General features: G+C 43.6%; 2 protein-coding genes and 1 long non-coding RNA gene across 9 annotated transcripts; 1 reads left to right on the top strand and 2 right to left on the bottom strand.

Moving 5' to 3' along the window:
• Nucleotides 1–13,268: 13,268 nt before the first annotated feature.
• On the bottom strand, nt 13,269–16,280 carry LOC148002840 (uncharacterized). The gene is made up of 3 exons (XR_015631555.1): nt 16,004–16,280; nt 14,458–14,544; nt 13,269–14,120 (listed from the first exon to the last, which is right to left on the bottom strand). It is a non-coding gene; the product is annotated as an uncharacterized LOC148002840 (long non-coding RNA).
• An 11,146-nt stretch (nt 16,281–27,426) lies between these two features.
• Nucleotides 27,427–50,378, top strand: Btnl9 (butyrophilin-like 9). 7 transcript variants are annotated; one of them, NM_001430258.1, is given in 10 exon segments: nt 27,427–27,539; nt 31,385–31,510; nt 33,471–33,818; nt 35,321–35,602; nt 38,121–38,249; nt 39,097–39,129; nt 40,463–40,483; nt 40,690–40,716; nt 44,242–44,268; nt 45,182–50,378. In NM_001430258.1, coding segments are annotated over 9 exon segments (1,590 nt in total). In that variant the 5' UTR covers nt 27,427–27,539; nt 31,385–31,404; the 3' UTR covers nt 45,799–50,378.
• A 4,705-nt stretch (nt 50,379–55,083) lies between these two features.
• On the bottom strand, nt 55,084–56,022 carry Or2m13 (olfactory receptor family 2 subfamily M member 13). The gene is given in 1 exon segment (NM_001409171.1): nt 55,084–56,022. A coding segment is annotated over 1 exon segment (939 nt).
• Nucleotides 56,023–65,761: the final 9,739 nt, after the last annotated feature.

Here is a 65,761-nt window from a genome sequence, read left to right as displayed (position 1 = left end):
AGCCACAGGACCACAGGTAAGACAAACTTTTCTGCTCCAAGCAACCTGCCTGGATGACTCAGGACACAGGCCCACAGGAACAGCTGAAGACCAGTAGACAGGAAAGACTATATGCCCGAAAGCAGAACACTGTTCCCATAACTGGCTGAAAGAAAACAGGAAAACAGGTCTACAGCACTCCTGACACACAGTCCTATAGCACTGTCTAGCCACTGAGAGAATTAGCAGAACAAAGTAACACCAAAGACAATCTGATGGCGAGAGGAACCAAGCACAGGAACCAAGCAACAGAAACCAAGACTACATGGCATCATCGGAGCCCAATTCTCCCACCAAAGCAAACACAGAATATCCAAATACACCAAAAAAGCAAGATCTAGATTTAAAATCATATTTGATCATGATGCTGAAAGACTTCAAGAAAGACATGAAGAACTCCCTTAGAGAAATGCAGGAAAACATAAATAAACAAGTAGAAGCCTATAGAGAGGAATCACAAAAATCCCTGAAAAAATTCCAGGAAAACACAATCAAACAGTTGAAGAAATTAAAAATGGAAATAGAAGCAATGAAGAAAGAACACAGGGAAACAACCCTGGATATAGAAAACCAAAGGAAGAGACAAGGAGCCGTAGATACAAGCATCACCAACACAATAGAAGAGATAGAAGAGAGAATTTCAGGAGCAGAAGATTCCATAGAAATCATCGACACAACTGTCAAAGATAATGTAAAACAGAAAAAGCTACTGGTCTGAAACATACAGGAAATCCAGGAGTCAATGAGAAGATCAAACCTAAGGATAATAGGTATAGAAGAGAGTAAAGACCCCCAGCTCAAAGGACCAGTAAATATCTTCAACAAAATCATAGAAAAAAAGTTCCCTAACCTAAAGAAAGAGATGCCCATAAACATACAAGAAGCCTACAGAACTCCAAATAGATTGGACCAGAAAAGAAACTCCTCCTGTCACATAATAGTCAACACACCAAATGCACAAAATAAAGAGAGAATATTAAAAGCAGTAAGGGAAAAAGGTCAAGTAACATATAAAGGCAGACCTATCAGAATCACACCAGACTTTTCGCCAGAGACTATGAAAGCCAGAAGATCCTGGACAGATGTCATACAGACCCTAAGAGAACACAAATGCCAGCCCAGGTTACTGTATCCTGCAAAACTCTCAATTAACATAGATGGAGAAACCAAGATGTTCCATTACAAAACCAAATTTACACAATATCTTTCTACAAATCCAGCCCTACAAAGGATAATAAATGGTAAAGCCCAACATAAGGAGGCAAGCCACACCCTAGAAAAAGCAAGAAACTAATCATCTTGGCAACAAAACAAAGAGAAGAAAAGTACAAAAGCATAACCTCACATCCAAATATGAATATAACAAGAAGCAATAATCACTATTCCTTAATATCTCTCAACATCGATGGTCTCAACTCCCCAATAAAAAGACATAGATTAACAAACAGGAGACGCAATGAGGACCCTGCATTCTGCTGCCTACAGGAAACACACCTCAGAGACAAAGACAGACACTACCTCAGAGTGAAAGGCTTGAAAACAACTTTCCAAGCAAATGGTCTGAAGAACCAAGCTGGAGTAGCCATTCTAATATCAAATAAAATCAATTTTCACCTAAAAGTCATCAAAAAAGATAAGGAAGGCCACTTCATATTCATCAAAGGAAAAATCCATCAAGATGAACTCTCAATCCTAAATATTTATGCTCCAAATACAAGGGCACATACATACATAAAAGAAACCTTACTAAAGCTCAAAACACACATTGCACCTCACACAATAATAGTAGGAGATTTCAACACCCCACTCTCATCAATGGACAGGTCATGGAAACAGAAATTAAACAGAGATGTAGACCGACTAAGAGAAGTCATGAACCATATGGACTTAACAGATATTTATAGAACATTCTAACCTAAAGCAAACGGATATACATTCTTCTCACCACCTCATGGTACTTTCTCCAAAATTGACCATATAATTGGTCAAAAAACAGGCCTCAACAGATACAGAAAGATAGAAATAACCCCATGCGTCCTATCAGACCACCACAGGCTAAAGCTGGTCTTCAATAACAATAACGGAAGAATGCCCACATATACGTGGAAATTGAACAATGCTCTACTCAATGATAACCTGGTCAAGGAAGAAATAAAGAAAGAAATTAAAGACTTCTTAGAATTTAATGAAAATGAAGGTACAATATACCCAAACTTATGGGACACAATGAAAGCTGTGCTAAGAGGAAAACTCATAGCGCTGAGTGCCTGCAGAAAGAAACAAGAGAGAGCATATGATAGCAGCTTGACAGCACACCTAAAAGCTCTAGAACAAAAAGAAGCAAATACACCCAGGTGGAGTAGAAGGCAGGAAATAATCAAACTCAGAGCTGAAATCAACCAAGTAGAAACGAAAAGGACCATAGAAATAATCGACAGAACCAAAAGTTGGTTCTTTGAGAAAATCAACAAGATAGATAAACCCTTAGCCAGACTAACGAGAGGACATAGAGAGTGTGTACAAATAAACGAAATCAGAAATGAAAAGGGAGACAGAACTACAGAATCAGAGGAAATTAAAAAAATCATCAGATCCTATTACTAAAGCCTATATTCAACAAAACTTGAAAATCTGCAGGAAATGGACAATTTCCTAGACACACAGGTACCAAAGCTAAATCAGGAACAGATAAACCATTTAAACAACCCCATAACCCCTAATGAAATAGAAGCAGTCATTAAAGGTCTTCCAACCACATGTGGCCCATACATATACAGCCACCCAATTAGACAAGATGGATGAAGCAAAGAAGTGCAGACCGACAGGAGCCGGATGTAGATCGCTCCTGAGAGACACAGCCAGAATACAGCAAATACAGAGGCGAATGCCAGCAGCAAACCACTGAACTGAGAATAGGACCCCTGTTGAAGGAATCAGAGAAAGAACTGGAAGAGCTTGAAGGGGCTCGAGACCCCATATGTACAACAATGCCAAGCAACCAGAGCTTCCAGGGACTAAGCCACTACCTAAAGACTATGCATGGACTGACCCTGGACTCTGACCTCATAGGTAGCAATGAACATCCTAGTAAGAGCACCAGTGAAAGGGGAAGCCCTGGGTCCTGCTAAGACTGAACCCCCAGTGAACTAGGCTGTTGTGGGGAGGGCGGCAATGGGGGGAGGGTTGGGAGGGGAACACCCATAAGGAAGGGGAGGGGGGAGGGGGATGTTTGCCCGGAAACCAAAGAATTATTATTAAGTATTAAATAAATTAAAATAAAATAAATAAAGGTCTTCCAACCAAAAGGAGCCCAGGTCCAGATGGGTTTAGTGCAGAATTCTATCAGACCTTCATAGAAGACTTCATACCAATACTATCCAAACTATTCCAGAAAATTGAAACAGATGGAGCGCTATTGAATTCCTTCTATGAAGCCACAATTACTCTTATACCTAAACCACACAAAGACCCAACAAAGAAAGAGAACTTCAGACCAATTTCCCTTATGAATATCGACGCAAAAATACTCAATAAAATTCTGGCAAACCGAATCCAAGAGCACATCAAATCAATCATCCACCATGATCAAGTAGGCTTCATCCTAGGCATGCAGAGATGGTGTAATATACGGAAAACCATCAACGTGATCCATTATATAAACAAACTGAAAGAACAAAACCCCATGATCATTTCATTGGATGCTGAGAAAGCATTTGACAAAATTCAACAGCCCTTCATGATAAAAGTCCTGGAAAGAATAGGAATTCAAGGCCCATACCTAAACATAGTAAAAGCAAACCAGTCACTAACATTAAACTAAATGGAGAGAAACTTGAAGCAATCCGACTAAAATCAGGGACTAGACAAGGCTGCCCACTCTCTCCCTACTTATTCAATATAGTTCTTGAAGTTCTAGCCAGAGCAATCAAACAACAAAAGGAGATCAAGGGGATACAGATCAGAAAAGAAGAAGTCAAAATATCACTATTTGCAGATGATATGATAGTATATTTAAGTGATCCCAAAAGTTCCACCAGAGAACTACTAAAGCTGATAAACAACTTCAGCAAAGTGGCTGGGTATAAAATTAACTCAAATAAATCAGTAGCCTTCCTCTACACAAAAGAGAAACAAGCTGAGAAAGAAACTAGGGAAACGACACCCTTCATAATAGACCCAAATAATATAAAATACCTCAGTGTGACGTTAACCAAGCAAGTAAAAGATCTGTACAATAAGAACTTCAAGCCTCTGAAGAAAGAAATTGAAGAAGACCTCAGAAGATGGAAAGATCTCCCATGCTCATGGATTGGCAGGATTAATATAGTAAAAATGGCCGTTTGACCAAAAGCGATCTACAGATTCAATGCAATCCCCATCAAAATATCAATCCAATTCCTCAAAGAGTTAGAAAGAACAATTTGCAAATTCATCTGGAATAACAAAAAACCCAGGATAGCTAAAACTATCCTCAACAATAAAAGGACTTCAGGGGGAATCACTATCCCTGAACTCAAGCAGTATTACAGAGCATTAGTGATAAAAACTGCATGGTATTGGTACAGAGACAGACAGATAGACCAATGGAACAGAATTGAAGACCCAGAAATGAACCCACACACCTATGGTCACTTGATTTTTGACAAAGGAGCCAAAACCATCCAATGGAAAAAAGATAGCATTTTCAGCAAATGGTGCTGGTTCAACTGGAGGTCAACATGTAGAAGAATGCAGATCAATCCATGCTTATCACCTTGTACAAAGCTTAAGTCCAAGTGGATCAAGGACCTTCATATCAAACCAGATACACTCAAACTAATAGAAGAAAAAGTGGGGAAGCATCTTGAACACATGGGCACTGGAGAAAATTTCCTGAACAAAACACCAATGGCTTATGCTCTAAGATCAAGAATCGACAAATGGGATCTCATAAAACTGCAAAGCTTCTGTAAGGCAATAGACATTGTGGTTAGGACAAAACAACAACCAACAGATTGGGAAAAGATCTTTACCAATCCTACAACAGATAGACAGGGCTTATATCCAAAATATACAAAGAACTCAAGAAGTTAGACTGCAGGGAGACAAACAACCCTATTAAAAATGGGGTTCAGAGCTAAACAAAGAATTCACAGCTGAGGAATGTCGAATGGCTGAGAAACACCTAAAGAAATGTTCAACATCTTTAGTCATAAGGGAAATGCAAATCAAAACAACCCTGAGATTTCACCTCACACCACTGAGAATGGCTAAGATTAAAAACTCAGATGACAGCAGATGCTGGCAAGGATGTGGAGAAAGAGGAACACTTCTCCATTGTTGGTGGAATTGCAGACTGGTACAACCATTCTGGAAATCCGTCTGGAAGTTCCTCAGAATATTGGACATTGAACTACCTGAGGACCCAGCTATACCTCTCTTGGGCATATACCCAAAAGATGCTCCAACATATAACAAAAACACATGCTCCACTATGTTCATAGCAGCCTTATTTATAATAGCCAGAAGCTGGAAAGAACCCAGATGCCCTTCAACAGAGGAATGGATACAGAAAATGTGGTACATCTACACAATGGAATATTACTCAGCTATCAAAAACAATGACTTTATGAAATTCATAGGCAAATGGAGGGAACTGGAAAATAGCATCCTGAGTGAGGTAACCCAATCACAGAAAAACACACATGGTATGCACTTATTGATAAGTGGATATTAACCCAAATGCTTGAATTGCCCTAGATGCACAGAACACATGAAACTCAAGAGGGCTGACCAAAATGCGAATGCTTCACTCCTTCTTTAAAAGGGAAACATGAATACCCTTGGCAGGGAATAGGGAGGCAAAGTTTAAAACAGAGCAGAAGGAACACCCATTCAGAGCCTGCCCCACATGTGGCCCATACTTATACAGCCACCCAATTAGATAAGATGGATGAAGCAAAGAAGTGCAGGCTGACAGGAACCAGATGTAGATCTCTCCTGAGAGACACAGCCAGAATATAGCAAATACATAGGCGAATGCCAGCAGCAAACCACTGAACTGAGAACAGGACCCCCGTTGAAGGAATCAGAGAAAGGACTGGAAGAGTTTGAAGGGGCTCGCGACCCCATATGAAAAACAATGCCAACCAACCAGAGCTTCCAGGGACTAAGCCACTAGCCAAAGACTATACATGGACTGACCCTGGGCTCCAACTGCATAGGTAACAATGAATATCCTAGTAAGAGCACCAGTGGAAGGGGGAGTCCTTGGTCCTGCCAAGACTGAACCCCCAGTGAATGTGATTGTTGGGGGGAGGGTAGTAATGGGGGGAGGATGGGGAGGGGAACACCAATATAGAAGGGGAGACGGAGGGGCTAGGGGGATGTTGGCCCGGAAACCGGGAAAGGGAATAACAATCGACATGTAAATAAGAAATACTCAAGTTAATAAAGATAAAAAAATTAATTATATCTGGATTGGGACACTTTGTTCAGAGAGGGATCATAAACTCTAAATAAATCGTCTTGATTAGGTGATTTTTATTGTGGATGATTTTTTTCCTCCATGACTTGTTATTCAGCAGATACTTCTTTGGCCTTGTATATCCCCCCTCCTCTCTCTCACACACACACCTACACACAAACATATAACCATAGGCACACATACACAGACTCATAGAAACAGACAGACACAGAAACATAGACACAGACAGACATACACACAGACATTCAGACAGACACACACACACACACACACACACACACACACACACACACACACACAGCCCTTTTCAGCATTTGCCCCTTGAAACTGCTACCAAGACAGCGTCTAGACACAGATTACCTGTTGTAGAACTACTATGCATTTGGTGGCTACTAAACCCATGAAATATGGTTGGTCTGAACTAAGACACATTATAAATGTAAAATTGACACTGGATATATCCAAACTAAGAAAAAAGAGAATGAAAGTATTACTTTTATGCTGATGACAAGCTGGAGTCATAATAATTGGGTTCTATTTGTCCCCAGACAGCTGGCTGAGAGTTCCCACCAGAATGGGAAGCATGGGTGGGCTTTCACGTGCTGGATCTTGGGGATTAAACTTCTCTCAGTGTGTTCAGCCAGGAGCTCTAGTGTCGCAGTCCCCGTGCAAGCTTTGGCTATCCACATGTTGGTAGTAGTCACTGTTATAGCCCTTTATCTAGGGATACCTTGGCCCTGAAGATGGTGCCTGGCATCCTTCTGATGGTCAGACGCAACTTCTCCTCTTTGGCCTCTTTTTGCCTTTCTTTATTCAGCATCAGGGCTCCTTCTTGTCTTCTTCCTGCCACCCCTGTACTCTGGCTAGTCCCAAACTCTCCAGTTGTTCCTCACCTGTCAAGCAGGTGACCAGCTGTCTTAGTGCTTCCAGTTTGGTCTGCCAACTTCTCTGCTGTCGCTGCCTGTGTCATTCCACTGTTGCCACTCTCTGACGTCCCTGCTGCTCCCTTCTGTGTTATTAACCCACTACTAAAAGCAGGCCAGATCGTTAAAGAGCGTGCTTTCACCGAGCCAGCTGTTGCCACATCAGGGGGGATGGAACAGGAGAGTGTCAGTAAATGGGCCTGAGCCGCCTGCATATATAGCCCGAGAAGAGGTTGTTCAGACTAAGCACAGCTATTATTTGGGGGGCAATCGCAGCCTTGCTTCTAAGCACAGCTACTTTGCCAGATCACCAGAGCAACTGCCTCCTCTAACCAAGGTGGAGAGGGATGCATCTAGAATTTACTTATGCTCGAGATAGCAAGAACACTGTGGTAGATGATTTTGAGTAGTCCTAGTGAGGGCTGCCTCGGCCAACCTGCTATACTTTTCTCAGGGTGTCCATATAGTACTTTTTATAGGTACTGACATAAGGACAGGGGACTTGACTGTTAGACTGTTTTTGCTCAAGGAAGCCAGGGAAGAAAGAGCAGCAAGGGAGAGTCAGCAGCTCCTTATTAAGTAGTCACATCATTCCTTGACTCCAATGTATATGCGCCTAACTAACTCCAGGAGGGTGAACATTAGACGGGCTGCTTTCAATACAAGTGTAAAGAATTTGTTAGTAAGTGATCACAACAATTTAAACACCCACTTAATAGAGTTTAAAAGTTATTACTGTCTCTGGTAAAGGTGGGTCTCACACTCAGTGGACTAAAATATATCGTTGAAATGAATTTCATATGTCCCCTTTCGATTTAAATGTACCAACTAGAAAATCAGAGATTTCATACATGAATCCTGCTACATATCCATTGGAAATGAACAGGCATCTTCAGAAAGCCAGTTAGTGTTGCAACAGTAATGTCCCGTTTACTCTGATTAGGAGCAAAACCTCAATTCATCATGTAAAACTTGAAACAAGGAGGAAGCAATTATTTGCCATTGGGCTGCTGCTTTAGTTAGCTTTGCAGTGCTGTGTGATAAGGCACCATGACCAAAGGCAACTTAGTCCATCATCTACCTTACAGATTGTAGCCCACCATTTTTTAATTGAGGTTTCCTCCTCTCAGATGATTTGACAAAAATCCCAAACGGGATAGTTACCTAGTGACAACCACCACTAACATCGTTTTTTTGTTTTTTTTTTTTTGTTTTTTTTTTGGGGGGGGGGGAGCTGGGGACCGAACCCAGGGCCTTGTGCTTCCTAGGTAAGCGCTCTACCACTGAGCTAAATCCCCAGCCCCTAACATCGTTTTAAAGATCCTCTCCCACCACCACTTTTTTTTTTTTAACAGAGTCTTACTCTATACTTCTGGCTGGCCTCAAACTCACTCTGTAGACCAAGCTGGCCTTGAACTCACAGAGATCTGCCTGCCTGTAACCCATACTGCTGATATTAAATGTGTGTGCTACCACACAGAGACGGATGTTTTTGTAGAGTGTTGCAGTCATACTACCGATGCACTTTTTAAAAATGATTTAAAATATAGCCTTATACATTATGATTTCCCATAATGCTGTTTTCTGTGCTGCTCTGTTGAGTTAGAATCTCATTAACCATTCTCCTCTTGTTCATGGATAAAGTGCTTCCTAATTAAGTGTATAAAAACTAAGTTAGGCCGATAATAAACAATACTGTGCAAAGGTTTTTCTGTAAGCTTCTTGGAATAGTTGATAAAAAGAGGACATTATTAAGAGTCTTAAAATAAGGACAGTAGGGATTGAGGTACTAGAGAGCGTAACAGGGGAACACTGAAAACAATGAGAGGGTCAGGAGAAGACGCTACCAAACCATCACTATCATTATTTCCTGTTGCAGCTGGATAAGGAAAAAAAAACATAAAATATAAACATTGCAAAGCAAGCATATAATTATCCTACTTTCAGATAATGAGATTTTATTTTTATAGACCCCTAAGGGAATTAACTTGGAAAACCAGAATAAACAATAAGACAACACTGTAAAGCATGTGTTTTCAAAATGAACACAAAGAAAGCAATAGTTTCCTTATGTATAAACTATAATTCTAATAAATGAAGCAAAAGTACATTTATAGTAGGAACCAGCAAAAAATGAGATAGATACTAGCAATACATGTGCACAACCTATAGGAAGAAACTTAATCAATGTTCCCAGGGACGCAAAAGTGCACCTGAACTTATGCAAAGTTTCTTGGATTCCAATGAGAGGAATGACTCGGACTCAGGATGGTGCCTTTTTGTCATCTGTAATGACTCCCATAGCTTCAGCGACAACCTTCTTTGCAACCCACCATCGATTCTGAAGTTCACATGGACAAATATGAAAATGCCAGAAAATGCCTCAGAAAAAGAAGTGAGATGAGGGAGGACTACTGAAACTTAACAATAATTAAGTGGGCAAGGCACAAAAATGTGATTACTGGAGTTTGGATCTGCAGCACAAGTGTAAATAAAAAGACAAACATGGCAGGACAGGTGTGTTTGTACTGCAGCACCCAGATACAGAGACCAGCAGCTCTGTGTGGCTGGCTGAACCCGTGAGCGTCAGGCTTAGTGAGGAACCTTGTCTCAAAAGTAAGGTTGATTAGCGTAGACGTAGACAGCCATTGTTGATGTCTGCTCTATCCACCCATGCACACACATGTGCATACACATGCATATCCATAAACAAAGTTGTCTTTTGGGTTTTTGTTTGTTGGCTTGCTTGCTTTTGTTTGGATGCTTGATTTGGTTTGGTTGGTTTTTTGAGATAGGATTTTTTCTGTGTAGCCCTGACTGTCGTGGAACTCTCTTTGTAGACCCGGCTGACCTTAACTCACCAAGATCCATCTGCCTGCCTCTGCCTCCCGAGTGCTGGAATTAAAGATATGCACCACCACTATCCAGCTCACTCACAAAGTTTAAAGGAAAGAAAAAAGGTCCAGGCTTATCTCTTCCTGAGGCCTATTATACAAAATCTACTCTACAACTCCTGCTTAGCCCCTGGTGGCTTGCTGAAAGTCTTTGGTGTCCCTTAGCACATGGACATGCCATCCTAATCTCTTTGTCTTCACAGTGTCCTACCTGCATTTGTGTCTCTGCGCACATTTCTTTTACAAAGAAACCAGTCATGTGGTAACCTTTTTCACCATGACTTCAATTTAGCTGCTTATATCTGAATCAGGTTAGATTTTTGGGTGTTGGAAGCTAGAATATCAAGGTATGAACTTTGAGGGGAACACGTTCAAACCAAAGCACCATACTCCATTGTGAAGAAGAAAGAGGGGAAGCTCTTTATAAAGTGGAACGAGCCAGGTGCTGTGGTATAGATCTGTAGTTCCAGCTGCTCAAGAAGCTGATGCAGGAGGATCATTTGAGTCCAGAAGTTTGAGCAACATAGTGAGAAACGCTTCCTCAAAACAAACAAGAGACAAAAATTACAAGAGTATCAAAGAAGGATGTGTCTTAAGAAACCAATATTTAGGTGCTGGAGAGATGACTCAGCGGTTAAGAGCACTGACTGCTCTTCCAGAGGTCCTGAGTTCAAATCCCAGCAACTACATGGTGGCTCACAACCATCTGTAATGGGATCCAATGACTTCTTCTGGTGTGTCTGAAGACAGTGTACTCATATAAGTAAAATAAATAAAATCTTAAAAAATAAATTAATATTTAAAAAACCCTCCAATATCCCAGGCTTTAATACTCTGTAATTTATATAAGAAGGGTAAATAAACACGGTGATAGTTGGGTAGGCTCATAAAAATATCCCAAAATATTTGCATCGGAAACAACTAAGACTGGCTGAGCATGAGGAGGGGCCTTGACTACTTAAAGATACATGTGGGAAGGAGAGTTTTCAATGCCTGTCCCAGACTTTGAACTAGGAGACTATTTTATCTGTTTATTCAAATTTCAACATAATGAGGTAGCTGGGAGGCATGAAAGAGTTCACCTCCTCTAATTATACCAGCTTACTCCATACCCTACCCATAATACACAGTATAACTAGAGTACAATAGTCACAAAAATATGAGTCTAGCCCATACTTGCATACATGACACAATGCCCCCCCATAGATAGATAGATGATAGATAGATAGATAGATAGATACATAGATACATAGATAGATAGGTAGGTAGGTAGATAGATAGATAGATAGATAGATAGATAGATAGATAGATAGATAGATAGATAAATGTAACAGCTATTTATTTTCTAGAGTAGTTGACCTTTGCTTTCCTAATTTTGAGGGCGAACTCTTGGAAAATGACACCCTGGTCCAACGCGTTTCTTTTCACTCTGTTCAGGGCTCTGGATTTCTCTTATGACTTCATAACTAAGTAGCCTCAGGTTGATAACATCCTTGCATCTTAGTTTCCTCATTTGGATAATAGACAGTGATAGTAGCTGTGTCATAGGATTATTGTAAAAACCAGGTTGACATATGTGAGGCACTTAAGACAGGGACTGTCATGTTACAAGCATTGTAAAAATATTAACTTATTTCTGACTTCAGTTCTCTCTATGTTTCTGTCTCTATGTCTGTCTGTCTGTCTGTCTGTCTGTCTCTCTCTCTCTCTCTGTGTGTGTGTGTGTGTGTCTGTCTGTCTGTCCTCTATCTGCAGAAATCTTATGAAATTATATAAGACTTAGGTCCTGCCAGACCTAAGATACCCAGAGTAGTCAGTGGTAGACTATTCTCTTAACTTTGAGGTCTTGTGACGTATCATGGCATCATGGCCTGGTTTGGGTTGGGCTCAGGAATGAGTGGTTTGCTCTGGAATCTTGGCAGAGCCACCAAGGCTGATAATCAGTCTTGTTACAATCCACCTTGACAAGTATCAATTCAACCAGGCATGGGATCCCCAGCAAGACACCGTCTCTCTAGGGACCACTGCAACAGGAGAAAGAACACTGCCCTCTAGCAATTCAAGGGTTACTTTTAGGACATAATAAAAAAGAATTGGGAAAAAAAAGCCAGGGAGCCCATCTCTGTAAATGTCATTAAGTTTATAAAAATCTAAAACCTCAACTGGGCCAAGAATTGAGGAAAAGACTGGGGATCTCATTTGTGAACTATAGCTTGTTCTGTTACCTATCTCTCCCATCATGGTACAGGCCAAGTTCCCACTGTTTCCTGGTGCCGAGATCTAGGATTTGCCTTTGTTGCCTACATCAGGCTAATTCCATAAGCAGGGGCCAGCACGCACCCTCCCTTTCAAATTCATTTCTTCTTGTTATCTGAGACTGATGATGGAGAGCAGGGAGAATCCTTCCTCTCCTCCCACTACTGCTCACTCGGATGAGAAGCAAGGTGACTAGGGACGCCTCTGTTGCTGGGATGAAGGTAGCCATGAGATTTGTCAGTTGCCTTGTTGTTTATTCCGTTGGTTTCCAGCCATACTGTGTTCTGCTTTCTCCCTGCCACACTCCTGCTACTTACTGTGTGTGTATTCTTAGGCAGAGGAGCAGGGAGACATGAACCTTACACAGACCCATGTTCTTAGTGCTTATACTTTTACTCTCTCATCCATTTATCCACTCAGCGAATATTTATCAGACTTTGGGGTAAATATTTATTAGACCCTGGGGTATCACAGAAACAGTGTGTGGAATTTCACCCTCCCACAATGTTACTTATGTGTGTCTCCACCTGGCACATGTCTTACTCTTGTTCACTCAGCTTAAAAACCACTTATTTCACACAGAAGGTGCATATGTCACTTGCAGGAAGTCCTGGCCGGATAGCCATTCTCACCTGTCTTTGTTAGAGTTTTTCTGTTGTGAATAGACACCATGACCAAGGCAACTCTTATAAGGACAACATTTAATTGGGGCTGGCTTACAGGTTCAAAGGTTGGTTCACTCCATTATCATCAAGGCAGGAACATGGTAGGGTTTAGGCAAACATTGTGCAGGAGGAGCTCAGAGTTCTTCATCATCATCTGAAGGCCACTAGGAGAAGACTGGCTTCCAGGCAGCTAGAATGAGGATCTTAAAGCCCACATCCACAGTGACACACCTTCTCCAACAAGGTCACACCTACTCCAACAAGGCCATACCTCCTAATAGTGCCATTCCCTGGGCCAAGCATATTCAAACCACTACATCACCTTAGTGCTAACTTAGCAGTAGCTCTATAGTTTGCACCTTCCAGAACAGAATGTTTTCACAGTTGACTTCCAATTAGAAAGAGTCCTGTCATTCCTTTCATTGTGTCTTCTTTAAACCTGGCTCAGCTTCACCAACTTCCATCATGAGAAATGTCAGTGGTGGCATCCTGCTGCCCTGCGAGTCTTCAGAAAGGTTCCCTCAGCCCATAGTGAAGTGGAAGGATCATGTAATTTACTCCCAGAATTCACTTTTGTGTAAAGACATGAAACGCCTATTTCTTGTGGAGTCCTCTCTCATGATTCAAGAGAATGTTGTGAATGCATCACGGCCCATTCAGAACTCCAGCCTGATCCAGAAGGAGGAATCCAGATTATAACAAGGAGGTGAGTTGGGAAGGGAGAATGAGGGCCAAATGCAAATCTAAGCCAAAGGAAAGTATTTCACAAGTGTCTTATAACTGATGGTGACCGAGTCAGTCTTCCTGCAGAGGAACATCTGTTTAGTAGAAAAGGAAAAGTATCACAGACCAGAGGAGGACCTCAACAGGGATGTGTCTGGGAAAGAAAAAAAAGATTTAAGAAGGAAAAAAACCCTGCCACTGTCAGATGTATTTCATAAACAGAATTCATTCACAATGAAAAACACTGACATCTAAAATATTGATCTCTCATGATATTAATACATCTATAAAACATGTAAAACAAGTGTGGCATAAAATAAGAAAATTGGGTGTGGTGCTCTCTCTAAAAGTGATTGCATGCACAGACTATGATACACTGTAGAAATGTGAATTCGTAAGCCTGACCTAGTGGGCAGTTTTATTAAGAGTGGTGCCCCTCAGGAATGATTTTGAGGCACAAGCTGGACCTTTATAACATTATATACACTCACCAGGTATGGCTGCATGTGGTGACTTTCAAGAATTTTCGAGGGATTGATGCCATTCAGACAGAGCTCAATAATCACCCTGCAGTTACACTAAGTGACAACAAGGAGGAGAATTTTTAAGTCATCTGTTTGAAAAATACAAAAATTCTAAAATAACCGAAGGAGTCATTAAAATCATAGTGGTAGTTTATCAATTCTCAGAATCGGACTATAACAAAATGGTATCCATCCTTCAAATTGAATTATAACAAAAGGATATCATTGGTTATGAAAAGCAGCTAATATTGCTTTCTGAGTCAAAGTTATATCCCTAAGTATTCATGGTAGAAGTGGAAAGACTGTAGAGATGTGTGTGTAGTTATACAAAGAATGTTGGCTTTTTTATACATGGAAATATTTTTTATATTTGTAGTTAGCATTTAAACATCTTGAAATGTTAATTTTTTTGGAACAAGCTGAAAGGGAAGGGAGGATGGAAACCATAAGGACAAGTTCAAAGTAAGATGGCGAGGAGTACCAAGAATCCCCCTGAAGCCTGTTGCATGGCCCTCCTAATATGTCAGCCACGGAGGTACACGTTTGCTATTCATTCACTAGAGAGGCCAGATCATGAAGAATTAGGAGTTTTCAAGGTAAGTCTTAGATATATAGCAAACTTGAGGCCAGCCAAGGCCACACAAACTCCATCTCACAAAAAGAAAAAGCACAGAATTCTATGGTTACCAATGAGCATCCAGCAACAAAGATCAAAAACCAAGAGAATGGCCTGATTGCATTGCACAGGAAACGAGGGAGGAAATACAGATGGGGTGTGTGTTTAAACTGCTTGAAATAACTTCACGTTTGAATGTGGCTGACCAGACATGTCATGGAAACAAAATTACAAAATAGAAATCTGAGTCAAAGAAAAACATTTCACAATTGCCTTGTAACTCCCGTGAGCTTTTAAATCAGTCTTGCTTCAAAGATGACACCAACGTCACACTACTTTTTTTAAAAAAATGAAACCAACCAAATGTTTAAAGAGAGAAATAGACACCCTCTTCCATCAGACTTTTAGAAAGCAGAATAAAAATGTTAGATCCACCGTCGGATTAATATAATGGTAGTGCCAAAATAATCAAGAGCAGTGCAGAAAGAGCTAACACCTTGGCAAGCTTACTACAAAGACAAAAAACGTGAAAGAATGTCAAAATTTTGCCTATCCAAATAAAAAAGTATGCACGATTATAACATAGGCAGTGGCTGAGTAGTTTATTTTGGAATGTTAAGTTAGGGCAACACAAAAGTACAGGATATTATAACACACAGTGACTGAGTTGAGTTTATCTTGGAATGTTAAGTTAGGTCAACACGAAAGTGCACGGTATTACAACACACATGACTGAGTTGAGTTTATCTTGGAATGTAAAGTTAGGTCAACATGAAAGTACCCAGTATCGTGACACACAGCGACTCAACAGAGCTTATTTTGGAATGTTAAGTTAGGTCAACCCTGGGAGAGATGGAAAAGAAATCCTTACTCCAAATAGTTCAAAGAATAACTCACGTCTGCCTCATGAAGGTCTCTCCTGCCTGGCAATCCAAGTGGTTCGCTGGCACTGAGCAGGAGTCTGCAGAATCTGTCAAGGCCCAAGATGCAGGCCACAAAACTCAAAAAGGTCAACAAGCTGAAGGGCCCAAGTGAGGACGCCTCACTTCCACTTGGGAGGGGGAAGAAAGAAACCACATGGGGGCAGGGAGGGAGCGACAGGGGAGGAAGAGGGGATGGGTGGGGGAGAGGGGAACATGATCTGGTATAGTGTGAGAGAAAAGGACTGAAACCCGAGGGCTAGCAGAAAGGATGGAAACATGTGACCTCAGGAGGAAGGAGGTTGGGAGGACCCTCTAGAATATACCAGAGACCTGAGAAGTGAGTCTCAGGACTCAGGGTGGGGGGGACCCTAGATGAAAGGCCCTGTGGTGGGGAGAGGGAACTTGAGCCCACCTCCAGCAGAAAGACAGGGCATCAAGTGAGAAACGGGGCTGCTATCCCACAGCCAAAGCTCTGACCCATAATTCTTCCTGTCTGAAAGAAATGCAGGGATGGAAATGGAGAAGAGCTTGGGGAAAAGAAGGTCCAGCGACAGGCCCAAAGTGGGATCCAGCTCAAGGGGAGGCCCAAGACCTGGCACCATTACTGAGGCTATGGAGCACTCACAGAAAGGGACCTACCATGACTGCCCTCCAAAAGACCCAACAAGCAGCTGAAAGAGTCAGATGCAGATATGTGCACCCAATTAATGAACAGAAGCTGCTGACCCCTGTAGTTGAATTAGGGAAAAGCTGGAGGAAACTGAGGAGGAGGGCAACCCTGTAGGAGGACCAGCAGCCTCAATTAATCTGGACCTCCGAGATCTCTCAGACACTGGATCACCAAACAGGCAGCATACACCAGCTGAGATGAGGGCCCCAACACATATACAGCAGAGGACTCTCAGGTCTGGGTTCAGTCAGAGAAGATGCACCTAACCCTCGAGAGATTGGAGGCCCCAGGAAGTTTAGAGGTCTGGTGGGCTGGCTGGGGTGGGGACATCCTTGTGGAGATGGGGACAGGAGGGGTGTGCGGGCGGTGTGGGGGAGGTATGGGATGTGGAACTCTTGGGTGTGTGTGTGTGTGTGTGTGTGTGTGTGTGTGTGTGTGTGTGTGTGTACTGGGAAGGGAATAAAATCTGTAGTGTAAAAATAAGTAAATAAATTTAAAAGGGGGGAGCAAGAAGCACTGATCCCTAGACTCCAGGAGGAATAACAGTGCTTGAAAAGGGAACGGGCACACAGAGAAAGTCACCAATGTGCCCCAGTGAGACATTTATGATAGTTCACAGTAAGGGGCAAGCCAAGACTGAGGGAAAAGAGATGCACGCAGGGAGAGGAACTTGGCCTGTCAGAATGCCCATCAGAAGCAGGAATTTGGAGCAGAATCTTGGGAAAGACATTCCCCTCTCCCACTCAATTAATCAATACTTAAATGAGTACACAAGCTTTTGTGAAAATTTGGACATAGGTATGAGTAAAATAAAAAGCCAATCACCTTATAATTTTTTAGGATATATTATTACTCAGTAATTAATTTTCCATCCTCCTCTCAGCTTAAAACTTCCCAAACAATATACCCTCAACTACTTTCAAAACAATGTATGGCCACGTCGTTTGGGAGCACTCTTCTGTACCCGTTACTATAAGGATTGGCTCTGTTCTTCACGGTGCTTTCCAGAGACTCAGTTAAGTGCTGTAAGAAACATAACACCTGAAGCACAGAGAGCTCTTGGTTTATTAAATAACACTGTAGCAAATACGGTAGTTCATGGAATTAATCCCTCTTTTTGTTATCAATTATTTATCCTTCCTCCTCACCGCCTGTTGGGATGGTGAGTGATGCATGAAATCTATGCGTGCTGTAATTCTCTGCAGTGATCTGCAACTCCTTATTTATAAGAAAGTATAGACTTGACAGCAATAATGACAGATCTTTCTTCATATATACATACACATTTATATACACATATAATATATGTGACAGTGATCATAAAAAAACGAGGTCACGGATTTGAGGGGATTAGGAGGACATATGAGGAGTTGGAGGGGAAAGGAGGGGGAAAAATACAGTAGTCATGTATGTAATTTTCAAATAAAAATTAAAGGAAAAAGGAGGGATATGTTACGTTAATTTCTTTTTTTAAAATTTTATTCGTGAGTGTGTGTATGTGCGTGTGTGTGCGCGCGCGCAATGTATTCGTATGAGCATGTCCACAGCACAAGTGTGGAAATAGAAGAGAATTTGTGGAAATTTGTTCTCTCGTAACACCCTAGGATCTAGGCTTTGAATTAAGGTCATAGGGTTTGATGGTAGGCAGTATGACTCAGAGCTGTCTCGCAACTCAATGCTGTGTTCTTTTGAAATCTCATTTTGTCACTTCACATAGCATCTAATGTATAATTTTGTCTAAGCAAGTGAAACAAAGTACAAATAAAAAATACAAATATTTGATAGAAATAGTTCTTCATATTATTTAACCTAAACAAAAGTTTTGCTTAAGTTAAACTAACTTTCTTTTTTTTCTTTTATTAGACATTTTAAATTTTATATTTCAAATGTTATCCCTTTTCCCAGTTTCCCTCTATCCCATCCCCCCTCCCCCTGCTTCTGTGAGGTTGTTCCCCCACCCACCCACCCCCTCTGGCCTCCCTGCCCTGGCAATCCCCTACACTGGGGCATTGAGCCTTGGTCCTCACAGGACCAAGGGCTTCTCCTCCCAGTGATGCCAGACCAGCCCGTCCTCACGCAGCTGGAGCCATGGGTCGCTCCACGTGAACTCTTTGGTTGGTGGTTTAGTCCCTGGGAGCTCGGTGGGGGGCGGGGTCTGGTTGATTGACATTGTTGTTCTTTCTATGGGGCTGCTAACCCCTTCATCTCAAGAAGGACAGATCTTAACTTACTGATAAGGAGCCTGCAGCAATGGTTTTCAACCTGTGGGTTGAGACATTTTGGGGGGGGGGTGTCACATATCAGATATCATGTGTATCAGATACATTATGATTCATAAGTAGCAAAATTACAGTTATGAAGTAGCAACATAAACATTTTATGGTTTGGTCAGCACAACTAAGGAACTGTATTAAAGGGCTGGAGCATTAGGAGACTTGAGGGCCACTGGCCTACAGGCATAGTTGTGCCTCTCAAATGCAGGCTGATTGTTCCACACTGGTAATCATTGGCAGATAACATTAGCACGTTAATCAGGATCTTTAGATAAGCAGTATCCTAAAGATCTTCTTTTAAGGTCTTCTGAAGGGATCCCATTACATTTAGGTACCTAAAATGACATCTAAAAATCCCGTAGAGATTGCTTCTAATGTTCTTGCAAATGGATCTTCAAAAGGACAAGGAGCTTTGTGTTTTTTATACAAATTCCACACACTCCACACAAAGAAGACTGTACCTACCCCTGGTTGTACGCTCAACAGTCTGAGCTCGCCATAATCAATCAGCTTTTATTAGATGTTTCTTGGCCCCTGAGTATTTTAACTGACTCTGTGTATTGTGCTCAAACTGTTTCTCTTTTAGAAACTGCAAGCCTTAACCCTATTACTAATGTTTCTTCACAGTTATTTCTCTCCTTTCGGATGACCGTAAGACAACCAGACAACTTTCATAACCTATATTCATGTTCAATCTAATCTGCCAGGCCCCTTAATATCTGCCAGTGCTCAAACCTATGTACTAACCTGCTCCCACCTCTGGTGCTTTATTCTCAGGCTGCTCAAAAATCTCCTGAGCTTCATCAAAAACAGGAATCATCCTTTTATCTAGCGAGCAAGCTTGGCAGATCGTCCTTCTTCTTGCACACTGCTGCCATCTGCTGGCAGGATTTATGCTCGCGGGTAAAAACCTAATAACCTTTAGGCAGACATTATATCTCAGTATCTGGGCGTTTAAAATATGTCCGTGTAATAGTTGATACTTTTTCTAATGCGACTGTTGCTTCTGCTTACGAGGGTGAAACAACCTTAGATGCCATTAGCATTTTCTTTCTAAGGCTCCCACTACAGCTAGATTCTGACAATGGTCCTATTTATAAAGGTAAATGTTTTAAGAAATTTTGTTATGGGCTGGAGAGATGGCTCAGTGGTTAAGAGCATTGATTGCTCTTCCAGAGGTCCTGAGTTCAATTTTCAGCAGCCATATGGTGGCTCACAACCATCAGTCATGGGATCTGATGACCCCCTTCTGGTGTGTCTGAAGACAGCTACCCCATACACAGAAGAAAAAATAAATCTTTTTTTTTGAAAGCCCCCATTTTTTAAAAAAAGAAATTTTGTTATTCATGGAATATTAATCATGTTCCTGGAATCCCTTACAATCCACAGGGGCAAGCTATTGTGGAAAGACACCATCAAATACTTAAGTGGCAAATTTTAAAAATAGAAAAGGGTTTTATACGCCCACCGAAATCCCCACATAATATGTTACATTAAGCCATCCTATCTTTAATTTTTTTAAAGGAAAATACTTCTGCTGACCAAATAATTTTCCCTAAAGGAGATGAATCCTAAAGGATGTGTTGATTGGAAATTAATCAATGGAAAGGTCTGGGTGTCCTACTAACATCGGGGTGAGGTTGTTTTTGTTTCTTCCTAGAAAATGAATAAAGTCCCAGATGGCTTCTGCTCTGGTGCGTGAGACCGGGACAACATCCCAGCCACCCATAGACGAAGGGAGCATTGGAAGGCAGCACACAAAGCCACCATGGGAGACAGCCCAAGAGGAGAGCAAGCCAATGACCTGGGGAGACTTCAAGACTAACTCATCAAGCCAAGACCTCAAGGAGACAACAAGGACACAATACTATTGACATGGAAAATGATGGTCTTATCTGTTTTTTATTTGTTTGTTTTTTTATTGAGATTTCAAATGTTATTCCCTTTCCGGGTTTTCCTGTCCATAAACCCTCTGTTCCATCCCCCGTCCCCCTTCTTCCAAAAGGGTGTTCCCCCACCCAACCACCCCTACTTCCCACCTCTCTGCCCTGAAATTCCCCTCCACTGGGGGTCCAGCCTTGGCAGGACCAGGGGTTTCTCCTCCCTTTGATGTCCAACAAGGCCATCCTCTGCTACATATGTAGCTGGAGCCATGAATCTGTCCATGTATAGTCTTTGGGTAGTGGTTTAGTCCACGGGAGCTCTGGTTGGTTGATATTGTTGTTCTTAAGGAGTTGCAAACCCCTTCAGCTCCTTCAATCCTTTCTCTAACTCCTCCAGTAGGGACCCCATTTTCAGTTCAATGGTTGGCTGCAAGCATCTGCCTCTGTATTTGTCAGGCTCTGGCAGAACCTCTCAGGAGACAGCTATATCAGGCTCCTGTCAACATGCACTTCTTGGCATCAGCAATATTGTCTGGATTTGGTGGCTGTATGTATATGGGCTGGATCCCCAGGTGGGGCAGGATCTGAATGGCCCTCTCTTCAGTCTCTGCTCCAAACTTTGTCTCCATATCTTCTTCTATGAATGTTTTTGCTCTCCCTTTTAAGAAGGACTGAAGCATCTGCACTTTGGTCATCCTTCTTGAGCTTCATGTGGTCTGTGGATTGTTATCTTGGGTAATTTGAGCTTTGGGGCTAATATCCATTTATCAGTGAGTGCATACCATGTGTGTTTTTCTGTGATTGGGTTACCTCACTCAGGATGATTTTTTTCTAGTTCCATCCATTTGCCTATGAATTTCATGAAGTCATTGTTTTTGATAGCTGAGTAATATTCCATTGTGTAGATATACCACATTTTCTGTATCCATTCCTCTGTTGAAGGGCATCTGGGTTCTTTCCATTTTCTGGCTATTATAAATAAGGCTGCTATGAACATAGTGGAGCATGTGTTTTTGTTATATTTTGGGGCATCTTTTGGGTATATGCCCAGAAATGCTATAGCTGGGTTCTCAGATAATACTATGTTCAATTTTCTGAGAAACCTCCAGACTCATTTCCAGAGTGGTTATACCAGCTTGAAATCCCACCAACAATGGAGGAGTGTTCCTCTTTCTCCACATCCTTGCCAGCATCTGTTGTCACCCGAGTTTTTGATTTTAGCTATTCTGACTGATATGAGGTGGAATCTCAAGGTTGTTTTGATTTGCATTTCCATGATGACTAAGGATGTTGATAATTTCTTTAGGTACTTTTCAGTCATTCAATATTCTTCAGTTGAGAATTCTTTGTTTAGCTCTGTACCCCATTTTTAATAGGATTATTTGATTATCTGGAGTCTAACTTCTTGAGTTCTTTGTATATATTGGATATTAGCCCTTTATTGGATGTAGAATTGGTAAAGATTTTCCCCAAACTGTTGGTTGCCATTTTGTCCTGATGGCAGTGTCCTTTGCCTTACAGAAGCTTTGCAATTATATGAAGTCCCATTTGTCGATTCTTGATCTTATAACATAATCCATTGGTGTTCTGTTCAGGAAATTTTCCCAGTGCCCATGTGTTCGAGACTCTTCCCCACTTTTTCTTCTATTTGTTTGAGTGTATCTGGTTTTATGTGGAGGTCCTTGATCCACTTGGACTTGAGCTTTGTACAGGGTGATAAGAATGGATCGATCTGCATTCTTCTACATGCTGACCTCCACTTGAACCAGCACCATTTGTTGAAAATGCTACCTTTTCTACACTGGATGGTTTTAGCTCCTTTGTCAAAGATCAAGTGACCAGAGGTGTGTGGGTTAATTTCTGGGTCTTCAATTCTATTCCATTGATCTACCTGCCTGTCGCCATACCAATACCATGCAGTTTTTACGATTATTGTTCTGCAATACAGCTTGAGTTCAGTGATGGTGATTTCACCTGAAGTTCTTTTACTGTTGAGGCTAGTTTTTACTACCCTGCTTTTTTTTTGTTATTCCAAATGAATTTGAAAATTGCTAGTTATTTTTGTTGTTAGAGGCGGAATTATGTTTTGTGGCTCTCTTCTTTTGGGTTTGTTGCAAAAAGATTGCTTTCTTGCTTTTTCTAGGATGTAGTTTCCCTCCTTATGTTGGAGTTTTCCATCTATTATCCTTTGTAGTGCTGGATTTGTGGAAAGATATTGTGTAAATTTGGTTTTGTCATGGAATATCTTGGTTTCTCCATCTATGTTAATTGAGAGTTTTGCTGGATACAGTAACCTGGGCTGGCATTTGTGTTCTCTTAGGGTCTGTATGACATCTGTCCAGGATCTTCTGGCTTTCATAGTCTCTGGTGAGAAGTCTGGTGTAATTCTGATAGATCTGTCTTTATATGTTACTTGACCTTTTTCCCTTACTGCTTTTAATATGCATTCTTTGTTTTGTGCATTTGGTGTTTTGACTATTATGTGATGGGAGGAACTTCTTTTCTGGTTCAATCTATTTGTAGTTCTGTAGGCTTCTTGTATGTTTATGGGCATCTCTTTCTTTAGGTTAGGGAACTTTTCTATAATTTTGTTGAAGCTATTTAATCCCTTTAAGTTGGGAATGTTCACTCTTTTCTATACCTATTATCCTTAGGTTTGATCTTCTCATTGTGTCCTGGATTTCCTGTATGTTTTGGGCTAGGAGCTTTTTCTGTTTTACATTTTCTTTGTCAGTTGTGTCGATGTTTTCTATGGTATCTTCTGCCCCTGAGATTCTTTCTTCCATCTCTTGCATCTGTTGGTGATGCTTGCGTTTATGACCCCTGATCTATTTCCTAGGTTTTCTATCTCCAGCATTGTCTCCCTTTATTATTTCTTTATTTTTTCTATTTCCATTTTTAGATTCTGGATGATTTTGTTCAACTACTTCAGCTGTTTGGTTATATTTTCCTATAATTCTTTAAGGGATTTTTGTGTTTCCTCTTTAAAGGCTTCTATTTGTTTACCTGTGTTGTCCTATATTTCTTTAATTTTTTAAAGATTTATTTATTTTATTTATATGTGAGTATACTGTAGTTGGTCTTCATACACTTCAGAAGAGAGCATCCTATTACAGATGGTTGTGAGCCACCATGTGGTTGCTGGGAATTGAACTCAGGACCTCTGGAAGAGCACTCATTGCTTTTAACCACTGAGCCATCTCTCCAGCCCTGTCCTATATTTCTTTAAGGGAGTTGTTTATGTCCTTCTTAAAGTCCTCTATCATCATCATGAGTTGTGATTTTTAAATACAATTCTTGCTTTTCTGGTGTATTGGGATAGCCAGTATTTTCTTTGGTGGGAGAACTGGGCTCTGGTGATGCCAAGTAGTCTTGGTTTCTGTTGCTTAGGTTCGTGCACTTACCTCTTGCTATCTGGTTATGTCTGGTGTTAGCTAGTCTTGCTGTCTCTGACAGTGGCTTGACCCTCCTGTAAGCCTGTGGGTCAGCACTCCTGGAGACTAGCTTTCTCCCAGTTGGGTAAGGAGAGCTGTGGGATCGGGTCAGCTCTGGTCTCTCATAGAAACCTGAACGATCCTGTTCCAGACTCCTCCTCCATTCCTGTGTCTATAGGGCTCCAGGTAGGTTCCTCTTGGGCCAGGAAATATGATCTCCCCTGGAGACATGGTGGTCTTCCCTGGGCTCTCAGGATTGTTTGTCCACACTTCTGAGAGTCCAGCTTTCTCCCCCATAGGATTGGGGTACAGAGAGCTTTGGGAATGTGTCAGTTCTGGGCGCAGACGGAAACTGGAAGGATCCTGTCCCAGACTACTCCTGGGTTCCTGGGTTCTGAGGGCTCCAGGCGGGTCCCTCAGATCAGAATTGATGCTCTTATCTTTGTTCATTGTCAGTTTGTTAGTCCAGAATCCTAATGCCTTTGTCAGGGGCGGTAAAAGGCACCCTTGTAATAGGGGACAGCATAACATTGTTTTACCATGTTAAAGATTGTCTTTACTCTTTGGGACCAATTGTCTGGATGAAAAAAATGTTACATAAACATTGAATCATATGAATGGAGGATAATGTGGAGGGACTAATCTAATTGATAAGCCCAGGTATAATAATATGGATTTTAGCATTATTAAGGGCTCTTTAGAAAACTCTGTTAGTGGAAATCATAGTTGTATAAAGATGAAAAATGGACTGTCTGATGTATTGCTTACCAAAGTTGATATTATTGTAGAATAACACTGTCATCGGTGGTTTAGAAAATAAACTCTGGCTTCATTTGGTGACTGACAGTCAATGAGAGTAATCTTTTTGCATCAGAGGTGACCCATCTATTCCTGGGCTCTTTAAAATATATATATTGCATAGGAGTTACTCATATGCACTGGAATCCCCCTGCACCAGTGTCTCTGGTATTCCCATCAATGCTGTTTTTTTTAAACCACACTGATTATGCTTAAATGTACTTATATCTCTGCTTATTGTAATTCCACCTCTAATTGTACCCTTCTCTCTAGCAAACAACTGCCTTTGGAATGCATCTTTGTGTGTGTGTGTGTGTGTGTGTGTGTGTGTGTGTGTGTGTGTGTGTAAATCTACACATACTACCCTTCTTGTGAGTTAAATGGTGTTATGTGGGATAAGCCATATTACATCCATTTTTCAGTAAATCTTTACAATTGATCAATAGAATTAAGAGGCCTCCTCCAACACTAAGTTGTGATGATTCTTTGCATCTATTGGACCCTGTAATGGCTGCATCTACTGCAGCTTTCTTATTACCAGTCCCAGGAATGATTAGTGGAATACAAAGAGAGTGGTCTGTACGTTTAGTAAAACTACCAATATTATAGCAAAAATTTTAGCAGAAATTAACCCAGAGATGGTTGAATTGGAAGCCATGGTTTTACAAAATGGTGCTACTATAGACAGTTTGTTGCTGAAGCACAATTTTGGTTGCCAACAATTTCCTGACACATGTTGCTTTAATATGTTAAATTTCTCTTGTATTACAGAAGGCCAAATTCACGATTTGCATAAAGAGATAAAAGCTCTTAAGTGATCTCTGAACACCCATCATGTTGAGATGGCTTTCCCCTTTCCTCGGTCCTCTGTTATCTATTCTTATAATTATTTTATGCTTGCCTGTATTAGTTATACTAGCCATGAAGACAATGCACTCAACCTTGCCCTCTATTACAACCATAGTTTTCCTTTAAAAAAATAAGAAGGGGGAGATACAGATGCACAGGGCTCTTTGTGCTCACAGATAAGCACCAGGGGAACCTGGAATGTTAAACACAGGATTGACTCTTCAAAAGAAGAAACACATAACCCATTAGCTGCACAGGAGGCTGGGAGCAGACATAGTTAATAGGCTGAGACCCCACGGGGTCCTCCCCGAGACTCTTATCATAAAACTTGTCTTTTCTCAGTCAATCTATGGAGTCTATTTTTGTGGAAGGCATCACATGCACCTTAGACAGATTTTCATCACAGTCACATTTATTTATGTGCTGTGCAGACATATGCCTAAAATAAACTACTTGGGGAGTAAAACTCCCAAGAAGTTTAAACCAGTAACCAGCTGCTTAGTTGTGTTGAACCAAACTGCCTTCTTGTGTCCTGTGGATGGATACCCTGATGGCTGTGATGGTCTCAGAGACCCCGTGCATGAAGACTGAGAAGAAAGAGGCATGCCCATTGGAAGGGGTCAAGTCCAACCATCAGGCACGAACTCGGAGCAGGATCTTGGGAAAGAGTGCTGATGGATAGGAAAGACACCTATAGGATGTCATGCTCATGAGCAGAGGCTGTAGTGGACAGCTTTGCCCCCCTGCTTGGTGGGAGATTAGTGGGTGAGAATGCAGAGAGGGGGGGGACTGGGAAAGCAAGAGTAAGGGGTGAAGGCTAAATGACTGGAGAGACTTAAAAGAGGAAGGACACACTTCATATAACCAACTCAAGAGAAGAGTGGATTCTCCATCTCTAGTGGCCTCTCTTCTATGCCCACTCAGCTCTATGTAGAGTGCAGCTTCACTAAAGAAATGCTTGTACCCCACTCTTTCCAAGCTGTGTATGAGCACTATTGTAAGTCTGCTTGTGGCGATGTTCCCAGATGATTTCCAAGCAGGTGTTTCCCTGCAGAGAGGGATATGATGGGTTAAGTAGGAGCTGGGCGCACAAGCACTTCCCAACTTCTAATGGAGATTGCAGTCTGTCTCAGTGTGACTGGAGAAGGGTAGCAAAAGGGGCTGGACACATCCGACCTCCCTGGATATCCATCTTTATCCAAAAATCCCAGGCCGGTATTATTCTTCTGCTCTCGGCCCCTGCAGATGCAGCCTGTTCTGATGAAGTTCCTGGGCACCTTTGGCCTCTTTTTAAGACCCTAGAAGGACATTTTCTATGGAAACTTAGCTTGAGATCTTTTTCCACAGGGACGGGATGTGACGGAGACTTCCTTGTTTTGTTCTATCTATCTGGGTTTTTATAACAAAGGGCAGAACCAATAGATGGAAGGTAGGTGAGTAATTCTGTCACCAGTGAGCCGCATCCCCTTCCTGAACTCAGCTGCCAGCCCACGTCTAATGCATCTTAGCATCAGGGCCTAGCACTTCACAATCACCCCCTTTAGAGGGACGTGAGACTGCCAGCATCCCTCTAACACTTGGACCTTCTGCTGTTACCTGAAAGGTATGTGGCTCCTTTGCAATACCTGTATGAAACTTCTAGAAACAGAAAGCAGAGAAAGACAGACAGAGACCCTAGGAGAAGCATCTCATAGATGCAAGCTCTTATCACCCAATTCTGGTGGTTTCGTGGACGTGTTTTGGGTCTCTTAGGGGAGATGTCCATTCAGGCTTGCCTCTGATGAGGCAAGGGTCTCCTTTCCCCCTTTAGGGTTCATGCTTTTGGGACTCTCATCGTAAAGTGACTCAGTCCTTGGAGACTCTGAGGGTGGAAATCCTTTTATAGACTGAGTAAAATCACACCAGCGTAAGCTAGCATGCAGTAGAGGGCACTGGAGTGGGATAGGGGAAGGAAGTGCGGAAGTCTCATTTGCCCTTTGTAGCTTACGGAGATAGCAGCAAGATGAACCATACCAACTGTGGTTTGCAAAACAGTGCAAAACAGCGGACGTGAGAGAGTGTGCACGAGCTCTTTAGCCTTTGTATCGTCAGAAAGGAGCATCCCGGGGATCACAGCAGAGCAGAGAGAACGCGGTCCTCCACCAGGACAACTTAGCTCGGTCTGAGACCTCTTCACCGAGGTCTCCAGCTCCCCACCACCACCGCACCCCAATTCAGCATGTCTAGCTTCCCCCTTTCTCTACCCAGACCTCTCCACCTGAATCAGACTCTGGAGCCCTCGGCACAAAAGGGGGAAACTAGAAAGTGTTTCTCCTTGGGGGGATACTACAGGAAGGATCAGAGCCTTTAACTGAAGGAAAGGTGGAGAAGAGACCCTGAGGCAGTGGTGGGGAGCAGTGTGGTGTGCAGCGCACAAAGTCACTTTAGGAAACTCTCTTCTAGTCCCTTCAGGAAGTTTCCAGACTTCCAACAGACTTTCCAGCAGACACCCCTGCGTATTGAACAGACACTGAAGACCCCCCTGTCTAAGAGGCTGGTGACAAAGTCTTGGGGGCACCTTGGCTTAAGTTTTCTTTCTTTTTCTTCGGCACTAAAATTTAAATTCATCGGTTGATGGGCCTCGGACCTGGATAGCTTGTGACCTAGTTTCTTCTTTAGTGCGGGGGTGTGCACGGCACTGCCTGAGGCTGGGCGCTCCCTAACAGCATTATGGTTTCGAGTTATTGATGCAACTGAAATCGGAAGCTAGACCCGACCCGGCACAGCTGGGGCGAGGGTGGAGGAGAGGAAACAGGTGCTGCAAACAGCAGCTGAGGTAGAAACCTCACTCTGCCACCTCGAGCTGAGTATGAAGGTGTCCCATATGCCTCAGCTTCCCTACCTACAATTTGGGCTTATTGATTAAAGTAATAATACTGATGTGAGTGTTAGATAAAGAAGTGTTTATGTTTATTGCTGTGGGCAAATATCTATATGAGAGAGAGAGAGAGAGAGAGAGAGAGAGAGAGAGAGAGAGAGAGAGAGAGAGAGAGGACTCTCTTCTAGTCCTTTCAGGAAGTTTCCAGACTACTGGCTTCCAATTAAAGGCAATCCAATAGATACCCCTGAATACTGAACAGACACTAAGTACCAGTGACTCCTGTCTGTGAAGACACTGGTGGTGAAGTTATCACTACCTTTACCAATGAGCCCAAATTACAAGTAGGGAAACTGAGGCATGTGGGCCACTTTCACACATAGCTACAGGTGGCAGAGTGAAGCTTCTACCTCTGTGTGTGTGTTCACGTATGCGTCTTGTATTTTAACCTTTCCCCCCATAGCTTCTGTGATAACAACCACATGTATATATCACAACAGAGAAAGACTACAGAGAACTGTGGGTCCTCTAGCAATTCTGGAACCCACTACCCCATGTGCTTGCCCCTTGGGAAAGAAAAACTGTGCCTCTAGGGTGACCAGAGCTACCACTTAACACAGTTGACTAAGTCCTCACATTGTAGCTCATCCAAATGGACCATTGCACGTGCCCCAGGCCTTGCTTTGCAAGGTCCTATCTGGGTTGTGGTGTGCCCAGTGCAACTTTCCTCTCTTGGGTCTCTAAGCTGTGTCTGGTCCATCAGACCAAGGCACAAAAGGGAAGGGAAGGCAACGAGGTAAGTGACAAACACAGTCAGCGTAGCTTCTGATGCTTTGCTGCCACTTGGCAGAGCTGTCACCAACACACACACACACACACACACACACACACACACACACACACACACTTCTGTCATCAGTCACAAAGACAAGGGGTCTTACTGTTCCTTCAGAGCTTTTATCTCTGCTCAGGACCTCAGGTCTTGTTACTACTAATAATCTCAGTAAGTCCTGGTCATGAAAACAGACAGGTTGGCTCCGGAGGAGAATGAGCCCTCCTCCCTCTAAAGAGAGCAACTGAAACACAGACGGGATGGCCCCGACGTGCTCCTCTGTCCTCTCTCTGCAATCCCTGAGCCTGAGCTCCAAAGCTCCAAGATGTGGTCCGTTCATTTTTCAGACCATTGCTCTCCTCACACCCCATGTTGTGTTCCTACCAGTCCGAGTCTCTCTAGCCCCAAGGTCGCCCTGAGAAGCCCTCATCAACCTTCCCGAATCTGCTCTGACTGTTTTCCTACTGTGCAATCCCACGTCTTTGTATATGGTTTTGCAGATCATGTGGCTAGGGCTCAGCAGAAGCAAAAGCTATTCAAGGGCCACTAAACAATGGTGACGATGGTGGCAAAAGACAGAGTAGACATGCGAGTTGGACTGGAGTAAAAATTCGCTGAGTATCCCACCCCCAGAGGAACTGTGGTGGTGGGATGAACTGTTTCTGAAAGAAAGTGGCAAAATGATGTTTTGAAAGTGGAGAGAGAGGAGAGGTGGCGAGTTTTTTTTAATAGAGTATTTCTTTATTTCTATGTTTGAGACAGAGTCTGGCTAGCTAGCCCAGGCTGGCTTCACACTCATGATCCCTTTGCTTCAACCTTCTGCATGCTGGGATTTTAGGTGTGCATTGTCACATGTAATTTAAACAGCATCTTGTCAACAAATAGGAGGTTTAACTTTTCCCTTCCATTGCTCAGGCACAAAGACTGAGGCTCAGCTCACCCAGCTACAAATTCTGCCGCCTTAAGTCCTACACCTAATAAAGATGTGGAGAGACTGTGCATCCCGAGATGCTTTGATCACATCAGATTCCCTGGCTTCTAGACGTAGATGCTAGCACAGAGCATAGTAGGGACTTAGAGCTAGAGGAGTCTGCATTTTCTGGACCACAAGACAAAGAAGGGATTGCCAGATGGCATCCCTCCACCAGCTGGGCCTGAAGATGTGATAAGCGTGAGAACAGGGACTTATCCTTGAGAAGATCAGAATAGATGAAATTGACCTAGAATGTCCCAAAAGTTGGCGGGCAGCCATCATACATACCCTGCTTTGGAAAAAACAGCTCTCTCTTCCTCTGTTTTATGAACCTGACGTTCCAGGACAAAGAAACATGTACACCAGTGGTCTGTGCAGGGGAGGAAGGGAGATCAAGCTTCATTTTGAGATTCTTCCTAGATTACCCATTCTCTGGGGAGCGTCACTAACCCAGAGAGGGTGACACTGAGCCCCTACACAATGTATGGCTCCATTTCTGAGTCTAAACAATACTCGGCTTCCTCTGGGACCCTTCTGCCCTGTCCGCCCACAGTACCATGAGTTCCAGCAAACCCAATGGTAACAACACCACCTGGTAAAATTAGAAGCAGATCTTACATCCTGTCATAGTTTAAGAGAAGCTATGGGCCTGATGTGGAACTCCAGCTAATAATAAAATAACAATAAATAATAGGATACAATAAATAACTTAGACAACAGCCAATCTCAGAACATCTGGGTGAAGGGTCACTGCCCACATTACCCAGCGTGCTTAATCTTTTCTAGGTGGCCCTCACCGCTGACAGATGGCAGATTTCTCAGTATTACTGGGGTTTCTGAAGCAAACACCTTGGTGCCTCACCATCTTCTTCACCTACCTTCTCTTCCTTCAGTTGTGGGAGGTGAACTCAGGTAGTGTATTTGATCTGCAGCCATAGCCAGCCTACTCAGGTAGAATATGAGCACCCACACTCTGCCCCTAACTCTGCTGGGTGCCCCCTAGGAAAGGGCCCTCATAATACAGCACACTACATACATATATACATAATACAGACCACATTAATTGCTAAAATGCAAAAGGATTCCCATGCAGGGTTTTCGATTTGTTTTTGTTCAGTTGGTTTACTTTTTATTTGTTTTTGTAACTTTTTGTTGGTTTGTTTTTGAAACAGGTTCTTGCCAGGCAGCCTAGGGTGGCCTGGAACTCTCAATACTCTTTCAGCCTCCTCAGTACTGGGACATATACCAACCAGTACAGTTACATATCAACCAGTACGGTTATATACCAACCAGTATGATTATATACCAACCAAAATGATTATATACCAACCAGTATGGTTATATACCAACCAGTACTGTTATATATTTTCACTGCTTCTATACCAGTTGTTAAAACCTTGGAAAGCCCTGCAAAGTACATGTTCCCTGGGAAGACAATAGATGTGGAGCAGAGGGAGAAAGACAGAGACACAGAGAGACAGGGAGACAGAGAGAAACAGAGACAGAGAAACAGAGACAGAGGGTGAGAGGATAGTTGTTGATCTCAGGTGTGTGAGAAGGACGGTTGAAGAGACCCTGGAGAGGGAACCTGGTAAGAAGGATGACTGGATTGCCTGGGATTCATCCAGGAGGTAAAAAAAGTTTTTTTCCAAAATGACGCAAAGTAAGAAACCTCCACGATCTATAGGTAAAGTGAAGGATGAGGAAGGAGATGTAGGATGCTTGTGTTTGGGGAAGAAGTGTTAGCTGAAGTTGGGAAGAAGGAAGCTGACTAAGGATAGCAGAGACACCACCTGGAGGCACCAGAAAAGAAAACCAACGATCAAGTGAAAGAGCTTGACAGGTCTCTCAACAGCAGAGGTCAGAGGCATTTAAATACTAAAATACACAGAAGCTGTACAGATGTACTCTGTGGATAAATACTGGGAAGACTGCCGGCCCTGACTAGTTTTATTGACAGATTGACACAAGTCAGAGATATCTGTGCAGTGGGAAGCACACTTGGGAAATGCCTCTTTACGATTGACTTGCATGCAAGCCTGTGGCATTTTAAATTAGTGACTGATTCTGGTCTCTGAATGGAGGCGTGGGTTTGTATCCCACTTCTGACACAGCTCTTTTTGAATGAATGAATAAATAAATAAATAAATAAATAAATAAATAACTGAAATAGAAGGGCCCAGCCTATTGTGTGTTTACATCCCAGGCCCGCTGCTGTCCTGAGGTATATAAGAAAGCAGGCTGAAGACTCCAGGAAGAACAAAGACAGTAGGCAGCACGCCTCTGTGGTCTTTACCTCAGTCCCTGCCTCTAGGGTCTTGCCTTGAGTTCCTGCCCTGACTTATCTGTAAGATGAGACCTTTCCTTCTCAGGTTGCTTTTGATCATGGTGTTTATCCCAGCCATGGAAACTCTACTAAGACATAGACAAAACAAGACTTTCCAGTCTCACTGCCCAGAAAGCACCACCATCAGCTAAATGGTTTCCCTCTTTCAAGATCTTTCTTGGTGTGCTTATGCAGATCAGCAATTCTATATCACAGGCAGAAATTTTGTTAGTAACACACATTGCATTTAGCATGCTGCTCTGCCCGTATTCACACAGTATCCCAAAAAGCATCTACTCTTGATAGATTCAAACCAATAACTAGTCCAGCCCTGTTGTAATGTGTGTATATAGACAGGCATTTTAACCGACTTTTTTCATGACAATCTCTTCTCCAGGAGAACACACAAATTGTTCTCGGACAGCATCTCATCTTTGTCATTTGAATGGTTTGCTGTAGATTTCTGATCTACAAAGAGAAGTGATTTAAAAAAATTACGTTTAAAGTGGATTGATCTTGGCCATTATTTTTGGATTGTTCTCCTAGACGAGGTCTGGGTGCTGGGCCCTGAAGAGTCCATTTTGGCCCGCGTCGGGGAAGCGGTGGAGTTCCCATGTCGCTTGTCATCGTACCAAGACGCAGGCTACATGGAAATCCTCTGGTTTCGGACCCAGGTCTCCAACGTGGTGTACCTGTACCAGGAGCCGCAGGGACGTTCGAACCCACAGATGGCGCAGTTCCGAAACAGGACCTTATTTGAAGCTTATGACATTGGCGAGGGCAGCGTGAACCTGCATATCCTTAGCGTGGTTCCCTCCGATGAGGGTCGATATGGGTGCCGCTTTCTTTCCCACAACTTCTCTGGTGAAGCCACGTGGGAGCTGGAAGTAGCAGGTAAGTTCTCGAGTCAGCCAGGAGCAGGAGACAGAGAAAAGGATCGGACTGGAATTGCAGAGAGAAACTCTGCAATCGAAAACAAACAGCAAATGCAGTGTGTTAAAACACTGAGTGTGGCATGAAGGGATACTTCAGAGGTCTAGTGCCTGTCCTGCACACACAGGGTGTGGTTCGATCCTCAATGCCAGGGGTTGGAGGTGGGGTGGGAGAAGCTTTTAAAAAGATTTATAAAATACAACAACAACGACGACGACGACGACAACAAATCCGTATGCAGTAAATAAAAAGGAAAAAAGGTTCATTAAAATACTGAATGACTTTAAAACATCTGGAAAGATAGTTTTAGACCACAATGACAAAGTGAATTAAAGTGACATAAAGGTACAATAGGCGTTTGTGTAAGATCAGTATTTGTAGTGTTACATAGAATTCCAAGAGCACTGAAGCTTCCTAAATACCAACACACAGGAACTGAATGTGGTCCGTCAGCACCATCCACATTCTGAAGCTTGGAAAAACAGGCTCCTTACCATTACCCAGAATGCCCAGAGCCTGTTATAGCTCAGTGAACAGGTGTGCAGCGATTCCTAGAATCCATTAACAAGAGGGGAAGAAACAAAGAAATTTGAGGATGTAAATTTTTGCACACAATTAATAGGGGAATATTGTAGAAAAACCTGTAAGAAATATAAGCTAGAAGCTAATAGAAATTTATTACCTAAGTAGTGAGACATAGGATGAAGGCCTGGGGCTTTCCTGATATGTATTTTATATATCATTATTATTAAACAAGATTAATCTTTTATTGTTTGATTGAAGTAGAATTACATCTCTTACTCCCTTCTTTTCTCTCGAAAACCCTTTTCAGATACCCTTCCTCAAACCCCTCACTCTCAAGGTGATAGCTTCTTTTTCTTTGAATATTATTGTTACATACATGCAGAGTGGTCAGCCTTAAAATCATATATGTTCCAAGAACAGAATGAATGGACTCAAGTTATATATATATATACATATATATATATATATATATGTGTGTGTGTGTGTGTGTGTGTGTGTGTGTGTGTGTGTGTGTGTGTGTGGTAGGGTGTTACCTACATGAACAAGAGCTGGGTTTGACCCCTAGCACAAAAATTGATAGATAAGACAAATGATAGGTAGCTATATAACAGGATTACATATATCATAGGTATTTGAGATCTAGTGAGAATTGACAGAGGATAATCTACTGGAGTTCTGGATGAGACGATTCTTCATTGTAGTGGGATCATTTACTGCACAATATAACTACATGCACATAACCCCTCCCCCCTAAATATTTCCTAATGTCCCTACCTAATCTAAACTGCCTTTGGCAGTTCACAGTTGGAGGGCAGCAAGCTCATACACACGATAAGAGCAGTCACAATTCTTGACATCCTATGGTGACCTCAGATGGTGAACAGTGGCAGGAGCTTTATGCCTGGCGAGCCTGATTTTTCTCACTCCTGCTTTCTCAGGATTGGGCTCAGACCCACACATCTCCCTCGAAGGCTTCAATGGAGAAGGCATTCAGTTGCAATGCAGTTCCAGTGGCTGGTACCCCAAGCCCAAGGTCCAGTGGAGAGGCCACCAGGGTCAGTGCCTTTCTCCAGAGTCTGAAGACATCACCCAGAATGCCCAGGGCCTGTTCAGTCTGGAGACATCTGTGATTGTCCGAGGAGGGACTCATAGCAACGTGTCTTGTATAATCCAGAACCCCTTGCTGCCCCAGAAGAAAGAGTTCGTGCTCCAGATTGCAGGTCAGTAGGTATTGGCTCACGTTTGTCTTTCTAACCATCCAAAGCTCCATGTTGATTGGCCCAGAGGTCATCTATACAACAATGCATGGCTTAGCAATGTCTGCCTCTGTTTACTATACTTCTAAAGTTTAAAAATATTTATCTGTAGTAAATCCTTACCTTTGAATAATTAGATTACACAAACACAAAATGATGAAGTTGACACATGTTTCTGCAGAGTCCTGCTCTGACTTTGTCTTCATCCCGTCATCACTGGCCACCCTGGGAGCCGCCCTGGGCTACAGACAGCACCAAACCACATCCTACCTTTGGGACTTGTCTTGGGGTTTCACTGCTGTGAAGAGACACCATGAGCAAGACAACTCTTATAAAGAAAAGCATTTAATTGTGTCAGGCTTACAGTCCCAGAGGTTCAGTCCATATCATCACAGCGGGAAGCACAGTGGAACACAGGGTTTGGAAAGGTACCTGGATAGGCAGGCAGCAGGAAGAGAGAGGGATACTGGGATTGGCTTGAGCTTCTGAAACCTCAAAGCCCACCCTCAGTGACACACTTCCTTCAAAAAGTCACATCTCAATGATGCCACTCCCTATGAGCCTATGGGGGCCATTTTCTTTTTTTTAATTGTTTTTTTATTATTCTCTCATTTATTACAACCCAACTGCAGTCTCCCCCCATCTACACACATAGCTCCTCCCTCTCTCCCCTCATCCACTCCTTCTCTGTTTCCCTTCAGAAAATGGCAGGCCTTCCATAGACATCAACCAAACATGGCATATAAAGTTGCAGTAAGACTGGGCACCTCCCCTCAATCTAAGGGTGGATGAGTCAACCCAGTGGGAAAAGGGTCCCAAAAGCAGGCAAAAGAGTCAGAGACATCTCTCACCCTCACTATTAGGAATCACACAAGAAGACCAAGCTACATAACCATAACATATTGCAGAGGGCTTAGGTCAATCCCATGCAGGCTCCCTGGTTGGCAGTTCAGTCTCTGGGGGTGTCTATGAGCCCAGGTTAGTTGTTTCTGTGGGTTTTCTTGTGGTGTCCTTGACCCCTCTGGCTCCTACAGTCCTTCCTCCCCCTCTTTCAGGGCACTTCCCAAGCTCCACCTAATGTCTGGCTGTGGCCCTCTGCCTCTCTTTCCATCCATTGCTGGTGGAGCCTCTCTGATGACGATTATGCTGGGCTCCAGTAAAGTATCATTAGGAATCATCTCATGGACTGTTTTCTTTGCTGGTCATGTTTGGTTCTATCTGGGGCTATCAGATGTCTGGGGCTATGCAGCCTCTGGTTTCTGGCCCTCCAGATAGTGTCAGGCATGGGCTCCCTCTTGTGGCATGGGTCTCAAGCTGGACCAGCCATGGGTCAGCCACTCCACCAATTTCTGCAGCACATTTACCACAGCACATCTTGTAGGCAGGATGAATTGTAGGTCAAAGGTTTTGAGGTTGGGTTGGTGTTGGGGAGCCATTTTCATTTAGACTAGCACAGGGCGGTTGCTGCTGTGACCAAGTAGCTGTTGGCTTTGTTGGGGATTCCTCCGGTGGTGTGAGAACTGAGACAAATGCCAGGAAGCAGATGACAACCTGTAGATTCCCCAGCCAAGTTGAATAGCTCACTGGTTTCCAAAAGCAAAACACTTCGGATGCTGGGCCCCTTCAAGTATAGGATCAGAGCTGGAAAAGTGGAGTTTGTGGTCGCCCAGTTGTAAGTGGTGGGAGGTGAAGGTCATACCAGTGCTGTGGCATCCGAACCCACTGGGAGAAACCAGAGACTTAGATTCAGTTCGAATGCAGATTAAATGACTTTATTCTTACTGCTTACAGAAGGACGACAGTCAAAGAGCATGCTGTGTGGAAGGGGGGATTAAGATGGGTTATTTAAAGGCGGACATCAGAAAGTTATGTCTTATAGCCATCCATGGAATCCACAGCTGGGCAGGAAAATTAGTTTGCCTCCCTCAGTTGTTTCTGACTTTTCCTCTATATAGTAATAAAAAGGCCACTGCGTACCCCAAGCCCATTTTCCCAATCTTATCTCCCCTGCCGGCCACCAGCATCTCCCAGGCATCGCAGAGCAAAAGGTCAATGGCACTTAAGGGACCCCTTGCTCCACATTAAGTCTCTTTAGTCATCACAGCGGACCTGTGTAAATCATTACTCAGGTCTGAGCATGCTAATAACTGGGATAGAGCAGTTCATTTAGGGGCAAGCAAAATCACAGCGCCATCAGGCCGGCTGTCGAATCCTCAAACCATCCTTTCTCTTCAATTCATAGCCTTCCCTTCCCCCACCCTAGTGAGTTCAGCCCTTGCTCTTGATCCTACCTGGAGTGCAGGCTGCACAGCTTGCGTTCATGTTCAGTTCATATTTGGCTACAGAGGCTCCCACTGAAAGGTATAACTGGCTACCCTAAGGTCACTCAAAACGTCACCATGTGAGGTCCAAGATAGTCTTGCTTCAGTGGTTAGTAGAGCCTAAGTCAAGAGAAGTAACACCATGAGGCACGTTTTTCTAGATGTCTTCCTACCCAGAACATCACCCTGGAAGAAAGCGTTTGTGGGAACCCTGGTGGTCTTGCCACTCTGTCTGGTCGCGCTTGCCGTGCTGGCGCTGCGGTACTTTTACAAGCAGCGGCGCTTTCAAGGTATGAGTCAGGCTGTGAAGCTGGTTTTGCTTCATAGTAAGATAGTCTAGGTAGGGGTCTGGATGGGGTGCATTTTCCCTGCCAGTTAAAGAACTAAAAGGTATAGGGGTGTGTGTGTGTGTGTGTGTGTGTGTGTGTGTGTGTGTGTGTGTGTGTGTGTGCGCACGCGTGCGCGCACATGTAAAACACAAGCAGCAGGGAAACCTCAAGTGTCACAGATTCAACAGTTTGAAAGGGGCGTTTTTATTGCGATGAGGAAACATACACATAAAACAGATATACAGCGATATCCAGCGACAAAGACTCTTTGGGAAGCTAAGGGTGATGAGAGGGGCACTCGAAAAACAGAAAAAAATCTGTCTCTTCTGAGGACAGGGCTTTTAAATCCTCTGAAGAGTTTTCCTCCCCTACCCTATGGCGGCTTGGTTTGAGGCCGGATGGGATGGTTGATTGGAACACAAAGGCTATGTGAGATGTCCTGACCAGGCCTTGAACTTGTAGAGCCAGCCCATCAGCAAGAATCCTGCTGATGGGAAACAAAAACTGCCAGGCTTTTTGTCTCAAGTCAGGTGGTTGAGGAAGAAGTCGGCCATCTTGGAAATTTGCCACCTTTATATTACTGACCCATGGCTATTCTTCCTGTCTGCCCACCAGGAAGTCTAACTGCTAGTCTCTCAATAGGAAAGGGAGATGGCATGTGGGGGAGAGGTGGGGGTGGGGGCGGATGGCTCATGGCGGGGAGGTGTGGAGGTACACCTTGGAAGAAGGCAACCCAATCTGTAGGAGAGCTTGAAAACCACAAGTGCAAGCCGGCTACTCAGCTTTTCCCATTCCTTCTTTCTTTCAGAAAACCGGGTGAAGCAGGGAGAGCAGGACCGAGGTAAGCCAGAGGTGGTGCCCTCTATCCCCACATCCCCAAGTTTCCAAGGCAAGACCTCAGTCTCAGAGGGGAGCATCTAGACTAGCAGAGCAGAGAGAGGGAAGGACTGGGTTGAGTCTGTGTCCAGGCACCCAGGCTGGCTCCCAGATGCTCAGGGCTGAGACTGCATACCTTGGGGGAGTGAGGTCCCCCGTGTTCATAATCTTTTCTGTCTGGTCGTTCCCCACTCTGAGAGCATCCTCTACTCTTTTTTGTCTCAAGAAAGACTAATTGCGCGGTTGGGTAAGTTCTGGGTTCCTTGCCACAGAGCAGGCTATAGGACAAGTATGCTTACCTGGTCACCCCTGGAGCAGAAAAGGGCAGTCAAAGTGACTAGGCCCCTTTAAAGGAGAGAAGGATGACACCCATCTGGTTCTCAGCCCATCTTTGCTTGCCCCTCCTCCCTCAGTCAGACTGAGGTGGGCTGCCTGTGGGTCCCAGCTCCATCCAACAGGAGAACGTCGGCACACACGCTGCTGGAGTCTTTACTTCCCCCACTCAACTTCCTGGAATCCATCTTTCTCTTTCAACCCAAATGCCACTGTGAGGAATGACCCTTGAACTTGCACTGAAATGGGAGCACTCTGTTAAATTACTTTTCCTCTCATTGGAACACACCAACTTAAAACCACCGAGGCACGGTGTGGTGTAGCAGAGGGCTGTACAAAGGTAGGTGAGGAACTTGAGGACCTTGGGTCTCACTGCCTACCCAATCCTACCAAGACACGAAACAAAAACAACAAACAAACACAAAACCAAACCAAACAAAAGATCGTTGCAATGAGTCATCAAGATGGCAGTCTGAATTAGTATACTGATTGTTTTTAAAGAGGACAGCAGATGGAGAGGCCAGAGGACCATATTCTAGAGACACAGTCAGAGCCTTTACATCTAGCCAGGAAAAAACAATCATGATGTCTTTCCAATCTTTAAATGAAGCATTTAGTAAATGACCCCAAGAGACGTAGGCTGTGCTCTGTGTCTGAGCTTATTCACGTCTCCCCCTCCCCCACCACCATACAAGCACCAGGAACAGCTTTTGGTTTTAGAAAGAATAAACTCCTCTCCACCCAACTGGAGCCTAGGGGAGAAACCCTATAGAGCCAAGCCTATAGGGTGCCTGTTGATTTTTTCCTCTGAAATGAAAAAAGGATAAAGGCTCCTGGAATACTGACTGGGGATGAGCCCCCTACCGGGCAGTGTGGCATCAAGGGTAGAGTAGCAGTGAGAAGTGACATGAGATTGAGTAATATGTTTACATCAGAAGGGTGACCCTTCTCTATTTTGCTTGCAGAGAAACTTCAGACAGAGCTTGGTAAGTGTCCTTCACTCCAGAACCACCCCTTCCTATCTGCTTATTATACCTGACTATCCATGTATCTTCTCCTTACCAACGAAGTATGACACACAGGCTGGAACTGTGCCAGCTGCATGGGTGGTGCAGGAAGGGGAATTAGGCCACTATGGGAAAAAAATGTGGTGTCCTGACTTTCTAATTCCCCTTTTCCTTTGCTGCTCCAGACTGGAGAAGGTCCGAAGGCCAGGCTGGTGAGTAAAGCCCCTTTCTCTCCTACCATTCCTCACTGGGCTCCCTGACTTCCATGATGGCATCATATCTTTCTAAACCCACTGTAAACAGAACATGTCCATCACAGCCACGCAGCACAGGGCTGGGGGTTTGGATGGGCACCTTCTGCTCTGTGACTCACCGAGGCTTCCCCAGTGTCTCCAGCCTGACAAACGATGGAAATTCCAAGCCTGGCTTCTAATGAATACCTATGGCTTCCATACCATTGTAAAGTAACACAAACAAGCAAGCAAACAAACCAAAAAGTGTAGGTCAAGCAACCACTAAGCAGCTACTGTCTACTTGGCAACATCACACTCTGTCTGGTGCTTCCACCTTCTCTCCTGTGCTTCCCGTGTTGGATGCACCTTGTACTTGGTAGAGGTCAGACCCACCTTTCAATCGTATATTTATATTGTCCCAAGGCTACCTGTGGAAGAACATTGTTTCTAATCCTGGTTACTGAATGAAAACAAAGAAAGAAAAAGGAAAGGACATGAGTGTGTCCTAGGAATGGTGTAGGAGGAAGTTTATTATAGTTTAAAGGGAAAGTCCAGAGTGGACATGCCCCTGAGCCATGTGAAGAGAGCAGGGTGGGGGTGGGGCAGGGGAGGAGAGGAGGGTATAGCAGCCAGGAGGCCCAAAAGAGAACTGGGTACCAAAATATCTGGATTTTTATATAGGGAAGGGCAGCTGGGGGAAGGGCAGCCCAGCTTTTCTCTCTTGGCTGGAGAAGTTTAGGGTAAGGGGTGGGGTATGCCAGCCATACCCTGAAACAGATAAGGACTGAGGGATGCTGGGAGAACCTGGTGGCTAGGTTCACGTTGCTATGTTAGATAGGCAGTTCAGCCATTTGTTCCTGGTTTGAAACCTAACAGTTCCACACTGCAGTCACCTGAATTTCCGATGCTCACCCTCAAACGTCCTGTGGATCTGGACGAGACATGCTCTGATATATTTAATATCTCTATATACATGAATGAGAATGAGGACATGGCCATTCCTGGGTATGGTTGAGGAGGTTTTTATTGTGCACGTGAGGGAGAGCACAGCCAGAGGCAGCTCAAAGAATCCAGGCTGAGCGGGTCCAGCGCACTGACCTGAATCGTGAGAGGAAAGCGGCGGGGTGGGAGCAAGAGAGGAAGAGAAGAAAGAAGGAACAGAAGAGAGGGAAAAATGGAAGAAGAGAGGTCCAGGAGCAGAGCCAAGAGCAAAACCAAGAGAAGAATCAAGTGTATAGCCAAAATGTCTGAACAATGTCAGGAGCAGAAGCTGGAGAGGCTAGGGTAGGGGGCAGAGTAGGTCATCTAGGATTGAGGGACCCTGGAGGCTAGCATAGACCTTGACATGCTAATAGGCACCACGGGCAGAGGTAAATGGAGGAGCCATTTGTCACTTTTGCCAAATATAAGGAGAATGACTTCTTTTAGGAAGTATGAACTATCATCTTAAATCCCAGAGGGAATTCTGGATTTTGCCTAAATGCCAGACCTTGGGAAAAGTAATTTCCTGAAACCTGAAAACACCATAAGGGTCTGTATTCCCTCCATAAGGCCAGTGGTCTAATGTCTATTTTTTGTATATATTCTTGCAAACCTGGCTTTCTACTTTGTCACATGCATCATAGTTTAATTTTTATAACCATCACTCATAGCCTCATCCTGTGTGCCCCTTGCTTTCTACATGTATCGCTGTTTAAATTTCTACCCCATGTATGTTAGGTCTGCTTCTTCTTGCTGATTCGCCACTGCAAGCCACACTGAATAAGTGTGAATAAGTGTGTTGTCCTCTCACCCTGTTTCTCTAGGAAGTATAACCAGGAAGGGAGATTAGTATGCTGACTAGACAAAAGTTACCCAGAAAGCCATCTTCCTGCCAGAAAGCCATCTTCCTGCCATCAACAATGGTGGGGCTCTGTGCACCTGCATCCTGTGTGAGCTAAGTTTGCTGGCCCATAGAGATAGATGCTTTCTCATTCTTTTATTAGCATCTCTGGATGCTAAGGTTTTGAGCATTCCTATGTGTGTGTGTGTGTGTGTGTGTGTGTGTGTGTGCGTGTGCGTGCGCGTGCGTGAGCACGTGTAATATATATCATATGATATATATTTATATGTGATATTAAATAATATGGATTCCTTTTGCTCCTGTGTCACTTCCTGTTAGCCTTGTTCGTACTCCCTTTATTAAAGAGAGATCATTACTTTTGATAAAGTTTAATTAATCAAAACTTGAACCTTATGGCTTATGCTCCTGAAATTTTGTTGAAGACCTTTGCTAGGGATGCCACAACGATATTGACTCATAATTTCTTTTATTAATGTATAGTGTATTTCTCGGCCTTCTATTAGTGTCACATAACACCTGATACGGTACACTTGCAGTGACCAAAGGTTTACATGAGATCACAGTTTCAAAGGCAATTGATCCATGGTCACTTGGGCCTGTGGCAAGGCGGCATATTGCACAGCCCTTAGGGAGTCTGAGGTAGAGAAAGCTGCTTGCCACATAGTAGGGCAGGTAGCAGATTAAACAAGGGAAGGCCAGCATCTTGACACCCCCTGGATGGCCAGCAGACTTTCGTTTTGGCTGTCCCCCTTAAAGATTTCACATAGTGCAGAGCTGAGGACTAAGCCTTTAACGCAGGGCCATTGGAGAATGTTTCCTATCCAAACTGCAAGGACATGTTTCATGTGTCATTAATCCTACAGAACTCCTCGCACTCTGGGTGTGAGGTAAGGATGAGCCCACTGATTTATCTGTGTGCACTGAATGAGTCTTCTTAGCGCCATTTAGCACATCAGCCATAATTTCCCCAAGGCGGTAAGGTTAACATTTCAGTGTATGTTCAATCTAGATGGGCTTGTCCAAGGGTTCACCTTTCCTGCTTGTTTTCACTGTTATGGCCTGAAGAGCAATCCAGAAGTTCAGGTGTTCCTTCTCCATAGCTACTTCCCTTCTAAAGTTAATGAACCCTTAAAAATCCTCAAGTTGATTTAAATGAATGGTTTTAAATTCATAAACAAACCAACATTGAATCAGCATTTTGCTAGAACTAAGGTATTCCGTGTAACAGCTGTCTGCCTTTAGAGTTCCACTGGCTCTTCTGATTGAGTCCCCTCTACCCCAATGCTCTGAAAAAAAAAAGTCTTCTATTGTTTTAGATCAACTCCTTGCAGAGGGAAGACTGGGCATCTAGAAGACAACTTAGGACAGAGTTCAGTTCAGCAGGGCCTCCAGGACTGAGCTTGGGCAAGCAGATAGGTTTCTTGTCCATGCTTTAGGGTACCCAGGTTCCTTACCCCTGTAGCATCTTCCCAATGTAGCTAGAGACTACACAGCACTTTGATAGAGCCCAGCACTGTTTAGACCCCTGCCTGGTCCAATCCAGAGGTGGAGATGAGGTCATTTAATTTGTGGGCAACTCTTGAGCAAGGGAAGCCATCCTATGGGTCCCAAAGTTGCTGGCTGAACTCTCTGAGTCCCTTCTCCTCTCTCTTCGGTTTCAGAGTGGAGAGCAGCCCAGCAATATGCAGGTAAGTGTCTGGAGCTGCCAAATGTGACTGGTGACAGACAGGTTGCGTTGGGTCTTGCACAGAAGGGGTGCAGGGGGAGCTGTCTTTAGAGGAACAGCTTTTCCAGGGGTCAAGTCCATATGCTGGAAACGAACACATTACACATACAACATACAGCACACACTCATGTGTGTACACATATGCCACGACAGGGAGGCTGCTTCTAGAATCTTTTGCCGAAGAAAAGGCAGAATCTGAAAGGAACCTCTCAGATCATTTCAGAGAAGGGCCCCATAGGCAGGCATGATGATACACACCTGAAATCTAGCACTGGGAAGGAGGGCTGAGGTGCAGGATCCTGAGTCAAGATCAACCCAGGCTATAGAGGGAGACCTTGTCTCAAGAAATAGGTTGGTGCCCTCTAGTTTCTTAGCCATCAAATAGATGTGTTTTGGGCATGGGTGTTGGAGTGTAGGTCACTGGATGGCCCCTGTAGTTTTAACAGTCCTAAAATGGCTATGAAGCAGAGGCACAGCATAGCATTGATGTACAGACTGGGTGGTGGAGACAGAGGAAGTAAGAACCACAAGAACCTATCTCCTCACTTCTCAAAACGTGGCTCCGTCGTGGCTCCGTCCTCCAGAATCTACCTCATTTGGAACCTGAGAATAGGATGCAGGAAAGGAGTTGGCTTCAGGAGTGATCTCCATGATGCTCTGAGAAGAGGGGTGGTTGACAGAGTTGGTGGGTGGGAACGGGTGTGATCCCACCAGTTGTTCCAACTGGAGGAACTTGAAGTTTTCTGAGGAGGGAAGGAGAGGAGAAACAGAGGAGAGGAGAGAACAGGGGAGTGGAAGGGAGAGGAACGGAGGGGGAAAGAAGGGGAGCTTTCCCAACCTTCCTCAGCAGGTACTAACCTTTTGCTTCTGCTCAGTGGATGTGACCTTGGATCCTGCCACAGCACACCCTAGCCTGGAGGTCTCCAACAACCGCAAGAGTGTGTCCTCCCGCCTGGGAGTGCCCAGTACCGCAGCCGGCGACCCGCAGCGGTTCTCAGAGCAGACATGTGTGCTAAGCCGGGAGCGCTTCTCTAGTGGCCGCCACTACTGGGAGGTGCACGTAGGCAGACGCAGCCGTTGGTTTCTGGGCGCCTGTCTGGAATCCGTGGAGCGCTCAGGGCCTGCGCGCCTAAGCCCGGCGGCCGGCTACTGGGTGATGGGGTTGTGGAACCGCTGCGAGTACTTCGTGCTAGACCCGCATCGCGTGGCACTAGCGCTACGCGTGCCTCCCCGGAGGGTGGGCGTCCTGCTGGACTACGAGGCGGGGAAGCTGTCCTTCTTCAACGTGTCCGATGGCTCGCACATCTTCAGCTTCACCGACACTTTCTCCGGGACGCTCTGCGCCTACTTCAGGCCCCGAGCCCACGATGGTAGTGAACACCCTGATCCTATGACCATCTGCTCTTTGCCGGTTAGAGGACTACAGATCAACGAAGAGAATGACAATGACAACTGGCTACAGCCCTATGAGCCCTTGGACCCGGCCTGGTAATGAGGCACTGCCATGACCTCAAGGCCAGGTTCATGCATTGTTCTGAACTTCTGGACAGCGCTTTGCTCTTCTGCAGCCAAAGCATGCAGGGGGTTAGCAGAAAGGACAAAGAGAGGGTCTATACAGACGCACGAATATAATTATCTTTAAATAGAAAAATGAGAGTTCGTTTGTGTATATAGAAGGATTCTGGAGTGTGCAGTGTAGGAAATGAGAAAGAAATAAGAATTATCCGTTAATTTGTGTATAGTTTTGTATAACGCGCGCGCGCGTGCATATATGTGTGTGTGTGTGTGTGTGTGTGTGTGTGTGTGTGTGTGTGTGTAATTTTGTGTATTCTGAAAAGGTCTAGAAGTAATGACATTTCATAAGCAGTGAGTTCACCCATGACTCAGATCTGAATACAGCTTGTAGCAACTTCCTTGATCATAAATGTGGCAATTTGCACCTGGAAATCAGTAATGGCAGTGACGTGGCTGGGATGGGGTCAGTGGTAGAGTGCTTGCCTAACTTGAGGGATAGCACACATCTTCAACTTCGACACTTTCCCCAGAGAAGTGCATTAGATTCCCAGCCCAGCAGGTGTGTGGGATACAGATGGCAAGAATGCAGTGATACTCTGAAAACATATATACAAGTCGCATCGCACAGACTGAGCAGGCGATATTTAGCAATATATATGTATGTACATATACTCAGGTGATAACATTAATTTTAAAAGGCCATGAATTTGAAAGAGAGCTAGAATTGATACAAAGGAGAATTTGGGGGGAGGAAAAGGAAGGGAGAAATTATATAATTTTGTTATAATCTCATAAAATTAAAAAAAATAAAAAATGCAGTAATAGGCAATAACTAAAACCCAAATACATAAGTTCACGCTAACACTGTATTTTTTTTCTTTTTTCTTTTTCACGGGAAGCTTTAAAAATAAGTGAAACCTGTCTAATAGAGAATGGAGAGGGTAATATGGAAAAGCTATTAGCTTTACATCAGAGAAATAATTGGTATAGACCAAAAAACAAACAAAACAATGGCTGTTTTACACTAGCTCACCAGGCAGAGTCTGTTGTAAAGCAAGATGGATCCACAGTCTTTAGTAGCACTCTTACACATTCCTTAAAATAGTGGAACTAGAAACACGACTAAGAAAAGAAAAAGTCTATGAAGTGATTCCTGATGATACTTGTAGCCCAGAGCCTAGTATAACCATCATCAGAGAGGCTCATCCAGCAATTGATGGGGGTAGATGCAGAGACCACAGCTAAACTTTAGGGGAAGCACAGGAAATCCCCTGGAAGAGAGGGAGGAAGGTTTAGAGAAGCCAGAGGGGTCAAGGACACTGTAAGAACATAGCCCACAGAATCAACTAAGCAGGGTTTAGAGGGGTTCTCGGAGACTAAAGAGACTATCAGGGAGACCGCATGGGTCTGACCTAGGTCCTCTGCCTAGATTTTATGGATGTGTCGCTTGGTGTTCTTGTGAGGCTCCTAACAGTGGGAGCAGTGGCTGTCTCTGGTTCTTTTGCCTACTTTTGAGAACTTTTTGCTCTTACTGGGTTGCCTTGTCCAGCCTTGACATGAAGGGAGGTGCCTGGTCTCATGGCATCTTATTTTGCCATGTTTGGTTGATATCGTTGGGAGACCCATCCTTATCTGAAATGAAGGAGTGGATCTGGAGGGGAGTGGAGAGGAGTGGGGGCTGGAAGGAGAGGAAAGAGGAAACTGCAGTCAGGATGTCATATATGACAGAAGAATAAACAACAGGGACTGGAGAGATGGCTCAGAGTTTAAGAGCACTGACTGCTCTCCCAGAGGGTCCTGAGTTCAATTCCCAGCAACCACATGGTAACTCACAACCATCTGTAATGGGACCTGATGCCCTCTTCTGATGTGTCTGAAGACAGCTACAGTGTACTCACAAACATAAATAAATAAATATTTTTTAAAAAAGAATAAACAACAACCAAAAAGTAAAATCATTTTTATGTGAAGAAGAGGACTTCCGGCTCCTTCTTTCTGGCTTCAGGCTCCTCCCTCAGCTTGCTCGCCTCCTTCCAGTCTTGGGAGTGCTTTTCCCTTTCTTAAGAGGCTGTCTCTTATTCCTACTCCGTGCCTAACTTAAAAGCCGTGCTGTTTTCTTCATCTCTTCCTTGTGCTTGCCAGAGTTTTCATCTCATCCATACCAGTTTGCTGTAAACTCTGATAAAATTGTCCTTGAGCTTCCTTTAGGGCAAAAAAGAAGAAGAAAGGTGAGAGTACTGTAGCAATGCTAATCTTTGAATGAGCCACGTGATGACATTTACATTTTCAAGGATGAGACAAGACATTAGGTCAAAGAAAAATGAACAGGAGCCCAAAATATGAAAAGACTTACGTGAATGTTGATTTTACAAATGAAACGTTAGTGCCGTAGAGATGCAGGGAACTATTGCTCTTCACAAATAAGTGTTGAGAGCTGTAGAGATGCTTGAGGTAAACACAATAACTAACTCACTCTCAGGTGCTCCATATGCACACATTTCCCAGAAAGCAAAGATGGTGATTGATAGCGACTGTGGTGAACTCATCTGCAGGGGCTCAATATACCTTGAGGAAGACTTCAAGTGTGTCAGATTCAAAGACCTGAAGTGGAAATTTCTGGTTTCTTTCTAGACTCAGTTGTGTCATGAGATACTTTTCTGGAAACTGTCTTCTGAGAGGATGTTTTGGCTGAAGCAGACATGTGATGTTTTTCAGGAAGCTGCCTGGAAAAGGGGCATGTGATATTTTGCTAGAGCAGACATTTGAGAGAACACATGATGTTTGGAGAGGGTATAAATGTAAGCCAACAGACAGTGGACAAAACTGTGTGATATTGGTCCACCTTGCCACTCTTTGTTGGTTTCATTTGTCATGACTTTGTACAGAGAAAGAACTTCTGGCGGGGTTCCTGTGGCTTCTTGCCACTTCTACAGACTCCAGCAGATTGGCAGACCCTTGAGGTTTCTTCTGGACCAAACTACCACAGCTGATTCCTGAACGGTGTTTGCAAGCAGATTGAGCTGCTGCCGCCGATTCATGAGAACTGAACTGCTGATATCCTGGCAATGCAGATTGGATTCCCTCCAAAGAACTATTTCTAAACAGGTCTATACCCTCCTTTGCCCTCTTAACCTTCTTTTCCACTACCTCTGGTGGGTGGTGGGCTAGAAGGGAGGTTAAAGCACATAAATACACTTATTAATGTAGGTTTTGAAAAGTATAAGCCTACAAAGAGCTGTGCTGGAAAAAAACCATAACAAACCCAAAGAGAACAGACCCAAAAGTTCAATGCAAGTCTCTGGAGGGGAAATGTTTGGTGACTGTTAATATTTTAAATGCCCCTTTGCAATTTTAAATAGTCAGAGGCATGATTGGATTAGTTCTGTAGGGAGGTAGGAAACGTACCTTGTTGGTGTTGGTGAGACAGGCTCTTACTATGCAGCCTAGAAGTTGGAAGCTACCTGTTTGTTACTATACAAGACAAATTAACTCATACTATCCAAATGGTGCAAATGTTTTGGGGGCCCATGTGTTCGTGTGTTGTGGTGTGTGTGTGTGTGTGTGTGTGTGTGTGTGTGTGTGTGTGTGTGTTGGTATGCTTGCCTGTGTATGTGAAGGCTTTGGGTACCTCCCTCTATTACTCTCTGACCTTGTTTTGAGGCAGAGTCTCTCAAGGAGCATAGAGTTCACTCACTAGCCAGACTGGTTGGATGGTTACAAGCCCCTGCGATTCTCTTGTTTCTGCTTTCTGTCCCCCAGAGCTGGGGTTACAAGAGAGTACCATCACACATAAGATTTTACGTAGGTGCAGAGGATCCTAACTAGCTCTCTAGTCCCATGGTGGGATTTTTTAAAACAGAGATCATGTATTGCTTTTGAAATTAAAACAACAAACCCATGTGTTTTTTCTTTTTGCCTCAGGTTAATAAGAAATAATCCAAAGAAAATGAATTTTGACCAAAGCACTATTGTGGAGGGCACTCTTGGGGGAGTGGACTTCAGACAATGGCCAAAGAGACGATTGTGTGGACCTTCAGGTTAAGGAGATTTCATAGTATTTCTTAAAGTTTCTGGAACAGTCTTCCTGAAGAGTCTTTTTTTCTGTCCAGGTGATTTGAATTATCCCTTAAGGGTGGAGACTTGTTGGGAGCGATGCCCTTGAAACCCTCCATTATTGATGTTATTATTATGGTTAGCGTTAAGTATGACTGGGTTCATGGAAAATACCCAGCCAGCTGCAGAAGACTAATACAAATCTGGTGGCCAGGATGAATAATGATATGATAAAGTTATGACCTTGCTGAGAAATACGTCTGATGTCAAGATACCCAATCATATGACCTGTAACCATTCTGAAAAACAAACATCCTGCTGACCAATAGATATGACAAACCTGTGACCTTTCTAACATCCTGTCAACATCAGCCGATTCCCTGACCACATGAATACTGTGTCCTTGGTCTGTGCAAATGTTTCACACTTCCCCCCTCCTTCTGTTACCAATGTTATGGTATAAATTCAGCTTTGGGAAAAAATAAAATTGTCACCTTGACCAGACTCTTGTCTTGGCGTCCTTCTTCAGGTTTCTTGTCCCCCATTCTCTTCCAGGTGCCTTCAGCACCCTCATTGACAGAGACTAATCTGTGTTTTCTTACTAGAAAGCCATATTCCTACCAAAAAAAGTAATAGATTAAAAGAATTTATAGGGGGTTGGGGATTTGGCTCGGTGGTAGAGCACTTGTCTAGTAAGCGCAAGGCCCTGGGTTCGGTTCCCAGCTCCAAAAAAAAAAAAAGAATTTATAAAAAAACAAAAACTTGCTTTGAACTGGAGAGATGAAGGCTCAGTGGTTACTTGCAGAGGACCAAGTTTGGTTCCCATTTACCCCATGGTAGCTCACAGTTACCTGTAACTCCAGTTCCAGAGAATCTGATCCCTTCTTCTGGCCCCCTAGAGGGCACTAGGCTTGCATGCCAGGAACATACACACATGCAGGCATATATTCATACCTCACTCTCAGTCAGTGCAGGGACTTCCTAAATAGATCTATTAAAACAAATCAGCTGGGCATGTTGGTAAATGTTGTGTATTCAGATGCTGTGCCCAAGATCAGGTTGCAATCTGGACATGGGCATTGTATTGACCAATGTATTGTAAAGAATGCTCCTCAATGATCTCTTATGAATCTCTAAGTAGGCTAGACCCTGTGACTGGGCAGGAAACAGAGACAGGCAAGATAATGTAGGCAGTCTCAGGTGGGACCACGAGGAGGAGAAGGAGAAAGGTAGAGGAAGAAAGAGGATGCCATGAGGGAGGATGGACCATGAGGATGGACCATGAGCATCTGGCCAAGAGAAAATGGCCCCTAGGACACACATGGAACAGAGCAAACAGAGCAAGACTCAGTTGAGAAGTAACATAGGGCCTGTGGCTGGGATGGAAGTTAGAAGAGCTCAGAACCTGCCCAGCAGAGTGCCGACAGATTAAGTTATGGTGTTTCTACACCATTTCCTTGGGACCAAAATGGGCAAGAACGGGGTATAACCCCCCATAAAAAATACTTAGTTACCTAAGCACCTGTAATTTCAACATGTGGGCAAATAATGATTTTGAGGCCAGTACAAGTTGTATAGTGAGTCCCTGGCTCCTAAGCACAAACAAACCAATAACCCAGGGCATATTCTCTCTCTTCTTGTTCAGAGCTCTAACTCCTCACACTGGCTTATCTAAGGTGGGCCTACTTCTCTTTGGCCAGTGAGTTCTCATTCTCTCTTATCTCGTCACTCTAGAACTCATTTTAGATGCCTCTTCTAGCTAAAACATGTTGAATTCTGGCCCAGACTCTAAGCTATTAAGGGTTGGGGCATGTTTCCTTCTTCCTCAGTATCTCCATTGCTGCCTGATATATTGTGAGGTACCAAGAAACTACTGGTCAAGGTCTCTTGTGTTCTGAAAGAGTTAAGTATACATTTTTTGATCCAATGTGTTTAAAGGAGGTCTTTATTGAAAATAAGGATCAAATAACATCTCTCTCCTTTTTATTTATTTAGTTTTATTTTACATGCATTGGTGTTTTGTCAGGACCCCTGGAAATGGAATTACAGAAAGTTGTGAACTGCCATGTGGGTGCTGGGAATTGAACCTGGGTCCTCCAGAAGAGCAGTCAGTGCTCTTAACCTGAAAGCTATCTCTCCAGCCCAGAGATTATCTCTAGACTTTGGTGTGGTTGAACATACCTGTAATCTCAGCAATGAGGGGTGAGGTTGCTGAGGCAGGAGAGTAGGATGTTCAGAAGATCAAGGCTAGACCAGGCTATGTAGTGAGAGGAGACATTGTCTCAAGACAAAACACCCAAGGAGTACTTCTTAAGTCCTCTATGAACATTTGTCTTCATAGATATTCTGTCCCGGTAGAAGTCAACTTTGTGCTTGTGCCTGGTGTGGTGGCCATGCCTATAATCCTAGCACAGAGGAGAACGAGAAAGACTAGGAATGTAAGGCCATTGTTGGGTGTACAGAGGGTTTGAAGCCAGTCAGGGTAACACCAGGCACTATCGCAAATAAAATAAAACAATACAAAGTCCTTGCAACAAAACTAGAGCAAATGCTGATTTCTGTCTACCCTAGTCTCAGCACATATCACTTCTGTTTCTCCTTTGGTTTCAGTGATAAAGAAACAATCTGGGAGCTGGGCTTTGGCTTAGTTTTAGAATGTGTGTTTAACATGGGGTTCAGTCTCTAGCACTACACCCCCAAATCAATCTGCCCGTAAACTCTCTTGATTGTATATACAGATCGGCAACTCTTGACACTTTCCCTAAAGCTGTGACACTTTCATCCAGCTCTTCATGTTATGGTGACACTCAACCATGTTATTTTTATTGCTACTTCATAACTGTGATTTTGCTACTGTTATGAATAGTGATGTAAATATCTGAATTTTTCTATGGTTTCAGGAGTCATGGCCTATAGGCTGAGAACCACTGGTGTAGAGTGAGTTATTTACTTCCCACAACTTAAACTCCAGCTGTGAAAGTTTGCCCCATTCCAAGAGAAATTGTTTCCAAATTCAAACATCACTTCCCACACCTCTTGCATATACCATGTTTATTTGTTAGTTCTGTCTGCTGAAAGCAGAAGATGAATCTGTGAATGAATATCATGTGCCTTTCTTAACATTTCTATGCCTTGATTCTGTGTACAAAGCCCGAGCTAGGAGCACAGCTCAGTGGTAGAGCCCTCGCCTACCATGCATAAAACAGGGACCCAATCTTCAAGACAACAGAAATAAATAATAAAAATATTAAAGGCAGGGAAGTGTCTGTAGTCTTGCAACAGGGGCTACCCAAGGTGATGAAACAGACTCTGGGCTCTTAACCTGTTACACATTAAAAACATGATGTATGTTTTCCTGTGATTTTGCTACTGTTATTAATAGTGATGCAAATATCTGAATGTTTCAACGGTTTCAGGGTCATCCTATACTTGCTTCATGGCCTTGCTATAAAACACTGAATTAGTCTGGAAAGCCAGAGTGTTTACACAACAACTGTGCAGTACGCCATTGGCTGCCTACTGGCTTCATCATAAATAACACTTCTCACAGGCCAATTATGATCGTCATTGGCAAGGTTGCTCTGCAGAAACCTGAAGGCTAAGTTTGCTCAAACAAACAAACAACATACTGATCCTTCGTTTGATCATGAAGATGTTGATAGGTGGCTCAGTTGAGATGAAAGGTGTGACATCTCTGTCCCTGTAGCATGTCTATGTTCTTTGCTGCTTCAGAACCTTTGAGCAAACTTGGCTTAACTGTGCACATGACCATTTGAGAAACGTGTGCGGGACTAACACCAGGTTAACTTGGCCTGTTGCCCATTACAGCTTGGCATGTGTTTCTCCCACCTTGGCCTTATACTTTCTTTGTCAACATAAACATTGTAAGTCCTCCAGCCCTGTCATAAAGCTGGGATATTTATTCAAGACAGTAGCACCGAGTGACAGCAATTCCTGAGGGAAGTCCACTGCTCATTAGCTGGCCAAGTATGTCACAAAGCTTGCATGTAAGGTGACAAACTTTCAAAACATGTATCTGACAAAACAACGTTCTTCAGCTTATGATCACCAACACTGATAAAAAGCCTGTTGCTCCATTCTGTCCAGTGACCAGCAGCCTGATTCAGACCGAGGTTCAGAGCTCTATCTTTAGCTGCAGTTGAGGTCAGCCCGCTCTGACAGACGGAACAGCACACTTTGCCTGTCTTGCTCGTAATGTGTGACTTGGCTTCATATCTATTGTCACGTTACAGGGTTCTACTGTCCAGCATCAGTCCCAATGACTTCAAAGGTCACTTGAGCCCAGGTCATCCTAAGCAACACAATGAAACTCCCTCCATTTTTTAATAGAAAAGATAGAGTATGGTGTGCAAAGATACAAAACTGTATTTCCTAATAACAAGACACAAAATGGAGTTTCACAGAAGGTAATTAGGTATCAGTGAATGCCAAGAAACTCTGGGTGTGATTTTTATCACCAGACATGGCTGTACATGAAGTCCACAGAGAAGTAACCTTGACCAAAGTTTCATGTTTCTTACATAAACCAAGCTGTGTACCACATTTCAGGATACTTGATTCCACATTTCAAAGTGCAAATGAGATGTGAATAGGTTCTAGCCTTGGTTCCCTGAGATTTCTTTGTCTTTGTTTGTTTTTGTTTTTGTTTTTGTTTTTGTTTTTAACAGGGTCAGTTCATAACTTGGACTTGAAACTCAATGTGTAGCTAAGGATGACCTTGAATTTCTGGCTTTCCTGCCTCTTTTTCCTAAGAGGAAGGATTACAGGCATGGGCTAACACGTCTGTTTCATGTGCTGGGGGAATGGAATCAAGTGCTTTGTGCATGCTAGGCAAGCACTCTGCCAATTGAGCCACATGCCCAGCTTAACATGCAGCCTAGAGGAAAGGTTGTCCCTGCCTACCTCAGGATAACATAAATGGATGTCTCCTGATTCTTAAATTCACAGTGGCCTCTGATTCCTCAAAATGATAGTTCTCAGAGGAGGAAAGTGTCCTGGAAAGCCAAACTCTCTCATCATCCTTCCACGTATCTATGTTAGCAGGTTACTCTCAGCTTAAAGCCTACTCCTATCAAGCCAGAGAGGCCCCCAAAAGGAATAGGAAATATTGGAATGGCGGAGAAGAATGGGCAGAGGAAGAAACAGATGAGACAAGAACCTAGAGTAAGGTAAGAGGGGGTGGGGATGCCTACAAGCCCCATCTCTCCAGCATCTTCTTCAGGGCACTTGTTACCTCCCTGTTCCGCAGGCTGTAAATAAGTGGGTTGAACATTGGGGTGACGATAGTGTAGAAGATGGAAGGGGCTCTATCCCCCAGTGGTGTCCTAGCTGAGGCTCGCTGCATGTAGCTAAATATAGCTCCCCCATAGTAGAGGCCCACCACAGCCAGGTGGGAAGAGCAAGTGGTAAGGGCCTTCTGTTTCCCCTCAGTGGAGGGCATCTTCATCACAGTTGTGAGGACCCGAGCATAGGATGCCACAATGATCCCAAGAGGCAGCAGTAACATCACCACACAGCATGCATAGATGAGGTCCTCAAATAGTGAGGTGTCAGCACAGGAAAGGCGCAACAGGGCAGGAACCTCACAGAAGAAGTGATCCACCTCTAAAGATCCACAATAGGGGAAGCTGAAGACCACACCCACATCAATCACACTGTCTACCATGCCACCCATCCAGGATGCCATGGCCAAGAAAGAGCAGGCCTTCCAATTCATCAGCATAGGGTACCTCAGTGAGTGGCAGACAGCCATGTACCTATCATAGGCCATGACAGCCAAAAGGAAGCACTCAGCTCCTCCTACAGTGACCACAAGGAAGATCTGAGATGCACAGCCTCCTAGGGAGATGAGCTTCCCTCCTGAGAGAAAGTCGGTTGCCATCTTGGGTACCACTGTGCATGTCATAGTCAAATCCATGACAGAGAGCTGACTGAGGAAGAAGTACATGGGGGTGTGCAGGCGTCTATCAGCCTGGATGAGCATCAGGAGGAGGATGTTACCAACCACAGCAACCCCAAAGGCAAGAAGAACCAGGGAGAAGAAGAAGGAGCCATAAGGTGAGTGGCTGAACAGGCCGGCAAGGATGAAGCTGGACAGGGAGGACTGGTTCCCAAGCGCCGCTGCCATGACCCTGAGAAACAAACAAAATGGATTAGTGGACATCTCAGAAGCACAAAACATTTTCCTATTAAAAGACAGAGACTAGCCCTTTGATGCTGCCCTACTCTTTCCTCCTATAGTAAAAGTCCATTTTCTCTCAGTTGCTTTCAATTGTACCAAGCATGAATTGGTCCTTTTTTCTCTTTAGAGAGACAGGGATGAGGACAAAGGCAGGGGAACTGGAGAGCGGAAGGAAGGATGAGTGGTAGCTAAAGGGCAGGTGAGGAGGATAGCTTCAGGGAAAGGGGCTTTCCCCTGTAGGGATTTAAGAGACAGGAAAGTGAGGCAAGGAAGAAGTCAAGAGACAGAAGGAGAAAGAAGACTGGATGGAAGGGGTTAAGGTGACACAATTAAAACCCAAAAGGCTGACACCCCCTGGCTAATAATAAGGGAAGTGGGCTGGCAGGTAGCTCAGCTGGTAAAGGTTTTTGCTGTGTGAGACTAACGACCTGAGTGCTCTCCAGAAGCCAAGCAGAAGACAGAACTGACTCCATGGAGGTCCCTGACTTCCATACACGTGCCATGGCACACACGCCCCACTTAACGTTACAAATAAATATGTTCACTAAATTTTCTTAAAATGCAGCAGGGCAGAGACTCCTCTCCACCCCTTCTCTTGGAGCACCTCCTTAGAAAACTAAGTCAGCTCCTTCCAGGTGAGATGTATGTTTGTTTTTTTAAAACTTTGTTATTTTTGAAACAGGATCTCTAGCTCAGGTTGGCCTTGAACTCATTATGTATCCAAGGATGACCTTGAACTCCTGATCCTCCTGCCTTCCACCTCTCTGTGTGTGTCACTATGCCCTGCTCTTTTTCCCCCACTAATTTATTCATTTAAATTTATTTTTTATTTATTCACTTAATATATTCCCAGTATCTTTTTAAATCTTTCAAATGCTTAGTGAAGTTCTTGCTTAACTAATGTTTCTGACCCAGGAATGTTTCTTTCTGAGACCTAAGATCTAGTTCCCTTTGAAATGAAATTATGATAAAAAAAAAGATTAATCACAGCCCTCAGGAGGTAGAGGCACTCAGATCTCTGTGAGTTCTAGGCCAGCCAAGTCTACATAGTGAGAACCAGGATAGCCAGAGCTAAAGAATGAGAACCTCCTTGCAGAGGTGTGGGGGGAGGGAAGGGAAGGGAAGGGAAGGGAAGGGATGGGAAGGGAAGGGAAGGCAAGGGAAGGCAAGGGAAGGCAAGGGAAGGCAAGGGAAAGGAAGGGAAGGGAAGGGAAGGCAAGGGAAAGGAAATGAAGGGAAGGGAAGGCAAGGGAAGGCAAGGGATGGGAAGGGAAGGCAAGGGAAGGGAAGGCAAGGGAAGGCAAAGGAAGGCAAGGGAAGGCAAGGGAAGGCAAGGGAAGGCAAGGGAAAGGAAAGGAAGGCAAGGGAAGGCAAGGGAAAGGAAAGGAAGGCAAGGGAAGGCAAGGGATGGGAAGGGAAGGGAAGGGAAGGGAAGGCAAGTGAAGGGGGACTTGCTGTTGTAACTCAATGATAGACAACTTACCCAGTATGTTTGAAGTTCTGGTTTGAGTGTGCTCCTTGGAAAGGAGGAGCAGGGGAGAAGGAAAGAAGGGGGGGCGGAGAAGAAGGGAGGAAGAAGGGGAGATTGTGCCCTTATCTCAGTCTCTGGGGTGGCGGTAACAATCACCCTGAAGGCACTGACACAATTCTAGTGCTTGGAAAACCTGGACTGACCCTTCACTACCCTTAGTGGAAATTCACCATACATCTTTTGCTTACACTTATATTTCTCACTGTTATAGGTCTCTCTCCGAAAGCTAGAGCTGGGATAACAAAAAGCTGGTGTAAGTAAGAATGAAATCAATGAAAGTTCCGTAGGAAAAACATTTATGCAGAAAACTTAATATTAAGAACTTGTTATTTTGGATACAAATTTAGATTATTAATAAGTGTTATTAATAAGCATGAGACAGGGGATTTGAGAAAATATATTAAAGAAGAAAAACTTAGGGAAATTCTAGCTTACAAACTGTAGTAGAATCTCTTGGTTTCTATTTTCAGCTTCAGAAATAAGTAACTGGTATGAATAGGAAGAGATTGTGACCATACAGTTAATGCTGGCACCTCCTGAAGGCAAAAGTAAGCAGTTTTAGGAATCCTGTTTTTCCTCTATTCGTTACAGAATTGTAAGAAAGATGGGAATTGTATTGAAACAAGGGTTCATGACAGAGACACAAAGGAAAATGTTTTAACTCAGTGAACTGCCTGCCTTCCTGAACAGAATTGTCAGACCAGAACTTTCCTCATATTATAGAAAAACACAAAACAGACTGCCTTTTCTTAAGCAAGGGGCTGCACAGTATTTTAACAATCAAAGAAAAAAGATGACAGTCTTAAGTCAAATATAAAAGAAATATAGGAGAAGGAAAGGCAGAATTAAGTAAGAGTCAGAGGGATTAAACTTTAGCAGAAAGCCAAGTTTGATATAACAGGTAGTAGGAACTTTTGATCTATTAATTCCATGCCAAATTGAAACAGAACCAAATTCAAATAGAGCTGTCATGTCTAACCTTTCTGTAACTGCGAGACTTGTGACACTAATCTTAAGGAAGAAGATATTGACTTAGAAGAAAATTGATTTTATCATAATGTTAATTTTTTGCTCTCATGAAGTTGCTGTTTGCTAGCTTTGTTCCTCTTTCACTATTCTTATGTAATCAAGGAAGACTTTAAAAGAAAACATATTTTGAAAAGCTGTGATTAAGTGAATAGAGTTTCTGAGGAAATGATGTTATGTATAAATGAAGCCTATGAAAGTCACAGGTTGTCAGGGTAGGTCAAGCCATACTGAGATGTGCGCCCTCTCTGTCCTCTCTCTCATGAAATGAAAATGAATAGTGTCCCATGACCAATTCTTCCCTCCCTGCTCTTGAACCCACCCACTCCAGAGCTCTGCCCTCGGCTGAGGCTGGTCGCCAGCACTGGAGTAGAACTGGAACCTAACTGGAGCCTGCACTTCCTTCAGAAACACAAAGTCGCTTCCTTTCAGGAAGATGTAAGTTCAATTTTCCTTTGCACAAAGTCAATCATCTAGCTGGTTATTGCTTCAATCAGCAGGCAAATTTAAGATAAACCATGAACGACAACAGTCAAATCCTCTCCTTTGAGGACCAGTGTCCATTCATCTGGAAGAAACTGCAGTAATGCATGCACCCGTGTAGGGAGTGAGTGACATCCTATAAATGTGGGCTGTTGACAAGGGCATCACCTCATCAAGGATCCCAGTGCCTTAGTCTCATGGAACATAGCAAAACCTTCCTTGGGCTAGACTCGGGGAAATGGCAAAGTCTTTCCTTCTAATCCAAGTGCAAATATAGACAGTGTATACAGAAAATATCCACCATAGCTTCCTGCTTTGATGGTCAGAGTCAGAAGACTGCTCCCCTACAGAGACAGCACCTACCAAGCTAGGTAAACCTGCCTCCTTGTTAACCTGTATAATAACCAAGGCTCCTTGATTATCTGGGTCTCATAACCCTTCCTCCTCATTCAGCTTATACAATAACCTTGTTTCACTACCCAACTGTATAAAATAAACACAAGGAGATTCCAGCTGCACGTTCTCCATCAGAGAGCCTGGTCAACCCAATCTGAGGTCTTCTGCATGTCCGTGTGTCTGTCTTTTCCTTATTCCACTGCCATGGGAGTCAAGTCTATCCCCAGAGCAGTGTAAGGATGTGGGCATATCTGCTTACTAGGTTTGTGCGTACAAAAGCTTCAGTTCCCCTTCTTTCTGGTCATGGTACATTCCTCATGAGGGGCATCATGTCTGCCTAAGGCTTATTCAATAACAAAAGGCGTTGTCTTTCTCCTCTGTGTTTGTTGAGAGCATTTCCTGAGTTCCTGGGTAGGGAGAGGTTCTGTTTGCCCTCAAAAGAGTTAGGTGCTGAACAAAGATGACTGACAATGTCAAAGGCCTCAAGGGAGCCTGAGAACCTTAGATGTGCTTCTTTGGACAAAAGTCAACTGCTATCTTATCCTGATACTTGGGCTTTAGAAAACCTGAGGGCAGATACTGGGGACGTGACTATGTGTGTGTCACGGTCAAATACAATTTGCCTTATTTAGTGCTTAATCTAGGTGGATGGAACTGTTTGGAACCAGGAACCATTTGACTACATTCATCCAATTTACGAAGGACAAATTGGGCCAGTGCTCACATCCTAAGTGATGGTCAAAGAAGTGTACACTATCGGTTCTATAAGACAAGTAGCATCTGTCAGAACTCAGGACATTCCCTGAGACTCAGTCAAATGTCGAAAAGTCGCAGTGCAGAGGGAAAATCCATTTTCTTATCTACTGCCCAACACAGTGAGCATGACTCAATAAAGCTTCATATTTCATAACTGCTAAGAGTTGGCAACACGTGCACATTCTCACCACCAAGAAATAAGGATGTGAGGGGACGGATATGCTTGTTCGTTAACTTGATCCAAGCATCCTGTAGTGTGTACATGTACAACATTGGATTATAGCCCAAAGAATAAATACAAACTTGTTTGTCAACCAAAACAAACCAGATGCTGTATCTCAAGCCTATAATTCCAGTACTCTGAGGCAGGAGGATCACAAGTTTGAGGCCTCTCTGGACTCACAGGGATAAAAATAGACACAGGGAAGGAGGAGAAAAGTAAGGAAGACCAGGAGGGAGGAATCCTTAACATAAACTTGAAAGTATCAAAGCAAGCCAAAGAATGCTACAATAGACTTGAAATGAGTACTTCTATGAGCAGAAGCAGGAACTTCCGCGCCCTTTGCTTTGGTGATTGGGCCAGTCATCCACTAGCTGACCGGGCTTTACTGAAAGGAACAATAAGCATCTTCCATATTCTAACCAGAGACAGTTCTGTACTTTTGAGGGAGGAAGAGGTTTGTGGTTCTTAATCGTGTTGTGTCTCTGCAACACTTTGGCACAATTTTTAAAGAGCAAAACCTGCCAAGCATGGTGGCCCACATCTGTATTCTTGGCTTCCAGGAGGCTGAGAAAGGAGGAATGCAGAGAGTTCCAGGACAGCCCTGACTACAGGTAGAAGAGCTTGTCTCTGAAAACAAATAAAACAAAACCAAAAACTAATTAAAAGCAAATGTGTTGGTGTACACTCCTGGCATCCTTGTTTACTGGGTCTGGATGGGGCTCTGCCACTTACTGTTTTCGGCTCCTTGGGTGAGCTACAGGGAAAGTAAACAGATTTACACACATTGGACTAAGGCAATCTGGGTATATAACTATTCTCCCTTGATATTAGCAGAAAGGCTGAATAGAGTTAGAAGGTCATGGAAATCGATGAGGAACGATCTAAGACATAGCAAGCTGCAGACATGCTCCCACAGAGGAAGTCAGAGCATAGCCTGGATGGAGTTCAAGATCATCTGCTCAGGTCAGTGCACTGAGGGAGTCAGAGTACAAGTGGATACACATGCAGTTGGGACTCAACGGATCATCTTGCTGTCCTTGGAACTCAGCCTAAGAGTAGATGAACAAAGACAACACTTTCACCATTGTGGAAACCATTGTGCCACCTTCCTGCTTCCCGGTGCCTTTGCCAGTCAAAGCTCACAGGTATCTCTATATTCAGGCCAACCTTCTCCAGAGAACCTGAAGTGAAAGGCTAGTCACAACAGCTCTTCCCAATTCCTGACTACCTTCAGTCCTCATCTCTCAGACCCTCCCTCACCTCCTCAGTGTCTTCCACCCACATTCATCTCCCCATAGTTCACCTTCTACTTCACTCTGCAAATCCGGTCTTTGGTGGAGTGTGTAAGTGTGGTTCCTGGGAGAGACATCTACATACTCTATCCCCTCATCCCCAAAGCTCCAGTTAAAAATTTATAGAACTAACCACTCAAGGTAGTCTTCTGTTTCTTTCAAAACTGATAATGAGATCATGTCCCAGATTTATTCACAGCAGATATTTTGGGATGCAAGACCCAGCTGTTAATGAGAGCAGGGAATAATAGACATGTACACCATGCCAAAAAGGAAACTCAAATAATGAATTGGCTCCAGGACAAAGTTCACTCCCCATAGCCCTAACTTTGGTAAATACCCTAGACTCCCATTAAATTACAGGAGACACCCATGGGGTATTGCCTGACATGCTACCTACTCTTCCCCAAGAGTCACATTTACCTTGTCCCAGGGTAACTACTGAGTTCCAGAATGTCTGCTTGTATTCTGGGAGCTTTGTTAATGGATGACCAGGTCATGTGTTCTGTGACCTTTGTTTTCCATTCACATCCCATACTTTCCTATATCACTCACTGGTTAATCACTCAATACACAAATAATTATTGAACATTGTAGAAATTAATATAGACCAATCAAAGAAAACTCAAGTCTCTTTACCCAGAGTTGCTATAGCAAGGGAGACAGCTACTGTCTCTTGAGTTTTGATTGGCAGAGGCTCCGGATGGTGGGGTGTGGAATAGCTGGGCCTAGTGATGTGCACCCTTAGTCCCAGAACTTGGAAAGTAGGAGCAGGTGGGTCTCTGAGTTTCAGGGCATCCTGGACTACATAGCAAGTTCCAGACCAGCTACACAAAGGAGGCTACACAAAGAGACCATCCCTTAAAAAGGGAGAGGGAGCAAAATAAGTAAGATTCAGGTATGCTTTGATTGTAGGATGTTGGCACAGGCAAACTAGAGTGACTGAAGTGAAGTGAGCTGCCTGATTCACAGTTAGTTAGGATATATATTTGGGCTTTCATACTTGATCTTAATGCAGAAGCAAGGGAAGAATTACAAGACCCGACAGGTTATTTGTCAAGACTAGGTCATTTAGTCATAATTAATAATGTTTAGCTTCCTAGATTATTACTAGAGATATCAATCTTGGGGCAGGAGAGATGGCTCAGCAGTGAAGGGCTCAAACTGTGCATTCATGAGGGCCAGAGCTCAGCTTCACGTAACAAGCTCCTTACATGTGTGTTCCTGGAACTTCAGCTCTGAGTAGGACAGAGACAAGAGGCTTGCCGGGGCTTGCTGGATGCTGGCTCAGATTCTTTCAGCTTAGAGTGGCTGTCAGTATTCCTTTGCTTTTGGCCCCATCCTCCACCTTCAAAGCCAGAAAAATGGCATCTTCAAATCACTTTGCTTCCCTTATTTTATCTCCTTCTCTAACCTCATTTCCTCCCATCTCTCTTCCCCAGCTGCTAGAGATCAAGCCTACATATACATCATACACTATAGATACATATACAATACATGCAGACTATATAGACGTTTCCATTGGGCTACATCTCCAGCCCTGAGTGTAAAAACAAAAGTACATGCTAAATTATAAGTTAACAGTGCTTCAAGAGCAGAGTCTTTATGACTTTCATTCATACTATAGATTTAGAAGATTCATTGTAAACAATTATTATATAAGAATACAAAATGGTCCAAATACCTACTGAGTATAACAATATTAATAAAATATTTCCCCCAAGGTGTAACACTGATCTATGACACTAGAATAAATAAGAACAAAGGCTAAACATTTAGTAGTGGCTGTTGGGTAACTAACTGGTATGTTTGTCCATCCTTACAAAGCTTGGTTAAATAAACAAAATATGTTTTGAACTTTTGCTCCTAAACCATAAAATAACACTTTCAAAATAGCAGCTGACAATTAAGATATGAGTGCCATGGTATAATGTAGAAAAATGGGAGAAGCTGAAGTCCAACCCAGAGTTTTCCACTGCACCAAAGACTCAGAGAAAGTGTTACAGGCTCTGAAAGAGTCCAGTGGAACAAACCCCTCTATAATCCATTAAAAAGGAGCATCGCTAGTTAACACTGTCTGTGTTATAGACCTAGATAACTACTACTTGGCTTTTGACTAGGATAGACTTGGGCATTTTTAGTATCCATTCTGGAGCAGAGAGAGAGAGAGAGAGAGAGAGAGAGAGAGAGAGAGAGAGAGAGAGAGAGAGAGAGAGAGAGAGAAATAGATTATCATTACTAATTTTTTAGCCATAAAAATCCCAGATTAGATTACATTTCAAGGCCTCTTTCAGCCTATGGCTCAATGATACAGAGGCTGCAGAAGTGGTCCCAGGCATGATCTCTGAGAGCTGTGAGCCCAGCCGGAAACTCTTACCCATAGCAGGCATCAGAGGTTAGCAGGGTACTTTCCTAACACCCATTGTTGCAGTTAAGGCAAGCTAATCACCATCAGTTAATTATCTTAAGCTACCTTAAGAGTAACTGGGGATGGGACTGGGGATGTAAGAACAGTAGTCAAATATGTTTTTGACACTTTTAGCTGTGGTTGGAAAATGTGAGCAAATTTAGGTTAAAAAAGAAAAACCATCACAAGACTACCAAAAACACACATCAGAAATAAATAAGAATGTCCTTGTCTGTGACAGAGACAGATAGTGAACATATGTGCACACGTGTGCACATGCACTCGCAGTTCCACTCCTTCTCGGGTGCATACACATAATAACTATATAATGTTGCCAGTTGCCTGAGACAACATGTGAGAGCTTGGGCTGATCTGAATAACGGAACCAGTAAATATAAAGTGTGAGTTCTCACTGTCTTCTGTGACCTTTCTATCTTTCTGTTACTCTGATGCCATTGATGAGTTGGGACAGAGAGGAAAAGGTTAAAGGGAAATAAAGATAGGAAAAGGTCAAAGGGGCCTGATTTTCATCTGCTGGCCCAGCCTAGAGTCTAGTTACACCAGTCTAGAGTGTAGCACAGCCTACGTGGGAAGTATACACAGGCCTTACCCTGCCTTCCTAAGAATCCTCCAAGACCATTGAGAAGGCCAAAATCATATTTCTTCATTGAATTATGAAATCTGTGCATAATGAAATGACTTGGATTTAACTTTTCTATGCCTTTGGCTTAGGTACATTTCTTCCTCATACAAAAGCCTGCCTGGTACATCACAGATAGCCTTTATAACTTCACTTATGAAAAGTTCCTTTCATAAGGAAATGAATAGACCAACATATTGTTTGCTCTCCTTCAACCTCAGCTATGGATCAATTCCTTCAAACAATATAGCTCCAGATCCACACCACTGAGACAGCAGCTGCTGGGGCGTTAGATAAACCCCTTCCTGACACTCACATCTCCTAAGGAACTCTCTGTCCTTCCTCCTACTAGCCCTCAGGGTGAGACACTTCCTCCCTTCTCAATTTCTTCTTCACTTCTTCCATTCTGTTAGCAACTGAAATGTTTTAAAATCTCATTTTTGGCATTTTGGGTCTTAAGCACTTAACCACTGAACTCCCAGAGTGGTACCTGGTAGAGACCTGACCAAGATACAGCAAGGAGCAGCATGTCGAACAACACTAGAGCTATTGCCAAGTCCTGGAGTAATCTAAGCTCAACTTGGACCTGATGTATGCTCTCTCCCCTGGGCTCTCACATTAGCACTGACCCTTTTCATAAAGTGCTTGAGAGACGAAGGAAGCCGCTGTACAGGTCAGCTGACACAGCCCTTAGGACTCTGACTGAAGGCTGAGGATGACATTGGGACCTCAATTTAGTTATCAGCATCGTGGGTGTGTGTGTGTGTGTGCGCTCGTGTGTGTGCGCGTGTGTGTATACATATAGGATTGTGTGATTACTAATAGACTAACATGTAAAATAAGTTTGGGACCGGAAGTACAGTCCAGTGATATAGGGCCTATCTAGCTTGTGTGAACGCTCTCAATACCAACCAGCACTACAGAAAAGTTT

The sequence above is a fragment of the Rattus norvegicus genome, chromosome 10 (assembly GCF_021556685.1).
Source record: "Rattus norvegicus strain SHRSP/BbbUtx chromosome 10, alternate assembly SHRSP_T2T, whole genome shotgun sequence".
NCBI classification, from domain to species: domain Eukaryota; kingdom Metazoa; phylum Chordata; class Mammalia; order Rodentia; family Muridae; genus Rattus; species Rattus norvegicus.
The sequence above is the reverse complement of the archived record's forward strand: the minus strand, read 5'-3'. Positions and strand labels throughout refer to the sequence as shown.

Bases quoted from the DNA above. Each gene is read 5' to 3' on its own strand.
- Btnl9 (XM_087574248.1), top strand. From the start codon at position 33,572: ATGGAAATCCTCTGGTTTCGGACCCAGGTCTCCAACGTGGTGTACCTG. The intron at 39,130-40,462 runs GTAAGCCAGAGG...TTTTGCTTGCAG, and splicing joins GCAGGGAGAGCAGGACCGAG to AGAAACTTCAGACAGAGCTT. The intron at 40,717-44,241 runs GTGAGTAAAGCC...CTTCGGTTTCAG, and splicing joins AAGGTCCGAAGGCCAGGCTG to AGTGGAGAGCAGCCCAGCAA.